This window comes from Coregonus lavaretus (assembly GCF_964263955.1).
Source record: "Coregonus lavaretus genome assembly, chromosome: 5".
Lineage (NCBI taxonomy): Eukaryota > Metazoa > Chordata > Actinopteri > Salmoniformes > Salmonidae > Coregonus > Coregonus lavaretus.
Window position 1 is genome coordinate 76,080,719 of NC_139992.1, and position 72,089 is coordinate 76,152,807.

A 72,089-nucleotide genomic window follows, 5' to 3' on the forward strand; every position below is an offset into this window, starting at 1 on the left:
AATGGATGTACTTTGTTGAAAGGTAAATGCATTATGATGTACGGAGGAAGGGTATTTGATTGACACAGACTCAGGAGAATCAGCAGCACAGGAGGACTCTGATCAATTCCTCCATTCATGAGTGAAATTACCCTCCTGCTATCAGCCACCTTCATTTCGAGCTACACACATAAACAGGAACTGTATACAAATCCTACTTCTGATGGGATGCATAATCCATACAAGGTTATTAGAACTCCAGATGAATAAAATATGTTTTGTTTCGATAGGACAACGCTGCTCTCTAGTGGTTAGGATATGAACAGATACGTGTGTTGTTGAGATCCGGTCAAGCTGTTCCCACAACAGCTCAATAGGGTTGAGATCCGGTGAATGTGCTGGCCACTCCATTATAGACAGAATACCAGCTGACTGCTTCTTCCCTAAATAGTTCTTGCATAGTTTGGAGTTGTGCTTTGGGTCATTGTCCTGTTGTAGGAGGAAATTGCCTCCAATCAAGTGCCATCCACAGGGTATGGCATGGCGTTGCAAAATGGAGTGATAGCCTTCCTTCTTCAAGATCCCTTTTACCCTGTACAAATCTCCCACTTTACCACCACGAAAGCACCCCCAGACCATCACATTGCCTCCACCATGCTTGACAGATGGCATCAAGCACTCCTCCAGCATCTTTTCATTTGGTCTGCGTCTCACAAATGTTCTTCTTTGTGATCCGAACACCTCAAACTTCGATTTGTCTGTCCATAACACTTTTTTCCAATCTTCCTCTGTCCAGTGTCTGTGTTCTTTTGCCCATCTTAATCTTTTCTTTTTATTGGCCAGTCTGAGATATGGCTTTTTCTTTGCAACTCTGCCTAGAAGGTCAGCATCCCGGAGTCGCCTCTTCACTGTTGACGTTAATACTAGTGTTTTGCGGGTACTATTTAATGAAGCTGCCAGTTGAGGACCTGTGAGGCATCTGTTTCTCAAACTAGACACTCTAATGTATTTGTCCTCTTGCTCAGTTGTGCACCGGGGCCTCCCACTCCTCTTTCTATTCTGGTTAGAGCCAGTTTGCACTGTTCTGTGAAGGGAGTAGGACACAGCGTTGTACGAGATCTTCAGTTTCTTGGCAATTTCTCGCATGGAATAGCCTTAATTTCTCAAAATAAGAATAGACTGATGAGTTTCAGAAGAAAGTTATTTGTTTCTGGCCATTTTGAGCCTGTAATCGAACCCACAATTGCTGATGCTCCAGATACTCAACTAGTTTCAAGAAGACCAGTTTTATTGCTTCTTTAAATCAGCACAACAGTTTTAAGCTGTGCTAACATAATTGCAAAAGGGTTTTCTATTAGCCTTTTAAAATGATAAACTTGGATTACAAACACAACGTGCCATTGGAACACAGGACTGATGGTTGCTGATAATGGGCCTCTGTACGCCTATGTAGATATTCCATAAAAAATCAGCCGTTTCCAGCTACAATAGCCATTTACAACATTAACAATGTCTACACTGTATTTCTGATCAATTTGATGTTATTTGAATGGACAAAAAAATTGCTTCTGTTTCGAAAACAAGGACATTTCTAAATGACCCCAAATTTTTGAATGGTAGTGTATATAACATTTTTAGTACACATTACAAATAGCTGAAGTAAAATGAACCCTTACAAGGTACTAACATGATCGGGCCAATTGCAACTGAAAACCACCAGATTATCACCAGATGATCTCTCACTAAACCATCAACATGCCTAAAATCATTTCAATTGATTTGAGCCAATCAGCTTTGAGCTTAGCTCAACTGTGGGTTGTCCTGGTGCAACAAAACGCCCCCCAAGGTAAACCCGTTTGGATTTGGCTTCACACCAATCAAATCACTTTCTAAGCAAAACATCATTTGTGTGTTGATGTCCTGCAGTAGCTAGCTTGCTAAATTGTCCCTTTCCTTAGCCATGGATGGAGATGGGGATTTGGACTTGTGGTTTTGACTTAATTCTCTGTACAGGTCAATGATTATGACAGCGATTCTGATCTAACCATAAATAATATGTTGTGCCACTGGCCTGAGATTATTGAAGTTCAATATGTAGCCTAGATGTAGCCTTGTAAGCTCACGTTAACTAGCTAGCTAATTTAGCTGGTTCATTGTTGCCCATAAGAGGAAGTTAGGCTAGCAAGCATTTTAGCTAGGTAGCCTATGACAACAAAAACTAAAAGTGTGCTGTATGACAACATTTGTTGTTTTATTTATGCATACACGCACGCACAAACACAGAAATCAGTATGAAGAGCCACATAATATTTAGCAACATTGATTAGACTAAATAGTGTTTGGTATCTTTAAGTTTGTTTTCAGTATTAAACTAAGCATACAGTGCATTCAGAAAGTATTCAGACCCCTTTACTTTTTTCTCATTTTGTTATGTTACAGCCTTATTCTAAAATGGATTAAATATTTTGAGCTCAGGTGCATCCTGTTTCCATTGATCATCCTTGAGATGTTTCTACAACTTAATTGGAGTCCACCTGTGGTAAATTCAATTGATTGGACATGATTTGGAAAGGTACTGTCACGATCGCTAGACGGAGTAGACCAAGGCGCAGCGTTGAAAGCAAACATACTCTTTATTGTGATCTCACGAACAAAACAACAAATGATAACGTGACGTCTATGGATTAACACAAACCACACTGGAACAAACCAAACGGAACAAGATCCCACAACTATTGTGGGAAAACAGCCTCTATAAATATGAATCCCAATCAGAGACAACCAGCAACAGCTGACACTCGTTGCCTCTGATTGGGAACCACTCTGGCCAACACAGAAATACAAAACATAGAATATACACACCCTGGCTCAACATATAGAGTCCCAGAGCCAGGGTGTGACAGTACCCCCCCCCTAAAGGCGCGGACTGCGACCGCGCCTAAACATAAACAAACCAGGGGAGGGCTGGGTGGGCATTCCTCCTCGGAGGCGGTTCCGGCTCCGGGCTCGCCCACCACCCTCCAATAATCCCCCCGTAGCGCCCCTGATCCGGTCTGGCCCCGCTGGCTGGAGCTGGACTGGACATCGTAGGAGCGGATTGCTTAAGCTCCGGTGTGGAGCAGCTGACCGGTACCTGACCAGGCACCGGTGACCCAGGCACGGGTTGTGCCGGACTGACGACGCGCACCCCTGGCTTGGTGCGTGGAGCAGCAACGGGCCGGACCGGGCTGACGATGCGCACCCCTGGCTTGGTGCGTGGAGCAGGAACGGGCCGGACCGGGCTGACGATGCGCACCCCTGGCTTGGTGCGTGGAGCAGGAACGGGCCGGACCGGGCTGACGATGCGCACCCCTGGCTTGGTGCGTGGAGCAGGAACGGGCCGGACCGGGCTGACGACTCGCACCCCTGGCTTGGTGCGTGGAGCAGGAACGGGCCGGACCGGGCTGACGATGCGCACCCCTGGCTTGGTGCGTGGAGCAGGAACGGGCCGGACCGGGCTGACGACTCGCACCCCTGGCTTGGTGCGTGGAGCAGGAACGGGCCGGACCGGGCTGACGATGCGCACCCCTGGCTTGGTGCGTGGAGCAGGAACGGGCCGGACCGGGCTGACAATGCGCACCCCTGGCTTGGTGCGTGGAGCAGGAACGGGCCGGACCGGGCTGATGATGCGCACCCCTGGCTTGGTGCGTGGAGCAGGAACGGGCCGGACCGATTAACACAAACCACACTGGAACAAACCAAACGGAACAAGATCCCACAACTATTGTGGGAAAACAGCCTCTATAAATATGGCTCCCAATCAGAGACAACCAGCAACAGCTGACACTCGTTGCCTCTGATTGGGAACCACTCTGGCCAACACAGAAATACAAAACATAGAATATACACACCCTGGCTCAACATATAGAGTCCCAGAGCCAGGGTGTGACAGGTACACACCTGTCTATATAAGATCCCACAGTTGACAGTGCATGTCAGAGCAAAAACCATGAGGTTGAAGGGATTGTCCGTAGAGCTCCAAGACAGGATTGTGTCGAGGCACAGATCTGGGGAAGGGTACCAAAACATTTCTGCAGCATTGAAGGTCCCCAAGAACACAGTGGCCTCCATCATTCTTAAATGGAAGAAGTTTGGAACCACCAAGACTCTTCCTAGAGCTGGACGCCCGGCCAAACTGAGCAATCGGGGGAGAAGGGCCTAGGTCAGGGAGGTGACCAAGAACCCGATGGTCACTCTGACAGAGCTCCAGAGGTTCCTCTGTGGAGATGGGAGAACCTTCCAGAAACGTTTGACCCAAGTTAAACAATTTAAAGGCAATGCTATCAAATACTAATTGTGTGCATGTAAACTTCTGACCCACTGGGAATGTGATGAAAGAAATAAAAGCTGAAATAAATAATTCTCTCTACTATTATTCTGACCTAAGACAGGGAATTTTTACTATGATTAAATGTCAGGAATTGTGAAATGTAAATGTATTTGGCTAAGGTGTATGTAAACTTCTGACTTCAACTGTATTTCTATCAAATAAAAATGTAGTCTTTAAAGTTATTTCGAATGGCTTAAATTATTTTGCCATTTAAGGTGAAACGTTTTAATAAAATATAGGCTACTACTTGAAAGGAATGGGAAGGAATGATGAGAGCCATTATAGACTGTAGCCTAAACATGGCTCTGGCCTGGGGATGATAACCAGATGCCAGACAACCCTTCCTCTAAAGTAGGGCTATCATCCCTCTCGTTTTCCCTAGACGGAGGGTAGTTTCCGAGCCCTAAGGAGGTAGAGGAAGGGCTGATGAAGCTCCCCAAAATATTAAACATGTTAGTGCTAGGAACCACAATGCACAGCGCTGTCACTGAATGTGGAGGGATACAGAAACAACGTACCAGGATAGCTCCGTTGATGGATGTAATGTAATTCACCAACAGGCTCAGCAGAATGATCTGAATAGTACGGGACGCTCTTCTCTTTATCAGGTTCCCTCCCTCTTTCTCTCCCTTCGCTCCATCCCCCAGACCGAACCTGGCCAGCACCCTCAGGATGGACACACAGCAGAAGAAGTCGATTGGTCAGTGATTGCGAAAAGGCAGGCGTTGACAATCATGCCGCCTATTAAGCCTATCACAACACAGAGGACGAGGGACATCAGCCAAGCCAGAGCCACACACACGAGGCCTGTACGTCAGGTAGACCAGTGGGTGGACCATCGCCAGCTAGCGCTCTACACGGATAAGGTACTGGAGCAGAGGGCGACCGGCGGTGACCAAGCCGAACGTGTAGCTGCTGAATTGGAAGATGGTCCAGCTTTAGATGAAGAGGTAGTTGAAGACAGTAAGTAGTGAGAGAAGGCAGAAGAACAGCTCTGTGACAGCCAGGTTGAGGGCAAAGATCTCCTGGGTGACCTGGACCAGAGGGCCCCCAGTGACCAGCCACAGGTACCAGGTGTTGGTGACCAGACCCAGGAGGCAGTGCAACACCTCCAATCCCAGATAGAACAGCGAGCCACTCCCAACAGTCTTCCCATGGAAACTTGGTAGTGTGGTTCATCATGCCAGGATGGGAGGAGTTTCCTGAAATCCTGGTTGAAGGATTCCAGATTTCCTGGTAATTCCCTCCCATTTTGAGGAATCTTCCAACCAGGATCTCTGGAAAAGTTACCAGAATTGTGCAATCCTACCTGGAATTCACATTATGCTGGTTTGCAAAGTGATGTGTATTTCCTGTTGGAATCCAACCAGAACATCCAGCTGTTGGAATTGTTATTCACCTGCAACATGCATTGAGAATGATGAAGGTTAGAAATATTGTGAGACTACGTAAACCATTCAAACTGGAACAACCATTCCAGTAACGGGTTCAAAAATGCTAACTCACTGATTGGATTAGTTTAGAAAAATGTACATTATTTATCTTTTTGTAACATAACATTCATTTATCAATCTGTCAATGAACACGCAAAAACACATTTATTAAAACATGTATTTTTTCTACCTGCAATAGAGCATTTTGGGAAATATGATAATGGTGGGCATGGTTTTGGTTCAAAGTGATGTGTATGAGTTTCAGGCCCCTGTATTAGGGTAAAGCTAGGCCCTCAAAATAAGGCTTTGTGAACTACGTATGGTATTGCATGAAATAAATACATTTTTTAATTTTTTATATGAGAACATATTCACTTAGGCTCTCACTGGTTGAAGTCCACAGAACAAAGAAAATTGATGAATGCAACAAGCATGTTTCTGTCACTAGTAAATAGAGTCATTGGTGGTAACTCGAAACGCAAGGTAGTCTGTGAAATATTCAAATAAGGTTTTACACTAAGTAGTGTGTTAATTTAACACTAGTTCCAGTGTGTATATGGTCCCACACTTTCAGTGTAGATTTAACACTGGAGAATTTGCTGTGTAGGAGAGAGTATGTTTTGATCATAAGATCAGCCCTTTTTTTATTTGTATGTTCAAGTAATCAACACACTTTCATTTAAAATAAAATGCCCCCCAAAACATATTTTATCAATTTATTAGTGTTTTAAACTGCATGTAGTAATTTACATTGTTCCTTACAGTATCTACTATTTAGAAAGCAAACAAATAGTTTACTAAAACATTTTAACCAGAGCTGCATATGTCTGCTCAATCAGAAATCACCTTTACATTTCTATCACGCAATCTGTAACACTTCAGCGAAACAGATTGAATATAGCCCCTAATCTCGATTTCTATACCTTATTTCTAACTCTTCACACCGCATGCTTATATCATGGTGAGGCAGTCACATTTCTCAAAAAATTTGCTAATAATTTAAAAAGGAATACACTTGTATTATATTTATAAAGTGGTAATAAAATCTTTAGAGAAGCATATAAAGTGACTTGTTGTTCACCCTTCATTTATGTTAAAGCACACCTCAACACACTCAGCAAATGACAGTGGCAGCCTTCTAAAACCATTTGACAAAAAATACAAAGAGAAAGAATTCAACAAACAAAACACTCTTCCTGATCCCATACCATAGTCCCAACTCGCTGCTATGGCAACATGTGACATGTGACCGCTGACAACCTGCATAAGCAAAACACCAACAGCCGCCACCACAGTTCAACCAACCAATCCTGTGTCTCTCAGTACTGTAGGTGTCAGGTGAAGAGCATGTAGTGATGGGGGACTGAGACGTTGGCTGTGTCTCAAATGATATCCTATTCCCTATAGAGGCTCCGGTGAAAAGTAGTGCACTAATATGAAGGTATAGGGTGTCATTTTGGGTGGAACTCTATCAAACACTTGCAGTGACTGAAACATGTAATTGTAACCTGTCAAATCAGTGACACCACAGAGTTCAAAGAAGTACCATTCCATTGTTGGATGATTGACAGAACACAGAGATTTCCAACACATTCTTGAAGTTACAGAGCAGGGTTGGGGTCAATTCCTTTTCAATGAAGTCAATTCAGGAAGTAAACTGAAATTCCAATTCCAATTTACCTCAACGCTTCTCTATGATAAAATGTTTGAATTGGAATTTCATTTTACTTCTTAAATTAAACAAATTGAAATTGATATGGCCCCAACCGTTACAGCATTCCAGAAGCCTCAGCGCCTCGCCCTCTACCATGGGCGTCGTCACACTCTCGCCACAGCGACACCAATCAGTGGTACTGCATCTGTACGGACTGGCCAATGAGGAGGAAAAGGAGACCGGCCAACAGGCAGAAGGAGATGCCAACGGGGGCGAAGAAGAAGGACAGGCCGTAGTGGATGGTGAGGTTGAAGGTGGGACACACAGAGGAGCGCTGGTGGTCCACGTAGACCTGCACCACATCCATCACCTCCACCCACAGCACATACATCACCACCACACCCAGCAGGAACAGAGCTGTGGGGAGGAGGGAGGGAGGGAGGGAGGGATAGGTGGGGTGAAGGGGTGAAGGGATGAGAGAGAGAGAAAGAGAGATGGAAGGAGAAAGACGATGGCAGAGAGAAAGGAGATAGAGAAACAGAGAAAAACAGTGAGGGAGAGAGAGGTAGACTGTATCAGATTGGCTGCAGCAGGTATTTGTATTAGTGATGGTATTCACTACATTCCTTCAACAGAGATAAACTGTTATGCTCTATCTTAAATGTTGTATCCTAAAAATTAAGATGATATAGGCCAATAACTCACCAGACGTCAGGAAGAGCCCGCCCCCAGCCTTATATAGACGGTGACTGGCGAATGGGGCGGCGCAGATGATGAAGAACCCGCCTAACACGACGGCAGCCACCCCAATTAGCATGAAGATACTCCAGAAGCCTCTGTAGACTGGACAATAGGAATGTCAATCATTGTTAGAACCATGGCAACCAGTGAGCAACAGAATTATACTTTAACTTGAATACCCATACACAAGCACATGTGAACACTCACAATCTCAAAGTAGGCTACATGGCAATGGCATGTAAAATATACACATACACACACACGCACGCACACACACACACACACACAGAGAGAAAAGCACTTACTGATTGCGGAGTCATATGCGGTGACGTTGTGAGTCTGTTGAGACACAGGAAAGGGGAAGAGGTAGGCGTGTGTGCAGACTTTAGAGTGGGGCTGATTGGCTAGTGAGAGACAAACAGGCCCATTGTTAGATACATTAAATCATATCACATTATAGAACTAATAAAAAAAGCAATAGGTCATGGCACTGGCATTAGCAAATATCCTCCCCTCATCAAGGGCCCTTATATTAAAAAGACAGCATATACTAGCAGGATCTATACAGAGACTAAACTGGCATAGTCTTCAAGTTTTATCGAATGCATTAAATTTGATAATTGAATTAAATGTAATCTAATTTGTACTCTTGATATTCTCTTTTTAACCTAAGTCTCTTACTCCTCTCCCCCTCTCTCCTCTGCCTTGTGGAATTCAGCAGACCCTCGCCAGGTCGTTCCCTGAGCTTTAGGGTGTTTGTGACAATGACCCTCCCTGGATGTTCCCTATTAGAGATTGTCAACACATCTCATCAGATGAAAACGGACTTGAATAACATCACATGATACAGCCTTTCCCTAGAGTCACATGACATAACATCTCGTGATAAGGGTCTCATACTACGTCAGAGCATCAAGAAGTCACATTCGATAAACAAGTGATTTACCTTAAGGACTTTCATGAACTGTTTGCATTGTTCTATACTGTCCCTGTACTGGCCCAAATGTAGATGAAAATAGTAATAGGATACAGTGAAAGAGAGTGAGAGTGGAGAGGTAGGGTCTAAAGTTTCAGTCATATGTGTTTCCCAATATCCAAACATGCATATAAACACATGCGTTGTACATGCCTACTAAATAGTATTGGGGCTGTTACACACTTTGTCAGAGTATACAAAACAGCATATTGTGCATGTCCAAAACCCCAGTGTTATACTTTATACAAGTACACAGGAAATTGGACAGTGTTACCTAGTGTTGATTTTTCTGTGTAACATTTCTAGTGTTGATTCAGGAGTTAAATTAACTCTAAGAGTGAATAACCATTGTTGAATATGAGTGTGTGATTGTGTCAGTTTTACTCTGTGGAGAGTAAAATGTTCCCATCAAAACAACGCCCATCATTATCATATTTCCCAGCATGCTCTACTTCAGCTAGATTTTTTAGGATTGTTTTAATATCCGTGTTTGTGTACATTGATTGATTGATTAATCTTATGCTACACAAAGATAAATAACATAAATGTTTTTAAACTAATCCAATCAGTTAGTTACATTTATTGCACCCATTACGAAAATGGTTGTTCCAGTTTAAATGGTTTAGGTAGGCTCCTTTCACAATGTTCCTAACCCTGACAGTTAGGTTGCGGGTGCGGGTGAATGAATGCCCTGACTCTGGCTGAATTCAAATAGGAATTACATGCCAGCATAATTTGACTTGCAGGCCGGATGAGGCCTGTAAACCACAAGGTACCTAACATCACAGTGATAGGCTAAAACTTGATAATCAAAGTAAGGCCTTGTGATATATGTAATGAATTTTCATAAACAGTTAAATTAATGATAACATTCACCTACAGTCGAAACTCACTCAGTGAAGTCCAAAGGACTGAATATCAATGAATTCAACAACCATGTCTCTGTCACTAACAAATACAGTCATGGGTGGTAACTCTACAATTCACTTGAAAAAGCGAGGCACACTGGGAAATTATATTGGAGACATGGCTTAGTGGGGAATTGGCTTTCAATTAGTTATTTCTGGCCAACCGTAAGTGGAAGTGTTGTATCCGTTTAGTGGTCTATGGTTACATTAATTAAAGTTTGAGCGTGTCTGTTTTGAGTTATGAAGTCTTTAGAAATGGTTACATAAGAGCATGTGGCAATAAAAACGTGTAAATATTATTGTAATGTCTTTGACCTAACACTGAGTGACCTCGTCAAGAGATATAGACCTCTTGGTGTAATGGTTAAAAATACTATATGAGGTGTTATTGCTTTACACAATGGGTGTAAACTATATACACTTCTTAGTTTTAAAAATAATATATGAGGTGTTATTGCATAACACTGAAAGTGTAAATTCACTAACACTGTTAACGTGTAACAGCGTCAGCACTAAGCACAGTGTTAATTTAATATTGTAAAAGTGTGGACCCATATAGACACTTGCCCAGTGTTAAATTTAACACTGTTAGTGTTGAGTTAACACTGGAGAATTTGCAGTATATGTTTTCTGACGTACTGATCCAGAACTTCAAGAGGGTGCCATCGTCCAGGTTTCCGCCGAAGGAGCATTTCCAGAAGAAGCCCTCGTGGTAGAAGGTGGCGTCTGGGGGGAACCCCATACCGGGTTCCACCAGAATCATGTCACCACGCTGAGGAAAGATAATAATAGTAACACATTAGTAGAACACTCCATCATAAGTCCTTCATATTACAACCATAACAATTACATAATAGCACGTCATAAAATAACACGTTTTTCTATCTTCTTCACATTTTGCCTAGTATTTTCTTTTCTAGCATTAGCCAGACATGTATCATGTCGTGCCTCGCCAGCTGGTTCACGTAAATGTTGTCATAGTATATGGTGCTAGTGCTACAATTGCTGACTGTAAGGTCAAGGGTCATGCTGAGGGAGCACCTTTAGCTTCCTGTGGGGTTGTGTGAAGTGTGTTGAGTCAGAACCGAGAGTCCTTTCTAGCTAGAACAGCTGCTTTCATTCCCCCTTTCTCTCCTATTCCCAATGTCTCTTTTGCTTCCCTCTGCTTCTCACAGTGCCCACTGCCCTCTCTCGCTCGCTCGCTCTCTCTCTAGGACATAACACTGATTATATGTATATGTGTAATAGTCTTTAACACTACTACAACATGGGTACATACAGTGTGTGGTTTGATAGTGTTGATATCATGCAGACATTCCATTCTCATTGCTCATCGTGACGACCTGGATCTTCTATAGTGGGTGATATTTGATATTCAACTCCATATCACTGGGTTGTTGTAAATACTGACATTTGTATTTCTATCACTCAGGAATCCAACATGTCTCAATTGCTGGATGGTTGCAGAGCAACTGCATTAGCTAGCAGCCCCTAGGGAGGCATGTATACTGTAGCAGGGGTGCAACTTTCACTAGGGACGGGGCGGACAAGTCCCCCACACATTCTGAAATTGCATTTTTGTCCCCCCCCCAGTCTTCTAATTTCACTTGTGATACAAAAAACGGCGACTGTGTGCTTTAGGACCATGCGGGCACCTCTGACACCTTGAACAGACTGACAGCGTCATTGCATTAATGCTGCATAATAAATTCTGCAGTCAAACCTTTTCATTATGCAATCAAAAATTGTTACTGGATATGTGAGCAACAGAAGTTCAACATGCACCTTTTGCTACTATTTCTGCCAACTCTAAACATACAATTTGATGCACACATTGGATAAATCAAACATATGCACCACACAGAACGCACTGCAACTGCCTCTGCAACACAATGCTGCAAGGCAAACATTGCGTTCCAATGGAAAATAATGTACTTCTGGTCTACCAAAAGGCAATGATGCTGTCGGCGTGATCGAGGCGTGAGCGGTGGTTCGGCAACCAATGGTTTTCTAAAGCCAATGATGAATGTTAGTTTTCTTCCTATGAATTTGGCTCTAGTGTTTGAACGGTTTGGGCTATTAGCTATTATGACCCATTCCTGAAAGGTAAGACTCTCAGGAACATATATGTGCCTTCTTCTTCCCTCTACAATGCCCACAAGCCACGCAGGACTCATTAGAAGGGACTGTGACAAAACCACACATAATGACTGGGGGAAATGAATTGATCTTCTGTTCTAAGAATGATGAAATACACAATGATTCTGGTGATATTCCTTCTGCTTTCCTGAACTTGTCAATACCTTCCTGATCCATTTAAATCATTCAAGCATTCTCATTCAGACTGAAATTTGGCATTACCTGATTTGACATATCTTATTGTTATTTCTAAGGCCAGATAAAAAAAATGTTAATCAAATAATTTTTACACATTTGTTTCGGATACCCCCAATTGTCCTAAAATAGAGAATAAAATAGTGTGATGGTCCATATTATCACTATCTTAAAACAAATATGTCTTAATAGGGCAGTAATGTAATCCAGGAAATGCTTTTCAGAGGAATTTACTATAGGCTACTTCAGCATTGTAAACGTCTGCCACATATGCCTCTGGCTCTCACCATCCCTATCAAGTGGTTATCAAAGCCCTAATTGAAGGTGCTTGTTTGATCAATGTCATCACATGAATCAACCAATAACTCCTCCTTCAGATAAAGAACAGTGTAGCTCCGGTTCTGAGCATTCCTGTTCTTAGACTTTTTTCCATTTACCCTGAAAGAAGTCTATGGTGCCAGGAGAGACTGTCATCCACAGTTTTGTTTTGTTTCAAAAGATACTTCTAACTTGAGCTAACAACCAAAACACTATGGATAGGGGCAAGCTCACCATGTTCATAATTCCATGACCAAATCAACTCAAAGACTAGATTAGAAGTTACTTAGAGGTGATTTGGCCTCAACTTTTGAATATGGTGAGCTTGCCCCTATCACCATTGTTTAAAGTTCACGCAAGTGAACCATAGATGACTGTGTCTCCTGGCCCCATAGATTACTTTCTGGGTAAATGACAAGACAGGGTCTGAAAAAGTTAAGATATCCTTTAACTATATATTCATATAAACTTGAAATATTGTCTGACTAATAACGTTTGATGGCATTTGATAAAGACCATAAAATATCAAGTCTTTGTAAATAAAAACATTTAATAATGATCTCTTACCTAGCTTGATGACTGCGGCCATTTTTGCTTATTGTTGCTGTTCTAAGAATAACTGGTTACAAGCCCATGGGTCATGTTAAATTGCGTAGAAATACAGCAAATGGCCTTTAGGCGGCAACAACCCCCCCAAAGATGCAACCCTGTACTGTAGGCCTACACAGTTCACAGTTCAAGTCTTATTGAAAGAGTAATTGGACCATGCACCCAGGAGAAAATACCACCAAAATAGAACAAGTAAATTGCCCAAGTTTGGAGGGTTTTTCATGAGATCCACCTTAGGCTGTGCACTAAGGTGAGGACCTTAATCTACAATAGCCAATGTAATGGAGGATGGACTCTATTAAAGTCATAAACATGGTACTGATAGCTCTCGAAGCAACGTGACACCACACTGATCATACTATGATCCAAAGCAAGGTTTCTTCATTATGTTCCTGGGGACACACAGGGGTATAAATGTTTGCTCTAGCCCAGCACCAACACAGCTGATGCACCTAATTATCTAATCAGCAAGGCTTTGACTAGTGGAATCAGGTTTGACCTTGACCCCGACACCACTTCCTGTAAGGAGACTCCAACCAGAAAAGGAACAACTTTCCTTGACTTCCATGGTTTCACATTAGTCCTTGACCAGCTGATCCTCCCAGACCACCCAAACCCACCCTAACCTCCAACCCCTAACCCTTAATTCAGCAAATAGAAACAAGAGAATAGTCTTACCCAATGTTACCCCCAATCTTACACCAATGGCTACCTTTTTTGTCTCCTTTGTATTTTATGACCACTGACATGAAGAGAAAAGAGGACCAAGAAAAGGAACATTCCAGAGAGGCCACACCAAACCTTTCCTTGCTTACACCTGCTGTTTCCACCTGCTGTAGTGCTGGTTGTTTCAATGAATCCCAATAACACCAAAGTTATTACTTCATCATTATTACATGATTACTACACAGGTAATAATTAGTGGACTATAGTATATACTAGGTAAATATTGGACTACAATATTTGAAGCATAAACAACAAAACATCTCATGACGGTAATCAGGAATCTCCATGTTCCTTACCTCTATGGCAACGCCCCCAGGTCCTATGGTTCTGTTAGTTTCTTCGTCACATGTCTCCGAGGCCAGGAGCCAGTAATCTGTCCCGAAGGAGAGGAGGACAAACACGGCTGCCAGAGCCCCGAACAGCCCCGCGAAGAACAGAGCCACACTCAGCTTCATGGTGCAGGACAGGCCAGACACACAATGCCACTGTATGGAGACCCTTGGCCCAATCAACTAGCCCTGTATGTGCGTGTGTGTTCCTATGTGAAATCAAACACACTATTTTCCCGCAGTCGGAGTGTGTCTGTCTATGCTGGGTCCACTGACACACTTCTATAGCTATGTGTGTATATTCCCAGTGTCCCAATATATTCCAAGCTGAGATTCTTTCTCCAAGGTGGAATGTCACTTTGCTGTGTATTTGTCTTATCCTGGCTCCTCTCTTCTCTGTTTGTCTCTTTGTGGGCTGCTGAGAAAAGGAATGGGCTGGACTGGGTAGGAGGAGATAGTCAGGGAACTCACAGGGGCGTGGATCCCTCCGCTTGTGCTATTTTGGGGGGCTGATTGAAGGTGCCTGCTGCCCACACTCTCCCGACTGTCACAGGAGTGGTCTGGGGTGTGGAGGGGGGGGGGGTTTCCAGCACAGAAATATCTACCAGCAACTGGACACCCCCCTCATGCACAAGAAAATCATAGAGGGAGGGGGTAAGCAGTGAGACTGAAACGTTGCCTCCCCCAAGTTAAAGTTCATTACACACACTCACTCACAACCCCAAGCCACCGCCCCATGGTGGGATGTGGAGATAGTAGGTGGGGGGTCGTGAAAATAGGATGTGTCCTTATGCGTCACTTCCATGGGATCCACAGTTGTCATCTGACTCCAATACAGCAGAGACAGAGATGATGTGAGGCCAAACTCTGTTGACTTCTCTGAGATCTGGCTGATAGAACGGCCAGGGCCTCCAATGTTTTATTACTCCACTGGCATCTGTACAGTTTAATTGGCTTGGCAGCATAGCCTACTGTAATGTAATATCACACTTAATACTTTAGCACAGTTATAGCAGTGAGTGACCCTTCTGATTGGAAATAAACAAAGTACTGAGCACTCTGATTGTAGGATGGTGCAACGTCTTGGTAGTGGACCAGGTTAGTACCCCTATACACTGTAAAGCGATTTGAGCACTTGTAAAATCACTATATAAATGGAGAGCATTATTACTCTATAAACAAAAACACATAGCTACCATAGACAGTGTATTTATTTTCCAACCAGTCTGTAGCCAGTGGCCTGGCTGAGTGTGAGTGGAACTGAGCTTAGCTGGCTGCTCATTAGCATGTAACAGGGATATTTAGCACATTGCCCATAGAAACACACTGCTACACAAGCACTGCCATCCACACACACACACACACAGGGATATTTAGCACATCACCCATAGAGGCACACAGCCTAATTAGCACAGTGCTGCCACTGAGGACACAGGAAGCCAACTATGGGCTTTTCTCTGCTTCTCTCTACTTTCCACTTTTATCTCCTCTCCTCTGAGATGGTAATACAGATGTAGGATCTTAACTTGATCACTCTTTAGTTACTGAGAGTTTTCCTGCACAACAGGAAATGCAAACTTGTAGCGTATTCTAGGTTTAAAAAGGCTTCTAAAGTTTGTAATTTCCATGTTAAAATTTCAGACTTGATTTGCCCTAACGCAAAATGTATCAACCCTTACAAAAAATGTCCATTCATTATGATCCACATAATAATTCACATTTCCTGTTGCTGCAGGATTATTTTTCTGCTGTAGCAAACTGGCTCAAATGAAGATCCTACATCTGTAAACAGATACTTTTATCCCCCATTACCCCTCTTTGAGAGTAACTGGATTTTTATTCTCATTTACAAGTTCTCATTTACAACTGCGACCTGGCCATGATAAAGCAAAGCAGTGCGATAAAAACAACAACACAGAGTTACATATGGGGTAAAACAAAACATAAAGTCAAAAATACAACAGAAAATATATATACAGTGTGTGCAAATGTAGCAAGTTATGGAGGTAAGGCAATAAATAGGCTATAGTGCAAAATAATTACAATTAGTATTAACACTGGAATGATAGATGTGCAAGAGATGATATGCAAATAGAGATACTGGGGTACAAATGAGCAAAATAAATAACAATATAGGGATGAGGTAGTTGGGTGGGCTAATTTCAGATGGGCTGTGTACAGGTGCAGTGATCGGTAAGGTGCTCTGACAACTGATGCTTAAAGTTAGTGAGGGAGATAAGGGTCTCCAGCTTCAGAGATTTTTGCAATTTGTTCCAGTCATTGGCAGCAGAGAACTGGAAGGAATGGCGGCCAAAGGAGGTGTTGGCTTTGGGGATGACCAGTGAGATATACCTGCTGGAGCGCATACTACGGGTGGGTGTTGCTATGGTGACCAATGAGCTAAGATAAGGCGGGGATTTGCCTAGCAGTGATTTATAGATGACCTGGAGCCAGTGGGTTTGGCGACTAATATGTAGTGAGGACCAGCCAACAAGAGCGTACAGGTCACAGTGGTGGGTAGTATATGGGGCTTTGGAGACAAAACGGATGGCACTGTGATAGACTACATCCAATTTGCTGAGTAGAGTGTTGGAGGCTATTTTGTAAATGACATCGCCGAAGTCAAGGATCGGTAGGATAGTCAGTTTTACGAGGGCATGTTTGGCAGCATGAGTGAAGGAGGCTTTGTTGCGAAATAGGAAAACGATTCTAGATTTAACTTTGGATTGGAGATTCTTAATGTGAGTCTGGAAGGAGAGTTTAAAGTCTAACCAGACACCTAGGTATTTGTAGTTGTCCACATACTCTAGGTGCGACCCGTCGAGAGTAGTGATTCTAGTCGGGTGGGCGGGTGCAAGCAGCGTTCGGTTGAAGAGCATGCATTTAGTTTTACTAGTGTTTAAGAGCAGTTGGAGGCTACTGAAGGAGTGTTGTATGGCATTGAAGCGCGTTTGGAGGTTTGTTAACACAGTGTCCAATGAAGGGCCAGATGTATACAAAATGGTGTCGTCTGCGTATAGGTGGATCTGAGAGTCACCAGCAGCAAGAGCGACATCATTGATATACACGGAGAAAAGAGTCGGCCCAAGAATTGAACCCTGTGGCACCCCCATAGAGACTGCCATAGGTCCAGACAACAGGCCCTCCGATTTGACACATTGAACTCTATCTGAGAAGTAGTTGGTGAACCAGGCGAGGCAGTCATTTGAGAAACCAAGGCTACCTAGTCTGCCAATAAGAATGCGGTGGTTGACAGAGTCGAAAGCCTTGGCCAGGTCGATGAAGACGGCTGCACAGTACTGTCTATTATCGATCGCGGTTATAATATCGTTTAGGACCTTGAGCGTGGCTGAAGTGCACCCATGACCAGCTCGGAAACCGGATTGCATAGCGGAGAAGGTACGGTGGGATTCGAAATGGTCGGTGATCTGTTTGTTAACTTGGCTTTTAAATACTTTCGAAAGGCAGGGCAGGATGGATATGGGTCTGTAACAGTTTGGATCTAGAGTGTCACCCCCTTTGAAGAGGGGGATGACCGCGGCAGCTTTCCAATCTCTGGGGATCTCAGACGTTACGAAAGAGAGGTTGAACAGGCTAGTAATAGGGGTTCCGACAACTTCGGCGGCTAGTTTTAGAAAGAAAGGGTCCAGATTGTCTAGCCCAGATGATTTGTAGGGGTCCAGATTTTGCAGCTCTTTCAGAACATCAGCTGTCTGGATTTGTGTGAAGGAGAAGCGGGGGGGGCATGGGCAAGTTGCAGCGGAGGGTGCAGAGCTGGTGGCCGGGGTAGTGGTAGCCAGGTGGAAAGCATGGCCAGCCGTAGCAAAATGCTTGTTGAAATTCTCGATTATTGTAGATTTATCGGTGGTGATAGTGTTTCCTAGCCTCAGTGCAGTGGGCAGCTGGGAGGAAGTGCTCTTATTCTCCATGGACTTTACAGTGTCCCAAAACCTTTTGGAGTTAGTGCTACAGGATGCAAATTTCTGTTTGAAAAAGTTAGCCTTTGCTTTCCTAACTGCTTGTGTATATTGGTTCCTAACTTCCCTGAAAAGTTGCATATCGCGGGGGCTATTTGATGCTAATGCAGTACGCCACAGGATGTTTTTGTGCTGGTCAAGGGCAGTCAAGTCTGAGGAGAACCAGGGGCTATATCTGTTCTTAGTTCTGTATTTTTTGAATGGGGCATGTTTATTTAAGATTGAGAGGAAATTACTTTTAAAGAACAACCAGGCATCCTCTACTGACGGAATGAGATCTATATCCATCCAGGATACCTGGGCCAGGTCAATTAGGAAGGCCTGCTCGCTGAAGTGTTTTAGGGAGCGTTTGACAGTGATGAGGGGTGGTCGTTTGACCGCGGACCCATTACGGACGCAGGCAATAAGGATAAAAACATCTACCAGCTCTCACAGTCTCACGTCAGAATTAGACGTTCATCCATGTTTCTCAAACGTCAAATTTCGAAGTTGTTCCAAAAGTCAGATTTAGAAGTGTTTAAGGTTAAGTTTAGGCATTCATTCCGAAGTTAAAGTTAGGGTTAAGTTCAGACCTTAACTAATAATAATAATAATAATATGCCATTTAGCAGACGCTTTTATCCAAAGCGACTTACAGTCATGCGTGCATACATTTTTTTTTTTTTTTTGTGTATGGGTGGTCCCGGGGATCGAACCCACTACCTTGGCGTTACAAGCGCCGCGCTCTACCAGCTGAGCTACAGAGGACCACAAACTACAAATTCTTAAGGCTATGCATTAACTCCAAATGGTTACGGTAAGGGTTAAGGTTTGGTATAGGCTTAAAACAAAAATATATATTTTTTTAAAACGTTATATTACTGGGTTTTGACCTTGCAACCTTTGAAATCAGAAGTACATGCTTACACCCATCCACCATTCCTGTCCACAATGCCCTAGCTAAAGTGAAACCTACTTGAAGGTAACAGTGCTCACTGTTGCCCCTACTGGCCGGTTTCCACGTAATCTCCCGAAATCCTCAGACATGGATGAATGTCGAATACTGACCTGTATCACGGGGGACCTGGCTGAAAAACACATAACACATAGTTCAGGGGCGCTTTGCACAGAAGCACAAAAGGAATAAAGCAAGCAAGCCTAACGTTGTTTGTTATTGTAAGCTGAGAGATTTCCTAGTGGGGCTCTTTGATCCCTCTGTGTCACTCTCTAGGGAGATGGAGATAACAGCACATCATGCTGTTACTTTATGACATCATTAGTGCTGAGCGATTAGCGCTTTTTGAGGTCGGTTCTATTTCGGTTCGATTATTAAAAAATAATCACAGTTTTCGATTTTGGTTTCGATTATTTGGATTGAATGCTGTAACAACAGAAGAAAACAATTAATAAAAGTCCCATGACGGTAGTGACTGCCCATTATTGCTCATCACTTATTAACCATAATTTATTCACATTACTTTACTTTAATAAAATATTTCATTTGTTGTATATATTACATTTGTTTTATTTGATGACTTTATTATTTCATTCCGAGTCATCATCTCATCTCTATAGAGCTGCTGCCTATGCTGTCTGACAAATCACTATTTGGTAGTTCTTCAAAATAAATAAGGCACAATTTTATTTACATGTTTAGTCATTTAGCAGACACTCTTACCCACAGTGACTAGGGTTAAGTGCCTTGCTCAAGGGCACATGGACTGATTTTTCACCTAGTCATCTCAGGCATTCGAACCAACAACTTTTTGGTTACTGGTCCAACGCTCTTAACCACTAGGCTACCTGCCACTGAATGCCAACTATCAATCACTTAGATCATGCATTTTCAGGTAGAGATACCTTGCAAAGCAACAGCTGCTCTCTATATCCCCTCACGATTGCGCATTCTGCCCAACACTAACCTAATGTAGCAGGCGTAAAAGAAACACAGACCAGACAAGTAGATGCACAATGGATTATGGTCATCGTAGTTAATTACAACGTTTTATGCGCTAAACTATGTAGAATATTGACCTGTTGGAGACTACAACTCCCTACTACATTGCACAGTTACGGCTGGATGTGATCTATCTCTAGAGAAACTGTGAAATGTGCGCATTGAGCTCACAGATAAAAACTAACGAAATGGAATTCAAATAATTGAACCGATGTTGGTCAATTAGTTGTTTAAAAACCAAAACATTACTGACATTTCAGTTAATCGCCAGCACTATACATCATACTGTTACTTTATTACATCATCCTGTTACTATATTACATCATCCTGTTACTATATTACATCATACAGTTACTTTATTACATCATACTGTTACTATATTACATCATACTGTTACTGATAGTTTGTACAGAGCTTGTATTTGTGTATGCACCATATAGTATATGATAGCCTGCTGTGTGTCTCACCTGCATGTTTAGTGTGTGTGTATGTGTATGTGTGTGTGTTTGTGTGTGTGTGTAGTTGCTTGGGAACTATCAGTGTCTCAGCTGTTCTATATTAACACAGTATACACAGCAGCAACCTGATATCCACACTCCACACCCCTTCAGTCCCACTGCACACCATGGGTAAACACAATTCCACTAGACATACTGTCCATAAACAGAGGCTGACTTAGCTTTCCCACAGGGTGTGTGTGTGTGTGAACAGATTAGCTTACCTGATACCTTGGGAGAATCTCCATTGCATTTCCTTGATTCGCGCATCATCTCACCTCCTTTTCAAAACCATTGGACAAGAAGGTCAGAGAAGGTCCCTTATGATCTTTTCATCTAATGGGTATTGAGGAGGCGAGGAGAGAGGAGTCAGAGGACGTGGGGAATCAAGGAAATGCAATTGAGATTCTTCCTTGGAGAACTCAACCTCTGGGGCCCTGGGCCTGAAGAGGACGAGAGTGAGGAAGGGAATGCCTTCATCTATTTGCTATGACAGTGTGAGATATGCCAGTGATAAGTCTGCAAGCCCATCTCTGCGATGAAACATGCTAGAAATGTGGAATGCATAGTGAGAATGGGAAACATTTAAATGTTCCAGCCGCGTCCAGTAGGTGGAGTAAAAGCAACCATAAAACGTTCCTACTATTTCCATTTAGTGTTATTGCATTTTATGAAAAGTATTTCTACCTGTGACAATGTGGCTTTGCACCAGCCTTGCACAGTCAGAACATGTCATTCTCAGCAAGTGCAACTCAAAGGTAAATAAATAGCTGTAGTACACTGAAAAGGATGTTTACTAGACACGTTTATTCTAGCCTTTTCTTAGTATTCTGGATGTATTTGTATATGTTCAAGTCGACTGCCGGACACTGATCACCACGCTGTAAGTAAAACACCTGACTTCACCTCAAAGACTGTTGTCCAGTGCCTGCCATCTCCCTTGGCTGAGACACATTACTTTATCACACTACCTTCTCAAGTAATTATTTAATAATTGCAGGAAGGTTTATAAAGTGATACCAAGTGAGACAGAATGTATGCAGAATAACAAAAAGTCCAGAATAGAACAATAGATATATTCTATTATATTGTATTCTATTATTTTATATTCTATTCTAGGCTGAGTGTCTTGTTCTACCAGAGTTGTATGGTGCCCTTGTGACTGACAGCTATATTCAAATACAGCGCTTGACCTTTTCTGAAGTCAGGTCGATACCACCTGGTAGAGCTCTCGGTGCACCAAATGGGATAAGATGAGACCTCAGCAGCTCAAACATTCACATGACGCTTCAATGAATCCACTTTGATTAAATGAAAGGCAATTTTCTGCCGAATATTAAAATATTGGCAATTCATCAACAGAATGACTTGAGGTTCTCAGAAGTTGAATCGAACACCCCTGAGGAGATCGAATATCCCACGGACAGGGGGGTGTTCTTAGTTATGGTCACAGAGTTTCTAAACTCAGAGGCGCAACATCGCGAGACTTCCAGGACCGCTTGCGAAACAGACCACGCTGGGGTTTGAGAAGTCAATGAGAAAAGTGAAAAATTCTTCTTTAGTTGTTAATTTTTAATGGCACAACCTAGATTCGAGCTAATGTCTTAAGTAGTTTAACATGTTATTACTTAAACCTCGTGAAAGTGACAAACTGACACGTTTTCATTTTCGTCAAAAAAAACTTTATTACGAAGGAGTGCCTTTGATTTGACGGCCTGCACATGCGCAGTTCTGCAGGAGACGACCGTTAGACCCGATGACGTGTTCTACGCATGAGTTTAGCTAGCCAACGTCGCCATGACATCGCCTACAATTGTGATCGGGGATTTCTATTGGAGAAGCAGTTTTAGCCTATCTTTAGACTGTACCACAGAACAATGACACAGATATTTCACTGGATGTATAAATGTGAAGCATCCGGTTGGCGTTTCCACTCACTACCAAATATGGTAGTGAGAGGAAGCCCACTGACGGGCAGTGGGAGAAGATGGAACGAAATGGATTTTGGCCGACATTCTGCACATTTTCTCATTGATTAGACATTTGATCGCAATACAGTTTTCTGTTCCAAAATCTGTAATACGTTACGAACAGATTGGACTAAGGTTTGTAGACTTTCCCCTCTGCAAAAGTACAAGTCCCGCTGTTTAGAAGGAGTGCAAAGGCGAATTGAGTTATTGCACACGCGCACTTCACAGACTAGGAGTACCCTAACGGAAATATGCAGATATATGCTACAACATGCCAATAGGATATTGCTAGCGCGTGCTTGGCCCTGCCCAGCTCCTTGCTTGTTCTGCCCACTATGACTCATTTGTTCCCGTTGGAAACGACAAGCTATTGTCTCTTGGTTTAGTAATAGTAAAGTATTTGACTGTACTGTCTTTGTTTAAGTGTTGCCAACTTAGCGACTTTGTAGTTAGCGAGTTTTCAGACCCCTCTAGCGACACATTTTCAAAAAAGCGACTAGCGACTTTTTCTAGTGTTATTGGAGACTCTGACGTGACATTTCGTATCGTTCTTACTCTTCTCAACTAGCAGCAGGTGCTTTGTTACCCCCGTCCCAAAGCACTCACAGGCGGCCCAGTCCTCACGCAGCAGTCCCTCCCAGCTGCAGTCAGAGCAGGAGATGTTCACCCCTCGGCGTCCAGACTGCAAATGAATCGCGCATGCGGGAAGCCGCCGCTGGCTGATCCCGCCCTGGCTTACATTCAGGGCAGGATGTGAATGTAGGGTGTTTTTTATTCACTTTTTGTCTCTCCCACGACGTTATTCTTCTCTCCTACAGCATCCATCACAATTACATGCACATGGCCAATTATGCAAATTGGGCGATGACGTCATTTAGCGACTTTTAGGACAGCCAATAGTTACTTTCCTTACTGAGGAGTTGGCAACACTGCTTTGTTATGGTTGATCGGTATTGTAGCAGCCAGTGAGCGCTTCCGCATTGACCATCGGTGAGCTGTCATTGCGGGAGAATGAATAACGCAAAATGTAGCATATTAAATCAGATACCAAGGAGACGAACGCGGATTATACAATGTGTCTATGTGGTGGGGTTCATGGTAAGTGCAACATAACCTTTGTTGAAGATGTGGCTACATTTGAGCAAGTTTGGTATTGCTGTGATGCTTTAATTTCTTTCCTAAAGGGATATAGAACAGGAGTACTCACGTTGGACGCAACCTTACAGTTGAGGCAAATGATTGGCGATGACATCAGTTTATTGATCTGTTGGCTGTAGTCAATTTTACAGAGGCTACATCATGACCCGAGGGCCCCGTGTAGCTCAGTTGGTAGAGCATGGCGCTTGCAACGCCAGGGTTGTGGGTTCGATTCCCACGGAGGGCCAGTATGAAAATGTATGCACTCACTAACTGTAAGTTGCTCTGGATACGAGCGTCTGCTAAATGACTGAAAATGTAAAAAATGTAAATGACATTAGTGGCTTTCGGCTATGTAAATAGTATTCTGGTTTAGGCGGCTGGCTCCATCATATGACATTTGAGATCCTGACCTGCAGGATACCACAAAATACATCAGATGTATTAAACTAGGTTGTTCTCCAGTCACTCTAATGCTGATCCAACTATTGGGATGAGGCGGGTTGAGTCCCATCATAGCACTGTCGAAAAACCTGTTCAGCAGAATCCAGTCCTTGGAAATCTGAGTTCACCTCGGAAGGACTTGTTATTCTGAGATGCTCAGGGTTTTCACAAGAACATCACGTTGACTCTGTAAAACTCAATAGAATATACATAAATATCCAGTTGTACAGGATTAGATTGATGTCATGTTTATTTAATCTGATGTGGATTGTGGACTGGACACACACTTAGCCTACTGTAAACTCACAGAACTGGAGCGATACAGATCATTTTGAAGACGGTATATTGGGGGCATGCTAAACATTTTCTGTGTGTAATTCTATCCGGATAAAAGGAATGGAAGTGAATGCTACACCCAAAGCCATTCTCACCCAAAGCCTACACCCTTGTGAACGCTCTGATTCTCTCTCTCTCTCTCTCTCTCTCTCTCTCTCTCTCTCTCTCTCTCTCTCTCTCACACATACAATGTTTATTTATTTAATAATTATTATCCAGAGCATCTTACAGGAGCAAATAGGGTTAGGTGCCTTGCTCAAGGGCACACGCACTAACTCCCACACACCGTATGTTTGTGCCCAGTTTGAATGCAGAGGTAGAGTTGAACGGAGGGAGAATTAAACAGTTGGTTTAATGGGTGGGGCTGTGACACAGCAGGAGCTACAGTGTGACTTCAATCAAGTCTCTGGCAAGAGCCTCTATGGAGATGGCCTCACAAATGCAGATAAACATGCTGGGAGAGTGTCTATTTCTCTCCTCAGGCCCTGAACTCTCTCTGTTGTACACCCACTAAACATCAGGCAAAAAAACTGGTATACCCTAGAACTCTAGTTGATCTCTCTAACTCCAGCCATAGAGCAAACCTGGAGATACCAGCCCATCCACAGAGAATAAACTATCTCCAACAACACTGGTGGTTTGTCATGCAGTTGCTTCACTGTGTTTGATTCAGTCATTGTCCTTTTGAATAAACCGGTTCCACAGACAAAACAACTGGACCTCTAATGCCTCATTACCCTGCTGAATATAAGTTGCAGTGTTTGTGAACCCCACCCTTTATAAACTGTTCAAATGTTTTAAAGCAGATGGTAGCGTTGATGCATGCTGCATATTAGAAAGGGTAATTTGTCAGGCCAGAGTATTCTAACCCTTAATTTGACTGTGTTTTCATTGGCCATTGATAGGTCAACCTCTGATGATCATGATACTCATCATTCAACTGTTTCCTGGATTTTTGTTTTGGTTATTGTTTGTTGACATGTCTATTTATTGTCTATGACAATGTAGTTACTGTAGCTCAACAGTGTTTAAACTGAACATACACCTACTGCAGTCACTCAGGTCTATGGTGTCATTCATCGTTTTCTTTTCTCTCTCCCTCTGTCTTCTCACCAGGACCTGTTTGGGGTAAGCATGATCATTCCCCTGCTGAGTCACCATGTGAAGGCCCTGGGGGCCAGCCCCACCGTGGCAGGCTTAGTAGGTAGGTGGGATGATGATGATGATGATGATGTAATACAGTAAATATGGAAGAGTTCACGTCAGCGTTAAAGTTTGTAAGATGTTTCATACATCAGACGTGGTGGTATAATTTAGCTGTAGCTGGCAAACCAATACATTCTAAAATGCCTTTTAATGCATTAAATATTGCCAAATATTGTATGGAACAAAATGAAGAAGACCTCTGAGGACATCAGGCATCTAAGGACGACAGATTAAGGAATGGTCTAAATTAGCATTCTCTCGGCGTGTAGCGTAACTGTTTGAAATCACCAGCTGATGTGCTCAATCATATCTTTAATTTCATAACTTCATATCGCTGTGGGCGCTGATTGCGGTCACAGGGTCTGATAGTTTATGCAAAGCACTATAGCGGCTTGCATTGTAGGCTAGCAGTTATCATGAATGTTCTTAATGTGCCATAATCTGTACCTAATGCATTGATTTATGTTTCAGGCTCCACATATGGGATCCTACAACTCTTCTCTAGCACTATAGTTGTAAGTATTGACTTGGTGTTCTTAAGTCAGGCATTTGTGTTGTAGAACTGTATGTCTTGTGGTATACCAGTGTGATTCTCTCTCTCACACACACACACACACACACACACACACACACACACACACACACACACACACACACACACACAGTGGACTGGAGCTGGATGCTCCACCATGCCCTAACCATTAACACTCAGTTAAAATCCACACATTCCTCTGAATCCATGTCTCTTAACAAGGTTGACTTGTTACTGTACACTGAGTGAGGCATCTATGAAGAGAGATCGAGATTGTCAGAGTTGAGTTGTGTGAGGCACTTCCCCTCCCCCATGGTCTCCTGAAATTGGTTTAAATCTCAGGGGTCATGAGACAAATTAAAGGAGAAGGAGTCGTTTGTGGCCCCAGTGAACAGACAGGCAGGGAGGGATAGTGTGATGGAGGGAAAAGGGAACAGCCAGGTCTCTATGGTAATCCTCACAGGCCACATCCAGAACACAGCAAATTAAATTTACCCTGATTTCATTATACCATCATTGTGTGTGTGTGTGTGTGTGTGTGTGTGTGTGTGTGTGTGTGTGTGTGTGTGTGTGTGTCTGTGTGTCTGTGTGTCTGTGTGTCTGTGTCTGTCTGTCTATTTCTACATGCACGCTATCTAGTCAAGTTTTGTGTTATGTGTCTGCGTGTGTAGGTCCACCTATGTGTGTGTGTATGTATTTCTAGTTGTGCATAGAAGTGTGTGTGTGTGTGTCATTCATATATCAGTGTAATGAGAGACTGAGTGGAGGCGCCTGGGTTGCTTGGCCAAGAAGACCAAGCTGTGGAATTCCTCTGTTTGGGATCACCTGACCACTCACACTCATGTCCTCGTGTTACGACCTCAGAGAGAGGGCGGGCTCTCATTATCTCATACATATGTGGTTTGTTGGGCAGCCAGGCTGTATCTCAATAGTTTTAAGTGGATTCCTTTCCTCGTCTACCTGGGGCTTTGAAGGAAAGGAAGACAGTACTGACCATTGAGATGAACCCTGTGTCCAGCAACATTGTGGAGATGTTTAATGCCTTGTGTTATGTGAGAAAATACTACTCTTTCCTATATGCCACTTCCTGTGATGTGTTGTCACTTCCTGTGTGTGATGATGGGGGTTGTGATTGGCAGGGCAGCTGGAGTGACGTGGTGGGGAGGCGGTACTCTATGCTGACGTGTCTGCTGCTGAGTGCTCTGGGCTACGGCCTGCTGGGGATGTCCACCAGCATCGGCCTGTTTGTCCTGGCTAGGATCCCTGTGGGTGAGTCTGTCTGGGGGGGAAAGAGCTCTCTCTACCTTTTATGTGAATCTGAATCACATGTATGTTAAAACAAGAAAATACTTTGATGTTCCACAAAGGGTCAATTTGATTGCACCGTGATGTCCACTACCTACATACATACACTACCGGTCAAAAGTTTTGGAACACCTACTCATTCAAGGGTTTTTCTTTATTTTTACTATTTTCTACATTGTAGAATAATAGTGAAGACATCAAAACTATGAAATAACACACATGGAATCATGTAGTAACCAAAAAAGGATGTGTAAAGGCTATTTTACCAAGAAGGAGAGTGATGGAGTGCTGCATCAGATGACCTGGCCTCCACAATCCCCCGACTTCAACCAAATTCAGATGGTTTGGGATGAGTCGGACCGCAGAGTGAAGGAAAAGCAGCCACCAAGTGCTCAGCATATGTGGGAACTCCTTCAAGACTGTTGGAAAAGCCTTCCAGGTGAAGCGGTAGGTAGGGGCTCCCGAGTGGCGCAGCGGTCTAAGGCACTGCATCTCAGTGCTTGAGGCGTCACTACAGACCCCCTTGTTCGATTCCAGACTGTATCACAACCGGCCGTAATTGGGAGTCCCAAAGGGCGGCGCACAATTGGCCCAGCGTCGTCCGGGTTTGGCCGGTGTAGGCCGTCATTGTAAATAATAATTTGTTCTTAACTGACTTGCCTAGTTAAATAAAGGTAAAATAAAAATAAGTAAAATAAAAGAATGCCAAGAGTGCACTGGGAGGTGCCTAGGTGCCTTACTTTGGGCGCACGCCGAGCAGGAGGAGACGTGTACACCCTCACGTCGTTAGCCAAGGTAGGCCACCAGTACTTTCCGCTCAAGCAGCGCACTGTACGACCGATACCTGTGTGCCCAGAAGATCAGACGATCACGGATAAGAGCAGGCACGTACCGCAGCCCAGCTGGACACTGCGGTGGAGATGGCTCTGTGCGTAATGCCCGTTCTGTATCCGCGTCCATCGCCCATACTACCGGCACCACAATGCAGGAGTATGGGGGTGTTGTCTCTGGGCTTCTCCTCTGTGTCATACAGCCGGGACAGTGCGTCTGCCTTCACGTTCTTCGTACCCGGAATGTATGATAGTGTAAAATCAAACCGGGTGAAGAATAGGGCCCACCTGGCCTGGCGAGGATTCAGCCTCCTCGCTGCCCGGATGTACTCCAGGTTACGGTGGTCCGTCCAGACGAGGAAAGGGTGTTTCGCCCCTTCGAGCCAATGCCTCCACAAAGCTCGGACAACAGCCAACAGCTCCCGATCACCAACATCGTAGTTCTGCTCCGCCGGGCTGAGCTTCTTCGAGAAGAAGGCACAGGGGCGGAGCTTGGGTGGCGTGCCCGAGCGTTGGGACAGGACAGCACCTTTCCCTACCTCAGACGCATCCTCCTCCACTACGAACGGTAGTGATGGATCGGGGTGGGCCAGTACCGGAGCTGAGGTGAACAGATCCGCCTCAGCAGACCAGCGGAGCCGGGACGGCCCACCCTTCAACAGGGATGTGATGGGAGCTGCGACCTTGCCAAAGCCCCGGATAAACCTTCGGTAGTAGTTGGCAAAGCCAAGGAATCGCTGCACCTCCTTAACCGTGGTTGGAGTCTGCCAATTACGCACAGCTGAAATGCGATCTCCCTCCATCTCCACACCTGAGGTGGTAATGCGGTATCCGAGGAAGGAGACGAACTGCTGGAAAACATACACTTTCTCTGCCTTGGCATAAAGGTCATTTTCCAACAGTCTGGCCAGCACTTTGCAAACCAGGGACACATGCTCGGCGCGAGTAGTGCAATACACCAGGATGTCATCGATGTAGACCACTACACCGCGACCAAGCATGTCCCGAAACACCTCGTTCACAAAGGACTGGAAGACGGATGGAGCATTCATCAAACCGTAGGGCATCACCAGGTATTCATAATGCCCCATGGTTGTGCTGAATGCCGTCTTCCACTCATCCCCTTCCCGAACACGCACCAGGTTGTACGCACTCCTGAGATCTAGCTTTGTGAAGAAGCGTGCCCCATGCATTGACTCGATCACTGAAGGAATGAGGGGGAGAGGAAAACTAAATCTAATCGTCTCCTTGTTCACTGATCGATAATCAATGCACGGGCGCAGACCGCCGTATTTCTTCTTCACAAAGAAGAAACTCAAGGAGGCAGGTGTAGTGGAGGGACGTATGTACCCCTGGCCCAGGGACTCGGAGACGTATGTTTCCATAGCCTCTGTTTCAGCCTGCGACGGGATACACATGACTCCCGGGAGGTACAGCGTCTACCCGAAGGTCTATTGCGCAATCCCCCGCCCGATGAGGTGGTAATTTAGTAGCACGCGTCTTGGAAAATGCGTGCGCCAAATCGTGGTATTCGGGGGGACCAACGGAAACATCTAGACACCTACCCTGACATTCACGCGACCACCCCATGAGAGCCCTCTGCGGCCATGAGAAGGTGGGGTTGCTAACCAAGGGATACCTAATACCACAGGGAAAGCAGGAGATTCAATAATCGAAAAAATAACCTGCTCACAATGAGTCTCCTGGGTGATCATGGTGACTGGTATAGTGACTTCCGTAACAAACCCGGACCCTAATGGTCGACTATCGAGTGCTCTGATGGGGAGTGGAATGGAGAGGGGAACCAATGAAATGCCTTGACGGCGTGCGAATGCCCTGTCCATAAAGTTCCCAGCTGCGCCTGAATCGACTAGCGCCTTACACTGGGGAACTACCATGTGATCGGGAAAGTGGATAGGTAGGGTACAGTGCACAACAGAGGGCTCTGAACAAGTGTGGGTGTTCGATACCTGGGGTAATGCGTGAGTGCCCTGCCTGCCGCCTCCCGGCACAAAAGAACGTTGACTACGACGTGTGGTGTACTGTCCCTTCGTGCCACCAGAGTGGCACTGCCGCTGTCCTCCTCCGCTCTCTCGGCCGGTGGCTCCACCCAGCTCCATCGGCTCGGGATCCGAGTCGTCCGGGGTGGAAACGGGCAAAGCCCTACCAGGACGTCCTCTGGCTGCCAGCAGGTTGTCCAAACGAATGGCCATGTCCACCAGTTTATCAAAGGACAACATGGTGTCCCGGCAGGCTAGCTCCCGTCGGATGTCCTCCCGCAGATGGCACCGGAAATGGTCGATCAGGGCCCGCTCGTACCACCCGGGCCCCGCTGCCAGCGTCCGAAACTCCAACGCGAAGTCCTGCGCAGTCCTCGTCCCCTGCCTCAGCTGGACCAGCCGCTCACCCGCCTCTCGACCCTCGGGCGGGTTATCGAAGACCGCCCGAAAGAGGCGAGCGAACTCCCTGTAGTCCTCCAACGCGGCTCCTCCCTCCTTCCACACCGCGTTGGCCCACTCCAGGGCTTTCCCACAGAGGCAGGAAACGAGGACGGACACCTTCTCCCGCTCCGATGGCGCCGGTCTGATGCTGGCGAAGTAAAGCTCCAATTGGAGGAGGAATCCCTGGCACAGCGCCGCCGTCCCATCAAACGCCCGTGGTCGGGATATCTGGATCCCTCCGGGTGCTGGGGGGTAGATGGCTGGATCCGGTTGGCCAGCTGGTCTCGACAGATCGGGTCCTCTCTTCTCCAGGCGTTGGATGACCTGAAGAACCCGATCCGTCGCTTCCCCCAAGCTGGCCAGCATCGTGGAATGCTCCTGGACCCATGCCACGACTCCAGGCATGCGCTCTTCTCCCGCTGACTCCTTAACGGGTGGGTGATTCTGTGATGAGTGTGACGACGAACGCCGAAGCCTGCCCGAACAAGGAGGGGAGGCAGCCTCGGCTGAAGTCGTGACAGTTCTAAAACATTTGACCTGTAGTGTACATACATACAGTAAAGACATAATCCATCAGTAACATTCTGTTACACACAAATATAACAAAAATATCAATGCAACCTGCAACAATTTCAAAGATTTTACTGAGTTACAGTTCATATAAGGAAATCAGTCAATTGAAATAAATTAATTAGGCCCTCATCTATGGATTTCACATGACTGGGAATACAGATATGCATCTGTTGTTCACAGATACCTTCACACAAAAAAGGTAGGGGCGTGTATCAGAACACCAGTCAGTTTCTGGTGTGACCACAATTTGTCTCATGTAGCGCGACACATCTCCTTCGCATAGAGTTGATCAGGCTGTTCATTGTGGCCTGTGGAATGTTGTCCCACTCCTCATTAATGGCTGTGCGAAGTTGCTGGATGTTGGCGGGAACTGGAACACGCTGTCGTACACGTGGATCCAGAGCATCCCAACCATTGTCAATGGGTGACATGTCTGGTGAGTATGCAGGCCATGGAAGAATTGGGAGATTTTCAGCTTCCAGGAATTGTGTGCAGATCCCTGCGACATGGGGTCATGCATTATCATGCTGAAACATGAGGTGATGGCGGCAGATGAATGGCACGACAATGGGCCTCAGGATCTCGTCACGGTATCTCTGTGCATTCAAATTGCCATCGATAAAATGCAATTGTGTTCATTGTCCGTAGCTTATGCCTACACCTACCATAACCCCACCACCACCACGGCACACTGTACACAACGTTGACATCCGCAAACCACTCGCCCACACAACGCCATACACGCTGTTTGCCATCTGCCCGGGACAGTTGAAATCAGGATTAATCCGTGAAGAGCACACTTCTCCAGTGTGCCAGTGGCCATCGAAGGTGAGCATTTACCCACTGAAGTCAGTTACGACGCCAAACTGTAGTCAGGTCAAGACCCTGGTGAGGACGACAAGGTGAAGATGAGCTTCCCTGAGACGGTTTCTGACAGTTTGTGCGAGAAATTCTTCAGGTGGATGGATTATCTTGGCAAAGGAGAAATGCTCACTAACAGGGAAGTAAACAAATTTGTGCACACAATTTGAGAGAAATAAGCTTTTTGTGTATATGGGACATTTCTGGGATCTTTTATTTCAGCTCATGAAATATGGGACCAACACTTTACATGTTCCATTTATATTTTTGTTCAGTATATTTATCTGTGTCGTGTCCTCTTCCTCTCTCGCTGTCCTCCAGGGCTGTTCAAGCACTCCCTGTCTATCTGCCGGGCCCTGCTGTCTGACCTGGTGTCTGAGGCGGAGCGCCCCCTGGTGATGGGACACTTCAATGCTGCCTCCAGCGTGGGATTCATCTTGGGACCCGTGGTGGGGGGCTACCTCACAGAGCACGAGGGGGGCTTCTACACCTCCTCCTTCACCTGCGCCGCAATCTTCCTCCTCAACACAGGTGGGTGGGGGTGAGGGGAGATGGAGGGAGGGAGGGGCAAGGAGAGAGAGGGGAGAGAGGGGAGGAGCAGGAGAGTAGGCAAAGGGGGTGTAAGGCAATTGTGGTGTTTTTCCAACCAATTCTAAATCACACCTTAACTCTAGGTACTTTGTGGATGTGAAAGGATGGGTTAGTTGCAAGCAATATAGTGAAAATTCCAAATAAAATCGAAGTTTATTGGTTACGTACACAGTTTAGCAGATGTTATAGCGAGTGCAGTGAAATGCGTGTGTTACTAGCTCCTAACAATGCAGTAAAATGTCAAATAAGTACACAAATCAAAAATTAAAAAACAAGAAATCAAGAAATATCGGAACAAATCCAATGAACAACCCAAATAGCACTATCAGTAATCCAAATGCAATCTATACGTATATACACCAGATTAATTTACACAAGATATACTAAGAATGATATGTACAGCAGTAGATATATTAGAGTGAGCCATGTCAAGAATCCAGTATATAAATATGTGGTGTGTATAAACAGTGTAACTAAAATGCAATGTACAGTAGTAGATATATTAGAATTAACTTTGTGAATGTTATGACGAGTTTCTCCGGTATCGAGTACCTCAGGATGTAAGAGAATAGTTAAACACTTACAGTGAGGGAAATATTTTTGGATCCCCTGCTGATTTTGTACGTTTGCCCACTGACAAAGAAATGATCAGTCTATAATTTTAATGGTAGGTTTATTTGAACAGTGAGAGACAGAATAACAACAAAAAAATCCAGAAAAACGCATGTCAAAAATGTTATAAATTGATTTGCATTTTAATGAGGGAAATAAGTATTTGACCCCCTCTCAATCAGAAAGATTTCTGGCTCCCAGGTGTCTTTTATACAGGTAACGAGCTGAGATTAGGAGCACACTCTTAAAGGGAGTCCTAATCTCAGTTTGTTACCTGTATAAAAGACACCTGTCCACAGAAGCAATCAATCAATCAGATTCCAAATTCTCCACCATGGCCAAGACCAAAGAGCTCTCCAAGGATGTCAGGGAAAAGATTGTAGACCTACACAAGGCCCGAATGGGCTACAAGACCATCGCCAAGCAGCTTGGTGAGAAGGTGACAACAGTTGGTGCGATTATTCGCAAATGGAAGAAACACTAAAGAACTGTCAATCTCCCTCGGCCTGGGGCTCCATGCAAGATCTCACCTCGTGGAGTTGCAATGATCATGAGAACGGTGAGGAATCAGCCCAGAACTACATGGGAGGATCTTGTCAATGATCTCAAGGCAGCTGGGACCATAGTCACCAAGAAAACAATTGGTAACACACTACGCCGTGAAGGACTGAAATCCTGCAGCGCCCGCAAGCAAAATCGAGCTCTTTGGCATCAACTCAACTCACCGTGTTTGGAGGAGGAGGAATGCTGCCTATGACCCCAAGAACACCATCCCCACCGTCAAATGTGGAGGTGGAAACATTATGCTTTGGGGGTGTTTTTCTGCTAAGGGGACAGGACAACTTCACCGCATCAAAGGGACGATGGACAGGGCCATGTACCGTCAAATCTTGGGTGAGAACCTCCTTCCCTCAGCCAGGGCATTGAAAATGGGTCGCGGATGGGTATTCCAGCATGACAATGACCCAAAACACACGGCCAAGGCAACTAAGGAGTGGCTGAAGAAGAAGCGCATTAAGGTCCTGGAGTGGCCTAGCCAGTCTCCAGACCTTAATCCCATAGAAAATCTGTGGAGGGAGCTGAATGTTCGAGTTGCCAAACGTCAGCCTCAAAACCTTAATGACTTAGAGAAGATCTGCAAAGGGGAGTGGGACAAAATCCCTCCTGAGATGTGTGCAAACCTGGTGGCCAACTACAAGAAACGTCTGACCTCTGTGATTGCCAACAAGGGTTTTGCCACCAAGTACTAAGTCATGTTTTGCAGAGGGGTCAAATACTTATTTCCCTCATTAAAATGCAAATCAATTTTTTAAACATTTTTGACATGCGTTTTTCTGGATTTTGTTGTTGTTATTCTGTCTCTCACTGTTCAAATAAACCTACCATTAAAATTATAGACTGATCATGTCTTTGTCAGTGGGCAAACGTACAAAATCAGCAGGGGATCAAATACTTTTTTCCCTCACTGTAGATGGAGAGTTGGTTCATAGTTATTTAATATTACAGTACTGGATTCGCATGACAAGTGGTACAGGCATAGCCTATTGTCATCCGAATGACTTACATAGAAAACCTCTCAGTTTATATAGTGCTTTCCGAGCTAATTCCATCCAACAGTTGCCAACTATTATTGAGTGTTATTCATCACCTACAATAGGATCCCCCTACATGGTATCGTGTTGCACCCTAGCCAGGATATTCAATCACATACTCCTTCTAAGATTAGCACAAGTGGCCCCCAAGCTATCTTGGCATGCAGACCTTCTGGCACCCACCAGTGGCAGAAATAATACATGGAATGTCCTTATCCTCTCACCCATACCGCTCATGAGCTCAAAGACATTAACAAATACTGTATAAAAAGACATTATGTCATCCCCCGTTTTCATTATTTTTCTGTTGTAAGTGAAATTCCACAGATATAACATTACTTGAACCAAACAAACCAAACATACGAATAAATTCCTAACCTCATGACATCATCCCAGAAATACATTGACAATTTGTAAGTTTACATGTAGACTACAATATAGTCAGATGAATATATCCCAATAAAAATAACTTCAGTCTCCATTCTCCCTGTTCATTCAGAGGAACCCCAAGCTTTTCTCTGTTCACTTGGGGCGCTATCTGATCGACTGAGGTAGTCTTGTTTCCACATTTTCAAACCTGTCTTTCTCTAATATATTTCCCATAGCTTTAGTTAATTTCCCAAAACCTTCCTATGCTGATAGCAAGTATGTACAACATGCATCTCCCCCTATAATCACATACATTCCCCTTTATCTACTGTAATAGCATCCAATGCTATGCGATTATCAATTGCATAGTATCCAATGAGTGACATTTCAGACCCAATTGCTTGAAAACCTAAGACTATTAATAGGTACCATGTTCAACTCTGTTCAACCCTGACTCTGTTCCCATAATATACCTGAGGAGAGATACAAAGGATAACACTCTGGTTTCAGTCACTGATGAATCAGTACAGCCTTGGACTAGTTAGGATTGAGGAATTCAACCAAAGGTCAGATCAGATGAAAATAGCATAAACATTCCTATGTCACACACACCAAACCCCATGATAGGAACCAATTAAGTTCTTGCATTTCAACATACAGTGGGGAGAACAAGTATTTGATACACTGCCGATTTTGCAGGTTTTCCTACTTACAAAGCATGTAGAGGTCTGTAATTTTGATCATAGGTACACTTCAACTGTGAGAGACGGAATCAAAAATCCAGAAAATCACATTGTATGATTTTTAAGTAATTAATTTGCATTTTATTGCATGACATAAGTATTTGATCACCTACCAACCAGTAAGAATTCCGGCTCTCACAGACCTGTTAGTTTTTCTTTAAGAAGCCCTCCTGTTCTCCACTCATTACCTGTATTAACTGCACCTGTTTGAACTCGTTACCTGTATAAAAGACACCTGTCCACACACTCAATCAAACAGACTCCAACCTCTCCACAATGGCCAAGACCAGAGAGCTGTGTAAGGACATCAGGGATAAAATTGTAGACCTGCACAAGGCTGGGATGGGCTACAGGACAATAGGCAAGCAGCTTGGTGAGAAGGCAACAACTGTTGGCGCAATTATTAGAAAATGGAAGAAGTTCAAGATGACGGTCAATCACCCTCGGTCTGGGGCTCCATGCAAGATCTCACCTCGTGGGGCATCAATGATCATGAGGAAGGTGAGGGATCAGCCCAGAACTACATGGCAGGACCTGGTCAATGACCTGAAGAGAGCTGGGACCACAGTCTCAAAGAAAACCATTAGTAACACACTACGCCGTCATGGATTAAAATCCTGCAGCGCATGCAAGGTCCCCCTGCTCAAGCCAGCGCATGTCCAGGCCCGTCTGAAGTTTGCCAATGACCATCTGGATGATCCAGAGGAGGAATGGGAGAAGATCATGTGGTCTGATGAGACAAAAATAGAGCTTTTTGGTCTAAACTCCACTCGCCGTGTTTGGAGGAAGAAGAAGGATGAGTTCAACCCCAAGAACACCATCCCAACCGTGAAGCATGGAGGTGGAAACATCATTCTTTGGGGATGCTTTTCTGCAAAGGGGACAGGACGACTGCACCGTATTGAGGGGAGGATGGATGGGGCCATGTATCGCGAGATCTTGGCCAACAACCTCCTTCCCTCAGTAAGAGCATTGAAGATGGGTCGTGGCTGGGTCTTCCAGCATGACAACGACCGAAACACACAGCCAGGGCAACTAAGGAGTGGCTCCATAAGAAGCATCTCAAGGTCCTGGAGTGGCCTAGCCAGTCTCCAGACCTGAACCCAATAGAAAATCTTTGGAGGGAGCTGAAAGTCCATATTGCCCAGCGACAGCCCCGAAACCTGAAGGATCTGGAGAAGGTCTGTATGGAGGAGTGGGCCAAAATCCCTGCTGCAGTGTGTGCAAACCTGGTCAAGACCTACAGGAAACGTATGATCTCTGTAATTGCAAACAAAGGTTTCTGTACCAAATATTAAGTTCTGCTTTTCTGATGTATCAAATACTTATGTCATGCAATAAAATGCAAATTAATTACTTAAAAATCATACAATGTGATTTTCTGGATTTTTGTTTTAGATTCCGTCTCTCACAGTTGAAGTGTACCTATGATAAAAATTACAGACCTCTACATGCTTTGTAAGTAGGAAAACCTGCAAAATCGGCAGTGTATAAAATATTTGTTCTCCCCACTGTAGATATAACCATTCTAAAAATCCACATCAATCCCCCCTCTTTGGGAATACATAGTCCCATATCAATACCTCCAAATACTTCAAATGTATATAGTGACTAATATGTGAATACGGTAACCTAATAATCAACATGTTCATGATATCAGTCACAATCCTTACATTAACTTACCTGTTTCAAACAGTAAGATTCAAAAGTTTCTACTCGAAATAAATCATATAAGTGTATCCTAAGACATTACAATAAGGTATCGCTGTTTTAACCATAATATCTATTTTAGACAGTTATCTCGCAATTGTACAAGCAATACCCTTCATGCTGAAAATAGTTTCAACATCTTTAGTTACTAATATATACTAATGATTTACTTAAATCACTCAGTTATCTTATGAATCATAACCAAAACCAAATTACTTATCTCAACCAAATTTAGAATTACAATTCTTAGTGATTCACATTGGTCCTATCACTCAAAATTAAAACCCTCAACTTTAGCACCCATTACACTTATATTAACATACAGTATAAATATCCATAATTATATTATGACCTTCCTCATCCTGAGAATAACTACAGATCATTATCTCAATGCATTCTTAGTACTATTAATTTAGCAGTGTATATACCTCCTACCCAAATTAGCAAATGTAGATAAATACAAATGTATTATCGACACAGCTAACCAACCCCTTCTTCCACCGGCACTCAATCTTCTGGCGTCTGTTCATTATCCTCTTCAGACAGCTTCGTAGTTCAACATGAATTGCCCATGACAATGTCCCAACTTCAATGTCTCATCCGAGTCACCACCATCTCTACGCCCCATTCTGTCTTGTGCATTTGCCAACCAGTATACCAACAACATGAGAAATGTTGTATTTGCACAGATCTCTCTCCATTCTCACTAATGGTGGACTCCCATCACACTCAAAAGCATGTGATAAAAGACAGTTGATAGTTTCGATTGGATGTTGTACACCGGTTGCAGGTAGAAGTGGTGCTGTAAAGGAATGTCTTCAATGCCTCTGATGTTCATCTTCAGCCGGTTCAGAGGTTGTTGCATCAAGACACCATCTGTATTTACAGTTGAAGTCAGAAGTTTACATACACTTAGGTTGGAGTCATTAAAACTTGTTTTTCAACCACTACACACATTTTTTGTTAACAAACTATAGTTTTGGCAAGTCGGTTAGGACATCTACTTTGTGCATGACACAAGTAATTTTTCCAACAATTGTTCTCAGACAGATTATTTCACTTATAATTCACTGTATCACAATTCCAGTGGGTCAGAAGTTTACATACACTAAGTTGACTGTGCCTTTAAACAGCTTGGAAAATTCCAGAAAATTATGTCATGGCTTTAGAAGCTTCTGATAGGCTAATTGACATCATTTGAGTCAATTGGAGGTGTACCTGTGGATGTATTTCAAGGCCTACCTTCAAAACTCAGTGCCTCTTTGCTTGACATCATGGGAAAATCTAAAGAAATCAGCCAAGACCTCAGAAAAAATGTGTAGACCTCCACAAGTCTGGTTCATCCTTGGGAGCAATTTCCAAATGCCTGAAGGTACCACGTTCATCTGTACAAACAATAGTACACAAGTATAAACACCATGGGACCACGCAGCCGTCATCCCGCTCAGGAAGGAGACGCGTTCTGTCTCCTAGAGATGAATGTACTTTGGTGCGAAAAGTGCAAATCAATCCCAGAACAACAGCAAAGGACCTTGTGAAGATGCTGGAGGAAACAGGTACAAAAGTGTCTATATCCACAGTAAAACAAGTCCTATATCGACATAACCTGAAAGGCCGCTCAGCAAGGAAGAAGCCACTGCTCCAAAACCGCCATAAAAAAAGCCAGACTACGGTTTGCAACTGTACATGGGGACAAAAATCGTAGTTTTTGGAGAAATGTCCTCTGGTCTGATGAATAAAAATAGAACTGTTTGGCCATAATGACCATCGTTATGTTTGGAGGAAAAAGGGGTTACTTTGCAAGCCGAAGAACACCATCCCAACCGTGAAGCACGGGGTGGCAGCATCATGCTGTGGGGGTGCTTTGCTGCAGGAGGGACTGGTGCACTTCACAAAATAGATGGCATCATGAGGAAGGAAAATTATGTGGATATATTGAAGCAACATCTTAAGACATCAGTCAGGAAGTTAAAGCTTGGTCGCAAATGGGTCTTCCAAATGGACAATGACCACAAGCATACTTCCAACGTTGTGGCAAAATGGCTTAAGGACAACAACGTCAAGGTATTGGAGTGGCCATCACAAAGCCCTGACCTCAATCCTATAGAACATTTGTGGGCAGAACTGAAAAAGCGTGTGCGAGCAAGGAGGCCTACAAACCTGACTCAGTTACACCAGCTCTGTCAGGAGGAATGGGCCAAAATTCACCCAACTTATTGTGGGAAGCTTGTGGAAGGCTACCCAAAATGTTTGACCCAAGTTAAACAATTTAAAGGCAATGCTATCAAATACTAATTTAATGTATGTAAAGTTCTGACCCACTGGTAATGTGATGAAAGAAATAAAAGCTGAAATAAATAATTCTCTCTACTATTATTCTGACATTTCACATTCTTAAAATAAAGTGGTGATCCTAACTGACCTAAAACAGGGAATGTTTACTAGGATTAAATGTCAGGAATTGTGAAAAACTGAGTTTAAATGTATTTGGCTAAGGTGCATGTACACTTCCGACTTCAACTGTACCTCAAGAGAAGACAGAACATAACAGTTTTAGTTGAGTTCATTTCTAATCCAAGAAATCCACATAAGCATTGACTATATGACAAATTAATATGTTTTACCAATTATTCTTACTACCAATTTCTAATATACTCCCCAATTTCTTTTTGGGAAACTCTCCACAGTCAGAGAAATGAATGGTGTGACAGTCAGGTGATTCTTGAACTTCTGGAAGATCTTGAAGTTCTTGGATGTTCTTGGAGGTCTGTCCCTCCGCCGAGGGAATCAGCCAGAGCACGTAGCTCATTAGTAGCATTCCCCTTGCCATCGTCTCCCATCACCTGATTGTTGTCAGCTCCAGCGTCCTCAGCTCCCTCATCTCCCTCTGTTGCAGTGGTTTAGATGATACCAGGTCGATCTCCCCTCTATCCGTACATCCGTTGGTGTAGCCTGGGTGATGATGTGTGGTCCTTTTTAGCTCTGAACCTTCTTCCGTCACTAGGGTCTCGGATCATGCAGAGTCCATCTCCATTTATCAACATTGCTCTGTGGAGTGTGTCCTTCTGGCAGCGTACCAATAGGGAAGTTGAGTCCTTGCTGCAAAGACACACAGACACAGACAGACACAAAAGAAAACAATGCTCTGCAGTGGCGGTGCCATCTTCCTCCTCTGGGTTGGAACACTCCTACAGTGGGACACATGGATGCAGGTATCTCTCTCTGCTACTTTCCCCTCCATCGATGTAGCCAGCAACACCTAGTACTGACCTCCCCACCTAGGTTTTGTCCATCTCTTACTTCTGTAATCCTTTACCGCCAGTCTCCAGGGCGCAGACAATGCCCAGATTCTCCTGTCAGGTTGGGCAGAGAAGCCTTCACCTGTGGGAAGAAAGTCTTAAGAACATTGTTAGGTGCGACACCGTATGCTACTATACCCTGTCTTCTTATCAGTCAGGAGAAGCCTTGAGATTAGGAAGTGCACATTCTTGCAGCTTGTTATAGTTTCATAGACAAGCCTCCTCTACACCCTGCCTCCTACCAAAAATACACTTGCACCTAAAACATTGAATCTAACCCATAACACATTAATTACTACTGCTCATATTCTCAATACAATTTGCATATTTACCAAAAAGCCCCATGCGACCAGTACTTCCCCCCTTTGGACACATGACTCACATCGTGATTCATGCGTTCAAAAAACAAAACAACGACATTGCCTGTTAAACCAAAATAAATGAAATTAAAATGACAACCTTTAATAATACCTTAACTTAATTGTATCCCAATTCAAGGAATATAAAAATTGAATAGCGACAGGTGTTCCTCATTCAGGACTAGCTCTCTCACTCTGTCCTTGTTATGGTCCGAATCCTATATAGGACTATTGCCAAATTATAAACTTCTTCATAATTATCAGTATTATAAATTACCCTCAACTCGGTATAATAAATTACCTTAAATTCTTCATCCAATGCCTCTTGGCTTTCCAGTGTGGATGATCAATTCACACTAGAAAGTCATGACAGAGTTCAGAGGTCATTCAAACCCTTCAACGACGTGTTTCATTCTATAGTATAGACTAATCATTAACAACAGTCAAAACATTTCATACATTTTTTTATCCCAAGTGTACAGTAGGTCCTCATTACAATCCTTCTCAAAAGAAATCACATGTTTACCCAAAACTCACTCATATAAAACAAAAAACTTCAGAAAGTTCCATGTGTGTCCCTTTAAGACTTATCATCTCTAACCCGTTAAAACCCCTAAAATAAAAATAAAAACCCTTTATAACCATTATAATAGGTGGGTTGTGTGTGGTTATTTGAAAAACCATATTGGAAAACAACAAACAAAAATAGCCAGGCCTTATTTAATTTGGTAGCTCCCTCTTACGACCGAATTATAAGACTGCCAACTTTTACTAACTGCTCCCCCTAGCCCACAGACTTTGGAAACATTCCAATGAGAGATAAGGAAATCCCCATTTTCCTGTAAGAGAAAGTATACATTTCGTTAACATTCAATTATAATCAGCAATCCAAAAATATTAATTACACACAAAACATGATGCAGATATACACTGTCCTACCTCACATCAATAATTGTTTGTTTCAATCTAATTCCTCATAACTACTCCAGAAGAAGATTACATAAAATCTATCAAAAGATGAAAACGACTCAAGGTTATCTGAGTTTCCAATTAGTATTTTTAATTGATTACCCTTTAGACTTCATTCTCTGTAATTCTCACAATGATTATTAAACCCCAAAATCGGCTTCATTTGATCCCATATCAAATTATCATGGTATCGTTACTGGATGACTTTTCCCTTAGATTGTTCCTGTCACCCCTCTAAATGTAATATTTGAGACATTCACAAATATAATCAATTACTACGCGTAAAGAATCAGTGATATTTTATCCCAAGCGTCTATTAAAAAGTTGTTTGAGATGTGATATCCTACGTCTTCCTTAACATACCTACTGTAGGGTACTTCCACCAATCCTATAAGAAATAATCCTACTCAAAACACATCAGATAATACCACGTTTCATTGATTTGACTACATCTTCTAATATAAACCTATAACCCCTTTCCGGTAATGTAATCAGCTCAACTTGTTGCATTGATGTATTAAAATGTAAACCTATTGTTTAATAAATCCAGAATTTACAAAAAATTTGACCTTCTCCATCAGCATAATAGTAAAAACTACCTCCCATTGTTCAACATACCAGAAACAGAAACAGATACCAGAAACATATATTTCTGTAGTGATCTCAGCTAAAAGTTTCTATATTCCTCAGTTAATGTTATCTTTCATACTCTGCTTCCTTCCAACACTGCTTCATTATCCCTGGTGTTTTTTAATACTCTTTTTATTATCTTTGTCCCCTTGCTTCACTACCCATTAAGACACTCGCTTCCCTGTGCTTCGTCACTATACTATTATTATCCCCTGTTATCAACTAAGATAATAGCCACAGCTCTTATGAAACCAGCAATCCGCCATTATTAGAAGTCAGCAGATCTAGATAACTGTCCTTTCTAAGTAGGCTACAAGTAACAAACCAAACACTTGCTGTAGTTGACAAGCATATATTGAATTTGTATCCATAGTATTAATATTCAATCTATTCATTGACATTACGCCACCATTCTCAATCGTTTAACCTAGCAAACCCTTAGGCAACGCAAGAAAATGACTACCTCGAAATCGTCTCGCTATCCCTGTTAAATAAGTGAGTCTTTCAATTTGAACCAAGCACGATGCTAAATCTTCCATTCTACATCACCAAACCAACACTTTCTGCTGTATCTATTTCATCAAAACATACCAACAGTTGAATTACACTCAGAAACCCAGATTTTACTCTATGCCATTGACCTAATGCTATTGAAATGACAAAGAAATCCCGCAAATAGCCTAATTACACTGGTTTATCGTCTTACCATCTGATAAAAATGAAGTTCCTTCACTTCATCACCTTAGCTCTGTAATGATAATTAGTTTATGGGCAGTTCATTTCTTGAACCTTATTTCTATCAAATGATCCATCAACGGCACCAACTCAGAAAACCTTTATTCATTATTTCCCACCCCTGACGTACGTCTACGTTTGGGTGAGCAAGTTAGTATATAAATATTATTGTAATTATTACCTTATCACCTCTCTAGTAATCGATTACACACACATAAAATGCATCCTATTTTCACATTTTCACATACTCCATATAGAACATTAGAAACTCCTAGGTACTCACATCAAACAATCCCTTCGTGTTTTTTAACGACTCTCAATTGACACAAATTAACATATTCAAACATACTCCAAGCGGAACCAAAAAAACCTTCCTGTCATGGGATCCTCACCAGTTCTCTAACCTTCAGGAAACCCCGTAAAAGTCAAGCCTCTCATTAAACATAGACTTTTCCACTACTCTCTAAAATAACCTCACACTCTCCATACCAATCCTTGATATTCTATGATGGGCATTGATGTACGGAACCACAATATAATGTTATTCCAGTGTTAATACTAAATTGTAATTATTTTGCACTATAGCCTATTTTATTGCCTTACCTCCATAACTTGCTAAATTTGCACACTGTATATTATATGTATTTCTGTTGTATTTTTGACTTTGTTTTGTTTTACCCCATATGTAACTCTGTGTTGTTGTTTTTATCGCACTGCTTTGCTTTATCTTGGCCAGGTCGCAGTTGTAAATGAGAACTTGTTCTCAACTGGTTTACCTGGTTAAATAAAGGTGAAATAAAAAAATAAAAATAAAAATATCAAAGCTTATTATCCAAATGTATATCAAATTATCAAAACGTCTATAATTTATTATGCACCCTTCAGATTAAAAGTACTTTCTGCTCTTTGTTCCTAAAATAGCCTATGTTGTTCCATTCAATTACTTAACTTCGTTAGCTAATCCCCTTTGAAAATACCTTCTTGAGGATCCTCATTATCTGTCCATGCTGATAAATCACTGATATATGGTTCCCCATAGAAAAATCAAAATTTACTTAACATCCATTTGCACATTGTCTGATTTTCACTACTTTTAAAAGATCCTTGTTTTAAATGCGCATTTGTCTGTAATAATTTTGGCATTTCCTTTCTCTTTCTTCGAGGTAAATTAAGCTCTGATTTAATCTTAATGGTGACTGTCTTTCCTGATACCGGTCTACTAAGTTGGCTATCCATTACTTTTATTAGTTCATGTAATATTAGTAATCAAAAACTTGAATCAAATCCCCAACTTGATCTTTATTAAAATTTTGTTTGCCTATTTTGTCATTGGTGCTATGATTCAACATGCTTAATTGTATCTGCTCTGATTTATCTGCTCTGAGTCTTTATGCAGTATGAGTTATTGTTCTCTCTCTCTTTCCTGACCGTTTTGAGAAATTTCACAAAGGACTAATTCTCTCATGGGGCTTTTACAATATTACTCTTTATGATGATTCTTTCACACCACCGGACTCAAACCTATTTATCACACTTTATGATGATTCTTTCACACTACAGGACTCAAACCTATTTATCACGCTTTATGATGATTATTTCACACCACAGGACTTCAACCTCACTTCTCGTCATGTTGAGGACTTGAACCTCTGAACAACTTTATAATGTTTTTTTCACATTACAGGAATCAAACCTATCTTTATAATGTCGTACCCATTAAAAGACCCTACGCCCAATCTTGTTAAACCCACTCTCCTTCTTCTCTGTTGTTTTCTACTCATTACTCTGAACAAACCCTGTTTAGAATCATAGCACCATGTCATTATCTAATTTGATATTTCTCCTTACATCTATTTACGTACTCGAATACCACTCATCTGTTACCCTCAAAAAAATATTGAATTTTAAACGTTCGTTACAGCTCAGCTTTACCACAGATAAGCAGAATTTAACCTAATCAAAAAAGGAAAGTCTGCTTACCTGTTAGTTCGGCTGTAAACTGCATCCTGTTCGTTCAGACGCCAATCTGTTATGACGAGTTTCTCTGGTATCGAGTACTTCAGGATGTAAGAGAATAGTTAAACACTTAGATGGAGAGTTGGTTCATAATTATTTAATATTACAGTACTGGATTCGCATGACAAGCGGTACGGGCATAGCCTATTGTCATCCGAATGACTTACATAGAAAACCTCTCAGTTTATATAATGCTTTCCAAGCTAATTCCATCCAACAGTTGCCAACCATTATTGAGTGTCACTCATCACCTACAATAGGATCCCCCTACATGGTATCGTGTTGCACCCTAGCCCCCAAGTGGCCCCCAAGCTATCTTGGCATGCAGACCTTCTGGCACCCACCAGTGACAGAAATAATAAATGGAATGTCCTTATCCTCTCACCTATACCACTCATGAGCTCAAAGACATTAACAAATACTCTATAAAAATATGTTATATCAGTGAAGAATACAGTATATAAATACACAGTGTGAAAAACGTTATAAAAGAAACGGGAAGTGTCCAGTGTTTTAATGTCTCTATAACATGGGACAGCGGAGTTTGTGTGTGTGTGTGTGTGAGTGATTAAGTGTGAGTGTGTGTGTGTGCGTATGTTGTTAGTATGGGCGTGTGTGTGTGTGTCAGTGAGTGTATATGTGAGTGCAGGAGACCGTGTGTGTATGAGGTGTGTGTGTGTGATAGCTTGTGTGTGTGTTTTGTGTGAGTGAAGGTGCATCACCTGGCTGTTCAACAGTCTGATGGCCTGGAGATAGTATCTCGGTCCCGGCTTTGATGCACCTGTACTGTCTCTGTCTCCCCCCCCCTTCCAGTCAGATAGAATCAGATATTATCATACAGCAAATACCTAGCCAGTCTGTGCTTTCTAACCTTGTGTTTGTCGTATTCCATCCAGGTCTGGTTTGGCTGCTTCCCTGGAGTGATTCGCTAACCCCACACACCAATGCTAACTTCAACAGCAGCGCTAGCAAAGCCAGCTGCCACAACAACGACGACAACCACGTCACCTCGACACAGCAAAACTCTTCCCATGACAACAGCAACAACCACACTACAGCGTCGGGGGCAGCAGTCACAGGATCGGGGGCTCCAGGAACGAACAAGAGGGGCTGGAGCTGGGACCTGGACTGGGGGGAGGTGTCACTGCTCCAACCTGCCTGGCGTCAGCTCTCCTCAGTGGGCTCCAAGATCCGCACGGTGGTCTCCTCGGACATGTGGGACCTGTTCCTGGTGCGTCTGCTCATGGCCATCGCCATTATGCTTTACTACAGCAACTTTTCTCTGGCCATGGAGGAGCGCTTCATGCTGAAGCCCAAAGCCACAGGTTATCTAATCAGCTACAGCTCTACCCTGGGGGCCTTGGCCGGCTTCTTGGTGGGGCCCGTCACCAAACTGTACGGTAACGACATGCCGGCGCTGTTGCTACACTCTACAGTCCTCACGTGTTGCCTGATCCTGCTCTACGCCATGGCGCCAAGTGTCTGGCACGTGTTGTTAAGTTCCACTTTCTTCGCCATCTCCACGACTATCGGACGCACCTGCATCACCGACCTTGAGTTGCAGAAAGGGGGAGCTCACGCCAGTGGCACACTAATCGGGGCAGGGCAGTCGGTGACGGCGGTGGGTCGGGTACTCGCCCCCCTGCTCTCGGGGCTGGCCCAGGAGTTTAGTCCCTGCGGGCCGCCGAGTCTGGGGGTGGGGCTGGCGTTAGCAGCCGTCGCACTGCTGCTGGTAAGGGTGCCCAAATGGGACGGGAGAGGCAAGAGGAAAGAGGCCAAACTCGGTGACACACACAGAGAGTGAGAATGAATGAATGAGAGAGGGAGAAAGAGCACCAATGCGAAACTACCATCCTCAGGAGATGTCTAGTCTAAAGACAGCATTGGAGACAGAACTGATGCAGAACTGTTGGGGTTTGTTGTTGACATGTCAGCGGGGTGTTGTTTCGTTGTTTGTTTTGTAGCTGTTGACGATGGAGCCACATCTCCGCTCTGCCGTTCTGTTGGTTTGGTCTCAAAGTGATGACATCACAGCACTCTGAAAGGAACCGGGTCATCATCAGCATCGCTGTTCCCCCCTTCAGTACACCAAACAGGGTTAACCGTGAACAAACACCTAGGCCAGCAGCCCTCTGTAAAAGGAATGAGGGGTCCATGCTAAAATAGCCTAGCATAGGTCATCATGTCAATGGCACATACAGTCATGTTCATATAGCCTAGGAATAGTCACGTTTTTACATATGTCTCTTGTGAGAGACAATAATAACATAAAAAAACACAAAATATAAATCTAATGTACTCCTGCTCTTCCTTTATAACCACTACAAATAGTCCAGGAACACCTTGGGGTTTCTTTGTACTGAAAATGCACTTCATTTCCCAGAATGCTCTATTTCTGACCTACCCTATGAGTGTGGGCAGCATGTGAAGCACCTACTCTTACCTCTCTGGAGCCAAATTCCATTTTCTCTCCCTTCTCACTGAAGTATGCACTCATTCACCCTCCCTCAAGGATTGAAAATAATTGGATTTGTGTGAAAACGTTCACACCAATCCAATGCTTTTAAATCCATTGAGGGGGAGGCAAGGAGTACACACTTCGGTGAGAAGGGAGAGAAAATGGAATTTGCCTCCAGAGAGGTAAGAGTAGGTGGTGGTGGGGGGGTCGTATATCAGTGTCTGTGGATAACTTCATCCTACTTCTTTTTTAACCACTGTTTACCCTCAATGAACTGCTTTTTAACAGGATCCTGTGGAACTAAGGTATCAGGACCTTTTCAATGGACATTTGTATATATATTTTTCTTTGAATTTTAACCCCCACCCCTTATTCTACATAGTCCATATAGATTTTATTTCAATTAATTGATTTATTGGAAAGTGGGCTTATTTATCAATCAAATAAACATTTTAATTCTTATTTTGATATGAAGTTTTCCTCATTTTGAATGGGGATGCCCTTACAATGACCCAAATGCTACTGAATGTTATGAAGACAAAATAATTGTACCGAATGATTCATATTGAGGAAGAGAAGATCAATCTATCACGTTGTATAATGATTAGAAGACCGGCACAGGATTACGAATTAGGGGTTTTATTAATCCACCCAACACAAACACGTACAGTTGAAGTAGGAAGTTTACATACACCTTAGCCAAATATATTTAAACTCAGTTTTTCACAATTCCTGACATTTAATCCTAGTAAAAATTCCCTGTTTTAGGTCAGTTAGGATCACCACTTTATTTTAAGAATGTGAAATATCAGAATAATAGTAGAGAGAACGATTTATTTCAGCTTTTATTTCTTTCATCACATTCCCAATGGGTCAGAACTATACATACACTCAATTAGTATTTGGTAGCATTGCCTTTAAATTGTTTAACTTGGGTCAAACGTTTCGGGTAGCCTTCCACAAGCTTCCCACAATAAATTGGGTGAATTTTGGCCCATTCTTCCTGACAGAGCTGGTGTAACTGAGTCAGGTTTGTAGGCCTCCTTGCTCGCACACACTTTTTCAGTTCTGCCCACACATTTTCTATAGGATTGAGGTCAGGGCTTTGTGATGGCCACTCCAATACCTTGACTTTGTTGTCCTTAAACCATTTTGCCACAGCTTTGGAAGTATGCTTGGGGTCATTGTCCATTTGGAAGACCCATTTGCGACCAAGCTTTAACTTCCTGACTGATGTCTTAAGATGTTGCTTCAATATATCCACATAATATTCCTTCCTCATGATGCCCTCTATTTTGTGAAGTGCACCAGTCCCTCCTGCAGCAAAGCACCCCCACAGCATGATGCTGCCACCCCCGTGCTTCACGGTTGGCGGGTGTTCTTCGGCTTGCAAGCAACCCCCTTTTTCCTCCAAACATAACGATGGTCATTATGACCAAACAGTTCTATTTTGTTTCATCAGACCAGAGGACATTTCTCCAAAAAGTACGATCTTTGTCCCCATATGCAGTTGCAAACCGTAGTCTGGCTTTTTTTATGGCGGTTTTGGAGCAGTGGCTTCTTCCTTGCTGAGCAGCCTTTTATGTTATGTCGATATAGGACTCGTTTTACTGTGGATATAGATAATTTTGTACCTGTTTCCTCCAGCATCTTCACAAGGTCCTTTGCTGTTGTTCTGGGATTGATTTGCACTTTTCGCACCAAAGTACATTCATCTCTAGGAGACAGAACGCGTCTCCTTCCTGAGCGGTATGAAGGCTGCATGGTCCCATGGTGTTTATACTTGCGTACTATTGTTTGTACAGATGAACGTGGTACCTTCAGGCGTTTGGAAATTGCTCCCAAGGATGAACCACACTTGTGGAGGTCTACAATTTTTTTCTGAGGTCTTGGCTGATTTATTTTGATTTTCCCATGATGTCAAGCAAAGAGGCACTGAGTTTGAAGGTAGGCCTTGAAATCCATCCACAGGTACACCACGTCAAGCTTCTAAAGCCATGACATCATTTTCTGGAATTTTCCAAGCTGTTTAAAGGCACAGTCAACTTAGTGTATGTAAACTTCTGACCCACTGGAATTGTGATACAGTAAATTATAAGTGAAATAATCTGTCTGTAAACAATTGTTGGAAAAATTACTTAAGTAGATGTCCTAACCAACTTGCCAAAACTATAGTTTGTTAACAAGAAATTTGTGGAGTGGTAGAAAAACGAGTTTTAATGACTCCAACCTAAGTGTATGTAAACTTCCGACTTCAACTGTATATACACTACCGTTCAAAAGTTTGGGGTCACTATGACATTTCCTTGTTTTCAAAAGAAAAGCAATTTTTTTGTCCATTAAAATAACATCAAATTGATCAGAAATACAGTGTAGACATTGTTAATGTTGTAAATGGCTATTGTAGCTGGAAACGGCTGATTTTTAATGGAATATCTACATAGGCGTACAGAGGCCCATTATCAGCAACCATCAGTCCTGTGTTCCAATGGCACGTTGTGTTTGCTAATCCAGGTTTATCATTTTAAAAGGCTAATTGATCATTAGAAAACCCTTTTGCAATTATGTTAGCACAGCTGAAAACTGTTGTGCTGATGAAAGAAGCAATAAAACTGGCCTTCTTGAGACTAGTTGAGTATCTGGAGCATCAGCAATTGTGGGTTCGATTACAGGCTCAAATGTCCAGAAACAAATAACTTTCTTCTGAAATGCGTCAGTCTATTCTTGTTCTGAGAAATGAAGGCTATTCCACGTGAGAAATTCCCAAGAAACTGAAGATCTCGTACAACGCTGTGTACTACTCCCTTCACAGTACAGCGCGAACTGTCTCTAACCAGAATAGAAAGAGGAGTGGGAGGCCCCGGTACACAACTGAGCAAGAGGACAAATACATTAGAGTGTCTAGTTTGAGAAACAGACACCTCACAGGTCCTCAACTGGCAGCTTCATTAAATAGTACCCGCAAAACACCAGTCCCAACGTCAACAGTGAAGAGGCGACTCCGGGATGCTGACCACCTAGGCAGAGCTGCATAGAAAAAGCCATATCTCAGACTGGCCAATAAAAAGAAAAGATAAAGATGGGCAAAAGAACACAGACACTGGACACAGGAAGATTGGAAAAAAAGTGATATGGACAGACGAATCGAAGTTGAAAAGATGCTGGAGGAGTGCTTGATGCCATCTGTCAAGCATGGTGGAGGCAATGTGATGGTAAAGTGGGAGATTTGTACAGGGTAAAAGGGATCTTGAAGAAGGAAGGCTATCACTCCATTTTCCAACGCCATGCCATACCCTGTGGACGGCGCTTGATTGGAGCCATTTTCCTCCTACAACAGGACAATGACCCAAAGCACAGCTCCAAACTATGCAATAACTATTTAGGGAAGTCAGCTGGTATTCTGTCTATAATGGAGTGGCCAGCACAGTCACCGGATCTCAACCCTATTGAGCTGTTGTGGGAGCAGCTTGACCGTATGGTACGTAAGAAATGCCCATCAAGCATGGGGTGACATCTCTTCAGATTACCTCAACAAATTGACAACTAGAATGCCAAAGGTCTGCAAGGCTGTAATTGCTGCAAATTGAGGATTCTTTGACAAAGGCAAAGTTTGAAGGACACAATTATTATTTCAATTAAAAATCATTATTTCTAACCTTGTCAATGACTACATGTCCTATTCATTTTGCTATATTTCCTATTCAAACTCATTTCATGTATGTTTTCATGGAAAACAAGGAAATGTCGAAGTGACCCCAAACTTTTGAACGGTAGTGTATATACAAAAGGTATGTAACCCAAACAAAGTGCGAGGTGTAACCTCTACACAATACACGGGACGAGACCCGTAACCAACAAGAGCACAATACACGGTACTCAAGAGACCAACGGACATGGAAAAATTATCGACAAGGACAATGGGGAACAGAGGGCACATATATACACATACTAATCAGGGGGAATGGGAACCAGGCGTGCGTAATGAGACGACAGTCCGGGGTATGTGGTAATGATCTATGTCAGTGACGCCTAGAAAGCCGGTGACGTAGACCTCCGGAACTGGTGAACGGAATGAGCAGCAGTACCGGGGGGATCCGTGACACAATCAAATGAAAGTATATCTAAACGTGTGAATGCCCTTGATGAATGCAAACGGCAGTTCCATAACTTCCGTTTTATTAAAACATATGTTTGATGATGGATGACTGAATGTTCAAGTTTGTGTGAGATTTCTTTCTCCTATAAGGTGGTTTTAGCTCTGTTACTAATGCTGCATTTTATGACATCTCGATATGACTGAGGAAAATCCACTCGAACACCCCTCCAAGTTGTAATTACTAGTGGGAAACTCGTCTATCATCCCTGTGCACCGACTTCTCCCACATGTTGAACTCTGACATCACCTACTAAGGAAATTACCTAAGGAAACAGCATTTTCAGCAGTTAAATACAACAAGAACACATTATTTATTTTAAAAAACTATCTACAGTGGGGAGAACAAGTATTTGATACACTGCCGATTTTGCAGGTTTTCCTACTTACAAAGCATGTAGAGGTCTGTAATTTTTATCATAGGTACACTTCAACTGTGAGAGACGGAATCTAAAACAAAATTCCAGAAAATCACATTGTATGATTTTTAAGTAATTAATTTGCATTTTATTGCATGACATAAGTATTTGATCACCTACCAACCAGTAAGAAGTCTGGCTCTCACAGACCTGTTAGTTTTTCTTTAAGAAGCCCTCCTGTTCTCCACTCATTACCTGTATTAACTGCACCTGTTTGAACTCGTTACCTGTATAAAAGACACCTGTCCACACACTCAATCAAACAGACTCCAACCTCTCCACAATGGCCAAGACCAGAGAGCTGTGTAAGGACATCAGGGATAAAATTGTAGACCTGCACAAGGCTGGGATGGTCTACAGGACAATAGGCAAGCAGCTTGGTGAGAAGGCAACAACTGTTGGCGCAATTATTAGAAAATGGAAGAAGTTCAAGATGACGGTCAATCACCCTCGGTCTGGGGCTCCATGCAAGATCTCACCTCGTGGGGAATCAATGATCATGAGCAAGGTGAGGGATAAGCCCAGAACTACATGGCAGGACCTGGTCAATGACCTGAAGAGAGCTGGGACCACAGTCTCAAAGAAAACCATTAGTAACACACTACGCCGTCATGGATTAAAATCCTGCAGCGCACGCAAGGTCCCCCTGCTCAAGCCAGCGCATGTCCAGGCCCGTCTGAAGTTTGCCAATGACCATCTGGATGATCCAGAGGAGGAATGGGAGAAGGTAATGTGGTCTGATGAGACAAAAATAGAGCTTTTTGGTCTAAACTCCACTCGCCGTGTTTGGAGGAAGAAGAAGGATGAGTACAACCCCAAGAACACCATCCCAACCGTGAAGTATGGAGGTGGAAATATCATTTCTTTGGGGATGCTTTTCTGCAAAGGGGACAGGACGACTGCACCGTATTGAGGGGAGGATGGATGGGGCCATGTATCGCGAGATCTTGGCCAACAACCTCCTTCCCTCAGTAAGAGCATTGAAGATGGGTCGTGGCTGGGTCTTCCAGCATGACAACGACCCGAAACACACAGCCAGGGCAACTAAGGAGTGGCTCCGTAAGAAGCATCTCAAGGTCCTGGAGTGGCCTAGCCAGTCTCCAGACCTGAACCCAATAGAAAATCTTTGGAGGGAGCTGAAAGTCTGTATTGCCCAGCGACAGCCCCGAAACCTGAAGGATCTGGAGAAGGTATGGAGGAGTGGGCCAAAATCCCTGCTGCAGTGTGTGCAAACCTGGTCAAGACCTACAGGAAACGTATGATCTCTGTAACTGCAAACAAAGGTTTCTGTACCAAATATTAAGTTCTGCTTTTCTGATGTATCAAATACTTATGTCATGGAATAAAATGCAAATGAATTACTTAAAAATCATACAATGTGATTTTCTGGATTTTTGTTTTAGATTCAGTCTCTCACAGTTGAAGTGTACCTATGATAAAAATTAAAGACCTCTACATGCTTTGTAAGTAGGAAAACCTGCAAAATCGGCAGTGTATCAAATACTTGTTCTCCCCACTGTATTTATGTTTTTTTAACACCATAACTTGATTACAAGCATGATAGCTGTATTTTTCGTTTATAGTTGACACGGCTTGTTTGCCATAAGCTGATCTGCGTTCTTAATGAGTTTAAAGCAAGTGAATGCACACAACTTGTTGCTCCCGGTTTACAATTAGTATTTTCTGAGTTCCCACTTGTCATGAACGCAGCATAAGACTATGAACACTGTTCCATCTCTACCAAGACTACAATACAGCAGCTAGTCAATAGAAGGACTACTTTGTCAAGAAATAAGTTGGTATATCAACATTATCAAAATGTTATTACTCAACAAGATAAAAGAAACAGAAAGTTAGCAGTGTTCACGATGACCCTGTTTACCCCAGGACCCTGTTTAGACATTAGCCAACTGGTCTGAATGTCAGACACAAGGAGAAATAAAAACGGAAAAGCTGAAAATATTTACACTGCATAGATACAGTAGTGGTGCGTGGGTAAAATCACTGGGGAAGCCAAGCCAGAGGGAAAAAAAAGCCATATTACAACCTATGTGTTGTGATAATTGCTTGCTCTATAACCTGTTAGTTCATATGCCTTGCCACCATGATATATGGGCCTAAGGCCGAGACAATAAGAAGACACAGTGGCAGAATAAATTCAACCACACCTTTGTTTCATCACAAAACTGGAGAGCAACATCTGTCCGGGGAAGTCCACAAAGTACACTGCTCAAAAAAATTAAGGGAACACTTAAACAACACAATGTAACTCCAAGTCAATCACACTTCTGTGAAATCAAACTGTCCACTTAGGAAGCAACACTGATTGACAATACATTTCACATGCTGTTGTGCAAATGGAATAGACAACAGGTGGAAATTATAGGCAATTAGCAAGACACCCCCAATAAAGGACTGGTTTTGCAGGTGGTGACCACAGACCACTTCTCAGTTCCTATGCTTCCTGGCTGATGTTTTGGTCACTTTTGAATGCTGGCGGTGCTTTCACTCTAGTGGTAGCATGAGACGGAGTCTACAACCCACACAAGTGGCTCAGGTAGTGCAGCTCATCCAGGATGGCACATCAATGCGAGCTGTGGCAAGAAGGTTTGCTGTGTCTGTCAGCGTAGTGTCCAGAGCATGGAGGCGCTACCAGGAGACTGGCCAGTACATCAGGAGACGTGGAGGAGGCCGTAGGAGGGCAACAACCCAGCAGCAGGACTGCTACCTCCGCCTTTGTGCAAGGAGGAGCAGGAGGAGCACTGCCAGAGCCCTGCAAAATGACCTCCAGCAGGCCACAAATGTGCATGTGTCTGCTCAAACGGTCAGAAACAGACTCCATGAGGGTGGTATGAGGGCCCGACGTCCACAGGTGGGGGTTGTGCTTACAGCCCAACCCATGCAGGACGTTTGGCATTTGCCAGAGAACACCAAGATTGGCAAATTCGCCACTGGCGCCCTGTGCTCTTCACAGATGAAAGCAGGTTCACCCTGAGCACGTGACAGACATGACAGAGTCTGGAGACGCCGTGGAGAACGTTCTGCTGCCTGCAACATCCTCCAGCATGACCGGTTTGGCGGTGGGTCAGTCATGGTGTGGGGTGGCATTTCTTTGGGGGGCCACACAGCCCTCCATGTGCTCGCCAGAGGTAGCCTGACTGCCATTAGGTACCGAGATGAGATCCTCAGACCCCTTGTGAGACCATATGCTGGTGCGGTTGGCCCTGGGTTCCTCCTAATGCAAGACAATGCTAGACCTCATGTGGCTGGAGTGTGTCAGCAGTTCCTGCAAGAGGAAGGCATTGATGCTATGGACTGGCCCGCCCGTTCCCCAGACCTGAATCCAATTGAGCACATCTGGGACATCATGTCTCGCTCCATCCACCAACGCCACGTTGCACCACAGACTGTCCAGGAGTTGGCGGATGCTTTAGTCCAGGTCAGGGAGGAGATCCCTCAGGAGACCATCCGCCACCTCATCAGGAGCATGCCCAGGCGTTGTAGGGAGGTCATACAGGCACGTGGAGGCCACACACACTACTGAGCCTCATTGTGACTTGTTTTAAGGACATTACATCAAAGTTGGATCAGCCTGTAGTGTGGTTTTCCACTTTAATTTTGAGGGTGACTCCAAATCCAGACCTCCATGGGTTGATAAATTTGATTTCTATTGATCATTTTTGTGTGATTTTGTTGTCAGCACATTCAACTATGTAAAGAAAAAAGTAGTTAATAAGATTATTTCATTCATTCAGATCTAGGATGTGTTATTTTAGTGTTCCCTTTATTTTTTTGAGCAGTGTATATTGCATGTAACAAACAGTTTTACATGACCTACAGCATGGTCAAGCAAGTTAATGTTTCTGACATTTTCGGACTACTAAACAACCATTAATTTAGAACCACAGAGAGTTACTGCAAGTCGAAAAGAAAACAGGAGCTGCCTCCAATATTCGAACAGCATTTTAACTTCAACATTTCAACATCATCAAATCACCTATGCTTAGTCTAATACAGTGACAACTAAAAGATACCAAAAACAATTTTGTTGTCCTAGGCTACCTGGCTAAAATGCTTGCTAGCTAAGCTAACTTCCTTTCATGGGCAACGATGCACCAGGACAGCTAGTTAACATTAGCCTATTACATCTAGCATTGAACTTCCATGCTCTCAGGCCAGGGGCACAATGTATGAATTTATCGTTGGATCAGAATTGCCATTATAATCATTGGCCAGTATGGAGAATTAAATAAATTCACAAGTCCAAATCCGTATCTCCATCCATGGCTAATTTAAGAAAGGGACGATTTTAGCTAGCTAGCAACCGGAGGACAACACAACAAGATGCAACAATATACGTTTTTTTTGCAAATTACATTTAGCTTTTGATGTGATTGGTGTGAAGCCAAATCCAAACTGGCTTCCCTTGACACTTTCTTTTGATGTGCCAGGACCATTCACAGTTGAGCTCACTCGGTTTAGCTCAACGCTGATTGGCTATTATTTTATTTATTTATTAAGGGAGGCCAAATGCTTGCTGGCTTTCCTTGCATTCAATGCTATGGGCGGCAACAATGTCATACTCTATTTGACCAAACAGCATCAGATAGATGGGCTACACATACAGAGAAAGAGGGGGTCTGTTTTGTTCACTTGGATGCTTTCTCCGGTTAGATACATTCAGCCTTTTGCGAATTGAAGGAAAATTATGAAACACAGCGATGAAAGATACATTATTGGTACATTTTGGGGGGAAGCCTGGCTTCCCTTGGCACCATGAATACACACCACTGCATAGATAAGAAGTTAGGTGGAACGTTGTATTTCCTGGTACTGTCTTCATTTGCATAGAGAAATGCCAGTGTATTAAAATCTATTTAATAGTGTGAGGACAGACGCTGGGAGACAGGAAGCAAGTACAGGGAGTGAACATTTAATGGAAAAAACAGACAGGAACAAAACATGGACAGCGTCTGGACAGGGGAAACGAAACAACATCAATGCTGACACAGGGATCAAACAGAGGAACAGATAGATATAGAGGAGGTAATTAACAAATGGAAGGAGTCCAATGAGTGCTTATGCGCGTAATGATGGTAACAGGTGTGCGTAATGATGGGCAGCCTGGCGCCCTCGAGCACCAAGGAGAGGGAGCGGGAGCAGGCGTGACAGTACCCCCCCTCTAGGGACGCCACCCGGCGGGCTGGCCGAGGCATGGGAGCCGGACGAGCCGGCCGAGGTGCGGGAACCTGTCGAGCCTGACAGGCAGGCCGAGGCATGGGAGCCTGACAGGCAGGCCGAGGCATGGGAGCCTGACGAGCCGACTGAGGCGTGGGAGCCTGACGAGCCGACTGAAGCGTGGGAGCCAGACGAGCCGACTGAGGCGTGGGAGCCTGACGAGCCGACTGAGGCGTGGGAGCCTGACGAGCCGACTGAGGTGTGGGAGCCTGACGAGCCGACTGAGGCGTGGGAGCCTGACGAGCCGACTGAGGCGTGGGAGCCTGACGAGCCGACTGAGGCGTGGGAGCCTGACGAGCCAACTGAGGCGTGGGAGCCTGATGAGCCGACTGAGGCGTGGAAGCCTGACGAGACGGCTGAGGCGTGGAAGCCTGACGAGCCGGCTGAGGCGTGGAAACCTGACGAGCCAGCTGAGGCGTGGGAGCCTGAGGAGCCGGCTGAGGCGTGACGTGGGAAGGGAGCCTGTCGAGCCAACCAAGGTAAGGAAACCTCTCGAGCCAGCTAAGGCGTGGAAGCCTGACGAGCCAGCGTAGGCACCCCCGGTTCCTTCCGCCGCGGCATCAGGACCCTACCTCACCAACACCAACCAAAACAAAACAAAAAACTTCCTGACCCAATTTTGGTGTCAGCATTCTGTGAGGACAGACACTGGGAGACAGGAAGCAAGTACAGGGAGTGAACATTTCATGGAAAAAACAGACAGGAACAAAACACGGACAGCGTCTGGACAGGGGAAACAAAACAACATCAATGCTGACACAGGGATCAAACAGAGGAACAGACAGATATAGGGGAGGTAATTAACAAACGGAAGGAGTCCAGGTGAGTCCAATGAGTGCTGATGCACGTAACGATGGTAACAGGTGTGCGTAATGATGGGCAGCCTGGCGCCCTCGAGCACCAAGGAGGGGGAGCAGGGGCAGGCCTGACAAATAGACCCTTTTCCAGTACACAACACACCGGCACGACTCTTGGCGGCACTAACGCCTCGATCACACCGACAGTGTCATTGTGTTTTGGTACACCAGAAGTACATTCATTTCCAATGGATCGCTGTGTTTTCCTTGCAGCATTGCGTTGAAGAGGCACTTGCAGTGCGTTCTGTGTGGTGCATACCTTGGATTTATTGAATGTATGCATCAAACTGTATGTGTAGATGGCTTGACAGAAATGGTAGCAGAAGGTGAATGTTGAACTTTTGTTGCATACATATCCAGATGATGCTGTGTGCCATTTTGCGCAATGAAGCTATCAGTGTGAATGAGGCATAAGAAAGCCATCTGCGCCCATTCAACATAGCCTAGATTTACCTTTTAATTACTTCTAAACAAAATAACTTTGGGGGTTTCTCATATGCTTACAATGGTGTTTTGATTCTTGCTTGAACATTCGCTAAGATTATATTTGGTTGTGATCTTTGCAAAATAAATATTTTAGATGCAGCAGTTGTTAGCTAGAATGCTAACGCTCTGTCACGCCCTGGCTCTGGGGACCTTAAATGTTGAGCCAGGGTGTGGATTTTCGTTGTTTAGTTTTCTATGTTTTTGTTCTAGATCGTTTAGATCTATGTTGGCCAGGGTGGTTCCCAATCAGAGGCAGCTGTAGCTCGTTGTCTCTGATTGGGGACCATACTTAGGCAGCCTGTTTTGCACCAGTTAATGGTGGGATCTTGTTCCGAAAGGTTTGTTTAGGGTAACCTAGGACTTCACGTATCGTTTGTTTGTTGTTTTGTTGTTGTTAAGCACACATTAAAGATGTACGCTTATCACGCTGCGCCTTGGTCCGTGTCTTCATCCGGTAACGATCGTGACAGAAGATCCCACCATAAGAGGACCAAGCAGCGTGCCCAGGAGGAGAAGATGGCGATGTCCCAGGTGGGCAAATGGTGGTCTTGGGAGGAGATATTCGCGGGCAGAGGGCCATGGGCAAAGGTGAATGCCCAGGCAGGAGAGGAGACTGTGGAGGCGCGCTACAGAGAGGAGCAGCGGCAACGCAGAGGGTACCGGCCGAGGAGGAAGCCAGAGAGACAGCCCCAAGAAAACATTTTGGGGGGGCTAAAAGGGTGGTTGGCGGAGCCTAGAGGTAGAGCAGAGCCAACTCCCCGTACTCAGGCTAGGGAGCGTGAGACTAGGCAGGCTCCGTGTTATGCGGAGCCACGTACTGTGCCGCGAGTGTTCCGGCACAGTCCTGTACGTCCTGTGCTAGCACCACGCACGTGTCGTGCAAAGGTGGGCATGCAGCCAGGACGGGGTGTGCCGGCTCAACGCTCGTGGCCTCCAGTACCCCTCCTCGGTCCCGTATATCCTGCGCCAGTGCCACGTGCTGTAGCGCCAGTACGAGTGCACAGCCCTGTACGTCCTGTGCTGATGCCTCACACATATTGTGTGGAAATAGGCATTCAGCCAGGACGGGTTGTGTCAGCTCTCCGCTCCAGACCTCCAGTCCGCCTCCACAGTCCAGCCCGGCCCGTTCCGGCTCCCCGCACCAAGCCAGTGGTGCGTGTTCCCAGCCCGGCCTGTTCCTGTCCCTCGCACCAAGCCAGTGGTGCGCGTCGCCAGCCCGGTCCGGCCTGTTCCTGTCCCTCGCACCAAGCCAGTGGTGCGCGTCGTCAGCCCGGTCCGGCCCGTTCCTGCTCCCCGCACCAAGCCAGTGGTGCGCGTCGTCAGCCCGGTCCGGCCCGTTCCTGCTCCCCGCACCAAGCCAGTGGTGCGCGTCGTCAGCCCGGTCCGGCCCGTTCCTGCTCCCCGTACCAAGCCAGTGGTGCGCGTCGTCAGCCCGGTCCGGCCCGTTCCTGCTCCCCGCACCAAGCCAGTGGCAGTGGCGGCTCCTGAAAAAATTCTCAGGAGGGGCAATTTTTCTGATGATTTAGGTGACCTACACACGTGCACGAGTCCGTGCACGCGATTCCAGATATCTTTACCTCTGAATAAACTGCCTTTATTATACCATATCCACCCTGTCCAAAGTCTCTACTTGGTCTCAGTTCTCCAGTAAACTTGTGATTATCAACAGTACACAACGGTAACAAACAATTGGGGGAACTCACGGGGCAGATAGTAACCACTTAAAAGGAAGCGATTCCCAAACCTTCCATAACAAAGCCATCACCTACAGAGAGATGAACTTGGAGAAGAGTCCCCTAAGTAAGCTTGTCCTGGGCCTCTGTTCACAAACACAAACAGACCCCACACAGCCCCAGGACAACAACAACAACAACAACAACAACACAATTAGACCCAACCAAATCATGAGAAAACAAAAAGAGAATTACTTGACACATTGGAAAGAACAAACAAAAAAACAGAGCAAACTAGAATGCTATTTGGCCCTAAACAGAGAGTACACAGTGGCAGAATACCTGACCACTGTGACTGACCCAAACTTAAGGAAAGCTTTGACTATGTACAGACTCAGTGACCATAGCCTTGCTATTGAGAAAGGCCGCCGTAGGCAGACCTGGCTCTCAAGAGAAGACAGGCTATGTGCACACTGCCCACAAAATGAGGTGGAAACTGAGCTGCACTTCCTAACCTCCTGCCAAATGTATGACCATATTAGAGACACATATTTCCCTCAGATTACAGCGATCCACAAAGAATTCGAAAACAAACCCAATTTTGATAAACTCCCTTATCTACTGGGTGAAAAACCACAGTGTGCCATCACAGCTGCAAGATTTGTGACCTGTTGCCACAAGAAAAGGGCAACCAGTGAAGAACAAACACCATTGTAAATACAACCCATATTTATGTTTATTTATTTTCCCATTTGTACTTTAACTATTTGCACATTGTAACAACACTGTATATATACATAATATGACATTTGAAATGTCTTTATTCTTTTGAAACTTCTGAGTGTAATGTTTACTGTTAATATTTATTGTTTATTTCACTTTTGTTTACTATCTACTTCCCTTGCTTTGGCAATGTTAACACACGTTTCCCATGCCAATAAAGCCCTTAAATTGAATTGAATTGATAGTAAGGTCGCAATGACACAGAAAGCAGTTCAATGTCGGGGTACAGAGTCGCTCTCTTACCAGGATCGCGGTCCGCTCTGACCAGGGTGAAGGTGGCCGGCTCCACTTCTCTGTCCGGGACTCATCCAGCCAAGTCTCCCAGCTGTATTGGGATTCAGCTGCCAGCAGCGTTTTCATTATTTAGTCCGTTCGTAGCGGGTATGTACACGATCAACAAGATCAGTCCAAAACCAACCACTGGAAATCCATGGTTGGCAGAATGTTTGTAAACTAAGTCTACAAATTAAAAACATAAAATAACGCCGCACTGCAGGTCGCAACAGAGACGCTGCTATCCGCCATTGTCTTAGTTACGTTCAACGTTACGTCACGTATGACGAAAGCGCGTAAGTGCAAGCCCACAGACACCCATAGAGAATGTATTGAAAGCTTTGAAATGTGAAAAAAATAGATTTTACATGACAGGCTATGAGAGACTTCTGGGCGATTTTCAACTTGACTGAAATCGCCCCAAAAACGGGCGGGGCCATTTGAAGCACGACTTTAGCCTGATTTGACATTTAGTGGCTGGCAGATCAGACGTGAACACTGATAACTGCTGTTGCCGTGATATAATTGATTAGAAAAAAAATCCCTTCCTTTTCCCGTTTGGCAGTGCGTCGCCCATATCGCCCTATTGAACAAGCCGTCCCTGGCCAGTGGTGCGTGTGTCCAGTCCGGCACGGCCCGTGCCTGTTCCACCGGTGCCTGGTCCGGCACCGGTCAGCTGCTCCACTCCGGAGCCAGAGCAATCCGCTCCACCGGGGTCCGGTCCAACTCCAGTCAGCGGATCCACTCCGGAGCCAGAGCAATCCGCTCCACCGGTGTCCAGTCCAGCTCCGGCCAGCGGGGCCAGACCAGACCAGTGGTGCAACGGGAGGGTAGAGAGTGGGGGTACTGTCACGCCCTGGCTCTGGGGACTCTTAAATGTTGAGCCAGGGTGTGGATTTTCGTTGTTTAGTTTTCTATGTTTTTGTTAAAGATGTACGCTTATCACGCTGCGCCTTGGTCCGTGTCTTCATCCGGTAACGATCGTGACACGCTCATTGATATAGGTTGTAGCAAAAACTAGCCAAAGAGCTATTTTACTGGTTGAAGTTGAAGTGTTTTTAAGTATAATACAGTTGATTTGCGATGATGACACAAACATTATATTAAGCAGGACATTCATATGAGCCTTAAAATCCTATTATAATCCAAAAGTAGTGTGAAATGCACTCATAAACTACATGTTAATAGAGCCTTTTTTTGCTGGCTTTTTATAAGAACTCCCACTTGTTCTGCCACCAATTTGAACGCATCGCCCTCGTGCTGCAATGATTGTAGCCTAAACACAGAAAGAGGTTTATAATGTCATAGCAACCTTGTAGGTAAAGCCTACATGGGCAGGAAAAATTATTTTGTAGTTTCACCAAGTGAAATGTTGAGAGCTCTGCCACTGAGCTAATCTCTGAAGGAATGTGTACACAGACTATAATATAATAAATGAATGTTGCAGCAGAAAATATATAGGCCTACCACAAAATGGCAGTAGAATTGCAGAATTCATCTAGTGGGCAAAACGCCACTGATTGTCAAAATGAGAAATTACCTCTGTTGCCACTAGCCAGAAGTGGAAGACTGTCTTTTATATAGACTTGACTTTAAATAAATTGAATAGGCTAATGTCAAAAATATGTCAATCATCCAGTGTTGCCTGAAGAACAATAAAATACAAACGAATAAGCACAATCTTTAATCTCATTCAGGCCTAAAGCAAATGTGGCACAAATGTGGAATCACAATTGCTATTTCAGTCACATCATCGCCACAATTTATGAAGCACGAGACTGCAGATGGAGCGCGCAACAGCCCATTGGACTGGGATGGGCGGGCCTCGCGGCAGGGTTATTACGTCAAAATGTGTCACTCAGAGCATGGGGTAGGGCGAGTCCTGTACCACTGCAGACTCCGTCGACTCAAGGAGGAAACGAGATTAGCATCACTAGGCTATCAAATAAACAGCACTCTTACCTTTTCAATACAGGGATGGTTACCCGTTACCCGTCTCTTAAAGTAAGTATATTTAAATACGTATGCGTCTATCTCTGAAATTGATTAGGCTATATTGACAGCCCACAATAAACACGTTATGAAATCGCTATTCTGTGATGTCGAATAAAAATGTCTGTTTGCATGACATGACCATCCCGTTGTAGCATATTTCTCTTATGGTCGCTGTATTTATGATGGGCAATGGCAATGTGTACTGAATAACGGAACTGCTCATTCAATAAGCACTACCAACAATGAGTTCCCTTTGAATGAGCTTCAGGATAGCAGACTTCATCATGACACAATCTTTGTTATTGTCGGAGTATCAAAGACAATAACACTCATTGATACTGATGTAGGCCTAATGTAATAGAATAAAAATAATAGCATGATTGATTCAGGTACTATATTTATCCAATGGTGTATGTAGCCTAATTTCTTTATGTCTGCATCCTACAGCCTATAGTATAGCCCTAGACAAACTGCGGGCGGTTTGTTGACGCCCGGATCAGCCTTACAAAGAACAGCATCACTTAGGCCTACAGCAAGGGCAGTGGTATTGCGTGTGTTTGTATTTAACTGTGGGCTAAGTGACTGCATGAACGAGATGTTCAAAAGCATTATGCTCTAGAGAGGATTAGCTTTGATCTGTTTAATCTTTTAGCTGTTTATTTATTATGACAAGACAGCTGTGTGTGTGTGTGTGTGTGTGTGTGTGTGTGTGTGTGTGTGTGTGTGTGTGTGTGTGTGTGTGTGTGTGTGTGTGTGTGTGTGTGTGTGTGTGTGTGTGTGTGTGTGTGTGTGTGTGTGTGTGTGTGTGTGTGTGTGATGAACGCAGACTGATTAAAACCATTGACCCTAAGCAGCGCAAGGCTATCTCTCTCAAGTCATAAATATAAACCCTCAAGTGTCAGTAAGGCAGTCTACTAAGCAAGAATATATAGCTTCAACATGATTAAAAGCTCCCTGACCAGTAGTGTGTGTGTGTGTGTGTGTGTGTGTGTGTGTGTGTGTGTGTGTGTGTGTGTGTGTGTGTGTGTGTGTGTGTGTGTGTGTCTGTGTGTGTGTGTGTGTGCGTGCGTGTGTGTGAGAGAAAGAGTCAGATTCAGAACAGCATAATGGTGAAGATCAAGGTCTCACTTCTTCATCTTCCTCCTCCTCCTCCTCCTCCTCATTAATATTAATAAAGGTAACTTTCTCATGCTGTTTGACAGTGTGGGAGAACAGTTTCCTTGTTGTCCAGGTGTAACAAGAGCTTCTTTGTCCTGGGTTCCTTCCTCATTCTGTATCAGGTTTACCTCTGAGACTGAGTCCCCTGAGTGTGCTCTTTATCTCAAAACAGCCATAAGGAGTGTATGTCAATGGTCTCAAGTGATCACCTCTCTTAATATCTCCATCTTTATCAACACTGATCTAAGAACACCTACACATCAGTGCAGATGAAGGAAAGGATAGAACGAGAGTCATCTGTTTAGATTAGGATTTACTCAAAGACTTAACTCCTCAATGGCTAAAGCATGTACTGGGTTGTTTGATATTGAACTTCAGCTTTTACCTGATCAATAAAAGGGATTGATTGGTTAGGTCAGATCAGAGTTACCACCACCTACAGTACATTCTCCAACACATAAACAATATATCAGTTCTATCAGGGTTCTGTATCTATTACATTTACATTTTAGTCATTTAGCAGATGCGCTTATCCAGAGCGACTTACAGTTAGTTAGTTCATTTTGTCTTCCTGCAGTCCCACCTGAAGTGTTCTTTGTCTTTGGATATTGGTTAGTGTGTGTGTGAAGTGTTTTAAATGTTTGCATATTGGTTAGTGTGTGAAGTGTTCTATATGTTTGCATATTGGTTAGTGTGTGTGTGTGTGTGTGAAGTGTTCTATGTGTTTACATATTGGTTACTATGTTTGTGAAGGCTCTTGACTGGCTCTGGATGCCAAGGCCAGCAGGGTGACACTGTATACCTCTGTCTCGTCTCCTCTCAGGGTGAGGGGCGCACACACCTGCACCACCTCATTCAGCTTAAGGCCACTAGGCTCCTACATGTGTGCCAGATAGAGATTGCACATGTCAAATGATATATTTCACTACTGTTCACCACAATCACATAGGGCTCTGGTAGTGTACTACTGTATAGGGAATAGTGTACTTTGAGACAGAGTCTTAGGATGGGACTCCTAACCATAGAAATAAGAATGAATAGTACGGGCATCTCCGTTCAAGTCAATGGTGGCATGAAGCCATTTTGAGTGTACCCATGCCAGGAAGTAAAAGCAGGATGTGTACACTTCAATCTGTGCTATGATTTGTTGAGTAAACTCAACTGACATTACAAAAAATACTTTCCATTCCATGAGCCACATCAGTTAGCATCATTTGAACGAACATTCTACATTACCATGGCAATCCATCATCAGTTGATAGAACATTCCAAAACACCATGGAAATTATTGCATCACAATACCAGGCAGCCATTGCGAGTGTACCCATGAGTTTACCAGTGAATTGCCAGGGTGGAGCTTCATTTTTATTTCTATGCTCCTAACAGTGCAGAGCAAGGTCAGCTCAGCCCATATTCTCTTTCCATACAGGATAAATAGATGGAAATGGAGATGAATAGCATGGGGGTTGGCAGGGATACAGTAGGAGAGAGCAACAGAAGAGAGGTGAAGAGAAAGGAGAAGACGAGGATATGGAAATAGAGCAAGAAAGACAGGAGAGGGGATGAGATGAGAGAAAAATAGACTGGGGAGCAGAGAATAGAGTGAGGGAAAAAAGTATTTGATCCCCTGCTGATTTTGTACGTTTGCCCACTGACAAAGAAATGATCAGTCTATAATTTTAATGGCAGGTTTATTTGAACAGTGAGAGACAGAATAACAACAAAAAAATCCAGAAAAAACGCATGTCAAAAATGTTATAAATTGATTTGCATTTTAATGAGGGAAATAAGTATTTGACCCTCTCTCAATCAGAAAGATTTCTGGCTCCCAGGTGTTTTTTATACAGGTAACGAGCTGAGATTAGGAGCACACTCTTAAAGGGAGTGCTCCTAATCTCAGCTTGTTACCTGTATAAAAGACACCTGTCCACAGAAGCAATCAATCAATCAGATTCCAAACTCTCCACCATGGCCAAGACCAAAGAGCTCTCCAAGGATGTCAGGGACAAGATTGTAGACCTACACAATGCTGGAATGGGCTACAAGACCATGGCCAAGCAGCTTGGTGAGAAGGTGACAACAGTTGGTGCGATTATTCGCAAATGGAAGAAACACAAAATAACTGTCAATCTCCCTCGGCCTGGGGCTCCATGCAAGATCTCACCTCGTGGAGTTGCAATGATCATGAGAACGGTGAGGAATCAGCCCAGAACTACACAGGAGGATATTGTCAATGATCTTAAGGCAGCTGGGACCATAGTCACCAAGAAAACAATTGGTAACACACTACGCCGTGAAGGACTGAAATCCTGCAGCGCCCGCAAGGTCCCCCTGCTCAAGAAAGCACATATACAGGGCCGTCTGAAGTTTGCCAATGAACATCTGAATGATTCAGAGGAGAACTGGGTGAAAGTGTTGTGGTCAGATGAGACCAAAATGGAGCTCTTTGGATTCAAACTCAACTCACCGTGTTTGGAGGAGGAAGAATGCTGCCTATGACCCCAAGAACACCATCCCCACCGTCAAACATGGAGGTGGAAACATTATGCTTTGGGGGTGTTTTTCTGCTAAGGGGACAGGACAACTTCACCGCATCAAAGGGACGATGGATGGGGCCATGTACCGTCAAATCTTGGGTGAGAATCTCCTTCCCTCAGCCAGGGCATTGAAAATGGGTCGTGGATGGGTATTCCAGCATGACAATGACCCAAAACACACGGCCAAGGCAACAAAGGAGTGGCTCAAGAAGAAGCACATTAAGGTCCTGGAGTGGCCTAGCCAGTCTCCAGACCTTAATCCCATAGAAAATCTGTGGAGAGAGCTGAAGGTTCGAGTTACCAAACGTCAGCCTCAAAACCTTAATGACTTGGAGAAGATCTGCAAAGAGGAGTGGAACAAAATCCCTCCTGAGATGTGTGCAAACCTGGTGGCCAACTACAAGAAACGTCTGACCTCTGTGATTGCCAACAAGGGTTTTGCCAGCAAGTACTAAGTCATGTTTTGCAGAGGGGTCAAATACTTATTTCCCTCATTAAAATGCAAATCAATTTATAACATTTTTGACATGCGTTTTTCTGGATTTTTTTGTTTATTCTGTCTCTCACTGTTCAAATAAACCTACCATTCAAATTATAGACTGATCATGTCTTCGTCAGTGGGCAAACGTACAAAATCAGCAGGGGATCAAATACTTTTTTCCCTCACTGTAGAGAGAGTGAGTGAGTGAGACAGTGATACAGCGACAGTAGGCAGGGAGAGGAAGGCACACAAGGGCAGCTGATGAGAGGAAAAGGGGAGGGGGAAAGGGGGAGGAAGGAGGAAGGGAGGGGAATAGATGAGGATGAGAGATGCTCCAGTCCAGCCGGTACTGACAGTCTCTGCAGGACGTCTGGTGTACCACACAGCCAGAGCCAGGTCCTCCTAACTGGGTCACTGTCCTCCTCATCTTCCATGCATCCCTGGAGAGGGGTGTCTGAGCAGCTGTCTTTGAGCTGGCCTCCTCTCATCCCTGACCCCTTCTTTCAGCCTCTCCATCACCAATTTATGTACCCCCAACCCCATAGGACCCGCTACTTTACCTCTTTCTCAACCCCCACCCCATTCACCCTCTGAAAGGTAAGATCAATTGCTCTTACCACTTTCTCTCCTCAAAAAGCAGGATACCCTTTTCATTACAAAGCAAAATCCCCTCTCTCATCCTCCCTGCCCAAGAAGGAGGAGCCTCCCCTTCAAACTCCCAAAACCTCTCACCCACCAAATTCCCCCATCTTCAAGCCCATATAGCTATCCCTTCTCTCAATGGGACCCTGCAGACTGTGGATGTCTGATCTGTGATGGATCTCTGAAAGATCAAAATCAAATTAAAGTTCAAATCAAAGTTTATTGGTCGCTTACACAGTTTAGCAGATTTATGTTACTAGCTCCTAACAATGCAGTAAATGTCAAACAGTACACAATAATACAAAATAAAATAAATCAAGAAATGTCTAATCCAATTAACAACCAAATAGCACTGTAACAGTAATTCAAATGCAATCTATACATATAAACACAAGATTAATTTACACAAGATATACTAAGAATGTTATGTACAGCAGTATTAGAGTGGGCTATGTCAAGAATCCAGTATATAAATACGCAGTACAAAACCGTATGGCAAAATTGATAGAATTGCAGGAAATTAGCATCCGGACCTGAGTCTGTAATATAACTATATATGTATGTGAATGCCAAAGGCCTGCAAGGCTGTAATTGCTGCAAATGGAGGATTCTTTGACGAAAGCAAAGTTTGAAGGACACAATTATTATTTTAATTAAAAATCATTATTTCTAACCTTGTCAATGACTACATTTCCTATTCATTTTGCTATATTTCCTATTCAAACTCATTTCATGTATATTTTCAGTTGAAGTCAGAAGTTTACATACACCTTAGCCAAATACATTTAAACTCAGTTTTTCACAATTCCTGACATTTAATCCTAGTAAACATTCCCTGTTTTAGGTCAGTTAGGATCACCACTTCATTTTAAGAATGTGAAATGTCAGAATAATAGTAGAGAGAATGATTTATTTCAGCTTTTATTTCTTGCATCACATTCCCAGTTGCTCAGAAGTTTACATACACTCAAATAGTATTTGGTAGCATTGCCTTTAAATTGTTTAACTTGGGTCAAACATTTCGGGTAGCCTTCCACAAGCTTCCCACAATAAGTTGGGTGAATTTTGGCCCATTCCTCCTGACAGAGCTGGTGTAACTGAGTCAGGATTGTAGGCCTCCTTGCTCGCACACGCTTTTTCAGTTCTGCCCACACATTTTCTATAGGATTGAGGTCAGGGCTTTGTGATGGCCACTCCAATACCTTGACTTTGTTGTCCTTAAACCATTTTGCCACAGCTTTGGAAGTATGCTTGGGGTCATTGTCCATTTGGAAGACCCATTTGCGACCAAGCTTTAACTTCCTGACTGATGTCTTGAGATGTTGCTTCAATATATCCACATAATATTCCTTCCTCATGATGCCCTCTATTTTGTGAAGTGCACCAGTCCCTCCTGCAGCAAAGCACCCCCACAGCATGATGCTGCCACCCCCGTGCTTCACGGTTGGGATGGTGTTCTTCGGCTTGCAAGCAAACCCCATTTTCCTCCAAACATAACGATGGTCATTATGGCCAAACAGTTCTATTTTTGTTTCATCAGACCAGAGGACATTTTTCCAAAAAGTACGATCTTTGTCCCCATATGCAGTTGCAAACCGTAATCTGTCTTTTTTATGGCGGTTTGGAGCAGTGGCTTCTTCCTTGCTGAGCGGCCTTTCAGGTTATGTCGATATAGGACTCGTTTTACTGTGGATATAGATACTTTTCTACCTGTTTCCTCCAGCATCTTCACAAGGTCCTTTGCTGTTGTTCTGGGATTGATTTGCACTTTTCGCACCAAAGTACGTTCATCTCTAGGAGACAGAATGGGTGTCCTTCCTGAGCGGTATGACGGCTGCGTGATCCCATGGTGTTTATACTTGCATACTATTGTTTGTACAGATGAACGTGGTACCTTAAGGCATTTGGAAATTGCTCCCAAGGATAAAACAGACTTCTTTTCTGAGGTCTTGGCTGATTTCTTTTGATTTTCCCATGATGTCAAGCAAAGAGGCACTGAGTTTGAAGGTAGGCCTTGAAATACATCCACAGGTATACCTCCAATTGACTCAATTGATGTCAATTAGCTTGAATCAGAAGCTTCTAAAGCCATGACATCATTTTCTGGAATTTTCCAAGCTGTTTAAAGGCAGTCAACTTAGTGTATGTAAACTTCTGACCCACTGGAATTGTGGTGCAGTGAATTATAAGTGAAATAATCTGTCTGTAAACAATTGTTGGAAAAATTACTTGTGTCATGCACAAAGTAGATGTCCTAACCAACTTTCCAAAACTATAGTTTGTTAAAAATAAATGTGTGCAGCGGTTGAAAAATAAGTTTTAATGACTCCAACCTAAGTGTATGTAAACTTCCGACTTCAACTGTACATATGGCAGCAGTCTCTAAGGTGCAGGGTAGAGTACCAGCAGGCTAGTGACAGTGTCTAAGGTTCAGGGCAGGGTACTGGGCGGAGGCCAGCTAGTAATGACTGATTAACAGTCTGATGGCCTGAAGATAGAAGCTGTTTATCAGTCTCTCGGTTCCAGCTTTGAAGCACCTGTACTGTCTCCACCTTTTAGATGGTAGCGGTGTGAACAAGCCGTGGCTCGGGTGGCTGAGTTCCTTGATGATCTTCTTGGCGTTCCTGTGATACCAGGTGCTGTAGATGTCCTGGAGGGCAGGCAGTGTGCCCCCGATGATGCGTTGGGCCAGATATCCATGGTTCTGCTGTTTCAGTCTCCTGGAGCAGTGTGCTTGATGCAATACCAGTGTTGTGGGGTTTGATCCCTCCTGCTGGGCCACATCCACTGATAATGAACTACAAGTCATCGTCATCATCATTTGTGATGGATGTCTGATGTCTGATTGGCTCCCCATGGCTGTGCCTCAGATCCAGAAAGATGGGGCATC

At 43.9% G+C, this 72,089-nt stretch overlaps 2 protein-coding genes across 2 annotated transcripts; one reads left to right on the forward strand and one right to left on the reverse strand.

Moving 5' to 3' along the window:
• Positions 1–6,605: 6,605 nt before the first annotated feature.
• On the reverse strand, positions 6,606–14,849 carry LOC311129409 (transmembrane protein 182-like). Its single transcript, XM_084161692.1, has 5 exons — positions 14,344–14,849; positions 10,700–10,832; positions 8,482–8,580; positions 8,141–8,278; positions 6,606–7,852 (listed from the first exon to the last, which is right to left on the reverse strand). Exons 1-5 carry the CDS (start codon positions 14,500–14,502, stop codon positions 7,626–7,628), a joined length of 756 nt encoding a protein of 251 aa, XP_084017818.1. The 5' UTR covers positions 14,503–14,849; the 3' UTR covers positions 6,606–7,625.
• An 8,829-nt stretch (positions 14,850–23,678) lies between these two features.
• LOC311128938 (major facilitator superfamily domain-containing protein 9-like) lies at positions 23,679–48,964 on the forward strand. The gene is made up of 6 exons (XM_084161175.1): positions 23,679–23,854; positions 25,790–25,877; positions 26,351–26,394; positions 27,551–27,680; positions 32,743–32,952; positions 46,943–48,964. The coding sequence occupies exons 1-6, from the start codon at positions 23,768–23,770 to the stop codon at positions 47,848–47,850; spliced, it is 1,467 nt and encodes a 488-aa protein (XP_084017301.1). The 5' UTR covers positions 23,679–23,767; the 3' UTR covers positions 47,851–48,964.
• Positions 48,965–72,089: the final 23,125 nt, after the last annotated feature.

Bases quoted from the DNA above. Each gene is read 5' to 3' on its own strand.
- LOC311129409 (XM_084161692.1), bottom strand. From the start codon at position 14,502: ATGAAGCTGAGTGTGGCTCTGTTCTTCGCGGGGCTGTTCGGGGCTCTG. The intron at 10,833-14,343 runs GTAAGGAACATG...ATCTTTCCTCAG, and splicing joins CTGGGGGCGTTGCCATAGAG to CGTGGTGACATGATTCTGGT. The intron at 8,581-10,699 runs GTACGTCAGAAA...GTCTCTCACTAG, and splicing joins CCTCTTGAAGTTCTGGATCA to CCAATCAGCCCCACTCTAAA.
- LOC311128938 (XM_084161175.1), top strand. From the start codon at position 23,768: ATGAATAACGCAAAATGTAGCATATTAAATCAGATACCAAGGAGACGA. The intron at 23,855-25,789 runs GTAAGTGCAACA...TCTTCTCACCAG, and splicing joins TCTATGTGGTGGGGTTCATG to GACCTGTTTGGGGTAAGCAT. The intron at 32,953-46,942 runs GTGGGTGGGGGT...TATTCCATCCAG, and splicing joins AATCTTCCTCCTCAACACAG to GTCTGGTTTGGCTGCTTCCC.